The sequence below is a fragment of the Citrus sinensis genome, chromosome 8, assembly GCF_022201045.2.
Source record: "Citrus sinensis cultivar Valencia sweet orange chromosome 8, DVS_A1.0, whole genome shotgun sequence".
Taxonomy (NCBI): domain Eukaryota; kingdom Viridiplantae; phylum Streptophyta; class Magnoliopsida; order Sapindales; family Rutaceae; genus Citrus; species Citrus sinensis.
Window position 1 is genome coordinate 10465956 of NC_068563.1, and position 72089 is coordinate 10538044.

Consider the following 72089-nt stretch of genomic DNA (forward strand, 5'->3'; position numbering starts at 1 on the left):
CATGCAGTCTACTGGATTTATACCTTTTATGTCCGCTATGGTCCATCCTAATGCTTCTTTGTGCTCTTTTAAAACATCCAACAACTTACCTTTTTGTTCGTCATTTAGGGATGATGAGATGATTACCGGTAGAGTGTTTTCTTCTCCCAAAAACGCATATTTCAATGTGTTGGGTAATGGTTTGAGCCCGACTTTCGGTGGTGATTCTGATGATGAGATGAGTTTCTTCTCTGATGGTGCTAGTTGTTCAACTCTTGACTTCCATTTATTAATATCCATGGATGGTGCTAAGTCAAACAGGGCGTTGACTGTTGAGTGTTAGAAAATGCATATTTATAAAGGAGAAAACTGTCATTTTACATTTCAAGTCTTACTAACAACCCTTACTTTTATGTATTTAACATTCTTGTGATTTAATTACGTGTGTTTTATTTTAATTAAGTAATTTATGTATTTTAGGGGCATTATAGTCATTTCACAATAAAGGAGAGATCAGACGGCAAAACGGACATCACTTTTGAACTCAGGACGATCGAAAACCTTAGGAGGAGCATAAAAGGAAAAATGACATTATTCACATGTACGGTAATATTCACGGATACGGTACTGTCTACGTTACTGTTCATGACACTGTTCACATAGACGGATCGATGACGTGGCATTGACCGATGACGTGACATTGACTGATGAGGTGTCACGATCCTGTTGGACTAAAATTCTTATATACTGTTGATGGTGACGTGGCAGCATATTAGTGGACGAAAAATCTCGCGTACGGTACATGCATCACACAGGATTATTTTCAACCAAACTGCGTTACTGTTCATCCGGGTCAAACCGTGTTACTGTTCATCCGCGTGGTCAAACCGTGGACTGTTGACTGATGACGTGGCGCAATCCTGAGTGTCCAAACTGTTTTTAATCCGATGGCCATGATTTACTCTATGTATCTATAAAAAGGGGGTCTCTCCCCCCTAATTTGATATCTCTGAATCCATTTTTGGGATCCATTTTCTATAATTCCTTCTCCATCTTGTATTTTCTTCGTATTTTAATAAATTCCCATTTTGCCCCTAGTTCAATTATGAGTGGCTAATTTTCTTTCAAGCTTGGGTTGAAGGTGAAGTCTCAACATGTGTCATGGGCTTAATTTGGTAAATTTATTTTCTCTTCCCCTCTAGTTTTTGTGGATGTTTTGACTTCTCGTCGACAAATAATAATAATCTTGTCTAGATACCGCATTGGTTACACCGGCTCTCTAGTATAAGGTTATTATTATTTGGCACGATAAGCCCTTAGCACCATATTGATTAGAGTGTGGTTCATGAGGTGTAGATTCCCCCCTCATGATTTAATTGGCATTAATACGGATTATTTAGCCCATGATGCATGTTGATACGGATCTAGATACCCAAGTACGTCAAGTTAATAGATTTTCTCTTCAATTTATTCTCTCAATTGCAATTCCAATTTTAGAATTTATTCTCGCCATTTTAATTTAATTATTAGCATATTCCAAATCATTTCCACCATAAATCCAACTACCCATTTACAAAATTAATTCTATATATAATTAAAATCCACCTCCTCGTGGGATCGACACTCGTCACCATTGATCTATACTACAATAGATTCGTGCACTTGCGAGTACATTAAAATTGACACAACAAGTTTTTGGCGCCGTTGCTGGGGAGGTAAGTAATTTTAATTCATAGAATTAATTTTTGTGAATAATTCCATTTTAATTGTTTTCTTGTATTTTTTTCTTTAAAAAAAAAGAAAAAAAGTGAATCTAAAATTAAAGGTTAGTATTTCTTTTCTTTTTCTCTTCTTTAAAATTTTGTAATTTAATTTTCAATTTATTTTTTTTTCTTTCTTTGTAATTTTTTGTTTATTTTATTAATTTAATTTTTAGTTAATTTATTTCACGTATTTATTTTTGTGTATTTTTATAGAAAGGTTGTAACAGCGTAATAAGATTAGTATCGTAATTTCTCCCTCTTCTTTATTTTTATTTGTTTTGTTCTCATCTTTATTTTTTATTTTGTTTGCATCTTTATTTTTATTTTATTTATTTTGCATTCATGGTCGTAGGTCATTATTACCTAATCTTGAACCTATAGACCTTGAATTAGAAAAAACACTTCGCACACACAAACACGTTAAAAATAAAATGGATTTACAAGCACCACAGGAGAGGCCATTTAAGGACTATTTTAGTCCCTTAGCTAATTTGAGCACATCATGCATAAGATACCCAAATGTAGCTGCTAGGAGTTTTGAATTAAAACCCAGTGTGCTAAATTGTCTCCCAACATTTTATGGCCTAGAAAATGAGGACCCATATAATCATCTGAATGATTTTCATGCAATTTGTCAAACTTTTAAATATGAAAATTTTTCAGACGATGATGTTAAACTCAGATTATTCCCATTTTCTTTAAAGGATCGAGCTCGTTCATGGTTAAATACTTTACCTGCTAATAGCATTTCATCATGGGAACAAATGGTAATAAAATTTTTGAATAAATATTTCCCAGTGCATAAAACCAACGCTATTCGCAGGGAAATCTCGGAGTTTACCCAGAGAGAGGACGAGCAGTTTTTTGAAACATGGGAGCGATTCAATGGGCTACTCTTGAAGTGTCCACATCATGGGTACGAGAAATGGCACCAATGCCAATACTTTTTGGAGGGATTACTACCAAATGTGCAAGAATGGCTAATGGCAACAAGTGGATGAGAGCTAATGTCAAAAAGTGCATCAAAAATTTGGGAATTCTTCCAGCGACAAGCGGATAATTCCCAACAACGGAGTCGATCACTTAGGAATACTAGAAGAATTAAGGGAGTAAATGAGGTTCACATTGGCGAGTCAAGTTCAGAAATTAAAGAAGTCAAAGCGATAATTGAAGGTCTCTCTCGACAAATAGCATCGTTATCGACTGCTAAATCAACAGAGCCACATGACCATGACTCATACTCAGATCAAGCCAATGCCATAGGTGTAATGAGAAAACCATCTAATTACAACCCATACTCCAACACATATAACCCTGGATGGAGAGACCACCCCAATTTTTCATGGTCTCAAGGATTCCAACAGAATGGACTAGCAGCTCCAGCTCCACCAATGCAATAAATTTCTCAAATTCCTCAAGCCTCTCAGCCACCATTTAGACCATACAATCAGAACCAGAACCAGAACCATTCTCAACCTAGACCATGGGAGGATGCATTCCAGAATTTCAGGAATGTTACTCACTCCACGATCGAGCAACAGAACCGCACCATTGATGGACTACGAAATGAATTGAGAGCGGGCTTCAACTCACAAGCCTAATCAGTTTCAAGCCTCGAGAAGATGGTGGGACAACTTGCTTCTTCAGTTCAGACCTTGGCAATGACTGTTGAGAAAGGTAAATTTCCAAGTCAACTAGTGCTTAACCCTAAAGGAGTGCATGAAGCAAGTACCAGTTCACCACAGCAGTATGGAGAGGTCAAAGCAGTCATGACCTTGCGAAAAGGAAAAGAAGTCGACAACAAAGTGGAGATGCCGGTGACAAAAGAAAATCAAATTGTACCTGTGAATGTTGAGGAATCATCACCGGAGGAGAAAGATGAAAACAACTCACGAGAATACGTTCCCAAAGCTCCATTTCCTCAGAGGTTAGCTAAAGGAAAAAGGGAAAAATCCACAGGTGAGATTCTTGAAATCTTCAAATAGGTAAGTGTTAACATCCCTTTGCTTGATGCTATTAAGCAAGTTCCATCTTATGCCAAGTTTCTTAAAGACCTGTGTACTAAAAAGAGAAACACGCATGTTCAAAAGAAGGCATTTTTAACAGAAAACGTTAGTTCTATACTCCAACATAAAATTCTTTTAAAATGCAAAGACCCAGGCTCCCCCACTATCTCATGTAGTATAGGGAACTACACAATTGAGAATGCTTTGTTGGATTTAGGAGCTAGTGTAAATTTGTTGCCTTATTCAGTATTTGTGAAACTTGGACTGGAAGAATTACACCCAACTCCAGTGGTGTTACAGCTTGCAGATCGGTCTACGAAAATACCTCGTGGTATTGTGGAGGACGTGCTTATCCAGGTAGACAAGTTTTATTTTCCTATTGATTTCATTGTAATTGACACTCAACCAATACAGGATTCAAGGAAGCACATCCCCATTATTCTTGGCCGACCTTTCTTGGCAACTGCGGATGCTCACATTCAATGCAGGACTGGAAATATGCAGTTGTCCTTCGGCAACATGACTATGGAGCTAAACATTTTCAACATTGGCAAACAACCTCACAGTGTAGATGATGGAATTGTTGATGTGGATTTAATTGAAGCATTAGTTGATGATACTTTTGTTTCAAACCTTAGTGATGATCCTTTAAAAACATGTTTAACTCACTTTGGTTTGGATTTTGATATTGACAGATCAGTCGATGAGGTCAACGCCCTACTTGACTCCGCACCATCCTTGGACACTAATAAATGAAAGTCAAGAGTTGAGCAACTAGCACCATCAGAGAAGCAACTCATTCCATCATCAGAATCACCACCGAAACTCGAGCTCAAACCATTGCCCAACACTTTGGAATATGCATTTTTGGGGGAAGAAAGCACTCTGCCAGTAATCATCTCACCATCCCTCAATGACGAACAAAAAGGTAAGTTGTTGGATGTTTTAAAAGAGCACAAAGGAGCATTAGGATGGACCATAGCAGACATAAAAAGTATAAATCCAGTAGACTGCATGCATTACATTCACCTTGATGAAAATGCTAAATCTACTATGGAAATGCAACGTCGGTTAAATCCTAATATGAAAGAACTTATTAGAACTGAAGCCCTTAAGCTATTAGACGCAGGTATCATTTACCCAATTTCTGATAGTTCATGGGTCAGTCCTGTGCAAGTTGTCCCCAAAAAGTCAGGAGTCACAGTAGTTACGAATGCCGATAATGAATTGATACCCACTAGAGTAACTACAGGATGGCGTGTATGCATTGATTATAAAAAGTTGAATTCTGTCACACGTAAAGACCATTTTCCTTTACCATTTATTGATCAAATACTTGATAGATTAGCAGGCCATGAATTTTATTGCTTTCTAGATGGCTACTCAGGATATAATCAGATTCCCATAGCACCAAAAGAACAGGAGAAAACTACTTTCACTTGCCCTTTTGGCACATTTGCATATAGGAGAATGTCATTTGGATTATGTAATGCACCTGCTACATTTCAACGATGCATGTTGAGCATTTTTTCTGATATGGTTGAACGACTCCTTGAAGTCTTTATGGATGATTTTTCTGTCTTTGGTGACTCGTTTGATCAATGTTTACATCATCTAACACTAGTTCTGCAAAGATGTATCGAGAAGAATTTGGTCTTAAATTGGGAGAAATGCCATTTTATGGTAAAACAAGGTATTGTTCTCGGTCACATCATTTCGAGCAAAGGTATTGAGGTTGACAAAGCCAAGGTGGATCTCATTTCTAATCTTCCTCCACCTAAAACAGTCAGAGAAGTAAGATCTTTCCTTGGGCATGCTGGTTTCTATAGACGTTTCATTAAAGATTTTAGCAAAGTTTCTAGACCCTTATGCAATTTACTTGCTAAGGATGTACCTTTTATCTTTAGTGATTCATGTTTTATGGCGTTTGAAAAATTAAAACAGTTGTTGACATCATCACCCATCATTCAGGCCCCAAACTGGAGCTTACCATTTGAGCTAATGTGTGATGCATCTGATTATGCAGTAGGAGCAGTATTAGGACAAAGAGTTGATCGAATTCCCCACGTTATTTACTATGCTAGTATGACATTAAATGATGCACAGTTGAACTATTCAACTACTGAAAAAGAAATGCTAGCAGTAGTGTTTGCATTGGAAAAATTTCGATCATATCTCATTGGTTGTAAAATAATTATATTCACGGATCATGCTGCTCTTAAATATCTTCTCACAAAGAAAGATGCAAAAGCCAGACTAATTCGTTAGGTGTTACTTTTACAGAAATTTGACTTGGAATTCAAAGATAAAAAAGGGACAGAAAATGTTGTGGTGGACCACCTCTCTCGTCTCCATTTTGACACAATTACAGAGCCATTAATATTGAATGAGTCATTTTCAGATGAACAATTAATGAGTGTGGAAGTATTACCTTAGTATGCTGATATAGTTAATTATCTTGTTACAGGTAAACTTCCAGAGCATTGGACCAAGCAAGATAAGGCTAAATTCTTTGCAGAAATAAAAAATTTCTTTTGGGATGACCCGTATTTGTTCAAGTATTGTGCAGACCAAATTGTTAGACGATGCGTCCCAAAAAGTGAAATTCCGAATATCCTTTCATTCTGCCATGAACAAGCTTGTGGAGGCCATTTCAGTGCTAAGAAAACAGCGACTAAAGTTTTACAATGTGGTTTCTATTGGCCATCTATATTTCGAGACGCTTACACTTTCTGTTCTTCATGTGATAGGTGTCAACGAATGGGAAGCATTACACGAAGGAACATGATGCCACTAAATCCAATTTTAGTGGTTGAGATTTTTTACGTATGGGGTATCGACTTCATGGGACCATTTCCCCCTTCTTTTGGCCATCAATACATATTGGTTGCAGTTGACTACGTATCCAAATGGGTAGAAGCAATTCCATGCAGAACTAATGATCACAAAGTGGTGATAGGATTTTTGAAAAGTAATATTGTTTCACGCTTTGGATTCCCTCGAGCGATAATCAGTGATGGTGGTGCCCACTTTTGTAACAAAGCATTCAAATCTCTTTTGACAAAGTATTCAATCACACACAAAGTGGCAACTCCGTATCATCCGCAAACCAGTGGCCAAGTTGAGATATCCAATCGAGAAATAAAGCACATATTAGAAAAAACGGTGAGGCCAGACAGAAAAGATTGGTCATTAAGACTTGATGATGCCTTATGGGCATATAGAACGGCTTTCAAGACCTCGATTGGGATGTCACCCTACAGGCTAGTGTATGGAAAAGCTTGCCACCTACCTGTGGAACTCGAGCATCGTGCATATTGGGCCATCAAGAAATTCAATTTTGACATGCAGCAAGCCAGCTCAGAAAGAAGATTACAGCTGGCAGAACTTGAAGAAATTCGCAATGATGCATACGAAAATGCCAAGATTTACAAGCAACGAATGAAAGTCTTCCATAATAAACAAATTATGAGAAAATCGTTCACTCCAGGTCAGAAAGTGTTTTTATTCAATTCTCGCTTGCACCTATTCTTAGGTAAGTTACGCTCTCGTTGGTCTGGCCCATTTATTGTTCATACTGTTTTTCCACATGGGGCAATTGAAATTAAGGACCCAAAGAACGGTGTCACGTTTAAAGTTAATGGTCAAAGATTAAAGCCATATCTAGAGTACCAACCACATGGAGAAGACACCGAAGTAAATTTGAGTGACCCACCAGATTTGAATTGATTTTTTTTTCTTTTCGTTGATTTGATTTTTTTTCTTTCTTTATATTATTCTTCTGCTAATTGAAATTATTTTTGCATAAGTGTGTTTGTTTAACTATTAAGTTTTCTTTTATCATTTTTAATCATGAGTACCTTACTTAGACCGTTCCTCCTGAACATTCTTAAACCACTTCAACGTGTCAAAACTCATCTCAAAAGGCAGATTCAATTTTGTAAAACACATCGCATTTGGGCTCTACAACCACCAGAGTTAGTAGCCTATGTTGAGGGTTTAGAAAGCCAACTCAGAGACATTGAGATAAGTGTTTACGACATCCAATTGGAGCTTGAGGTAAATTCAATAAGTGGACGATTTTAATTTTCTTTGTGTGTTTTACTTTGTTTTTCTGTTTGTGTGCTTTAGTTTGTTACCCCGGTGAAGTGGCGGATAACGGTACTCCGTGACAATCAAGTCGGTTACTTCAGTTTCCCATAATAACTGATATTCTGAGGCGAAAGTATGGACAGAAACGAGATTCTAGCGAAGCTTCACAAGCGATTCCCTTCACTTCCTCAGAATGCCCTCCTTACGATCTATAAAGCTCGGTCCGAACGCATGCGATTACTCATGAGGAATAACATACCTGCTGACATCCGTTGGTTAATCGAGGCTAAAGTACGATCGGCAGGTGAGTTACCTCCAAAATTTATTGCATTCATGCCTGGTTGTGGTAAAGGAAATTATGCAAGAAAACGACGAGCTCAAAGAATTTCTGTTGCTTGTCATAAGTGTGCCAGAATGAGTTGCAATAAAAACCCATGTTCTTTAGGAATGGTGTCTGATAACAGGGAAGATAAGATTCAATTCATTAGGGATGGCTTGAATAAGGACTCATTGGATGATATCCTTTTGTCTCTTGAAACGCATCCCAGTGGATATGTGCAAGGAGCGATTCTCCAGTTATGGCCATTATTCCAGAAAGAGCATGCACGATATAGTCTCGGGAATCTGATTATAAACGACCCTGTTTGCCAGTTTATAAGAAAACTGGATAGGAAGCCTATCCTCGACCCATAGAGGGCGTTCAAGCCGTTTCTAGACGTAAACCCAGAGGAAGGTGTGAGCCACAGTCGCAACTACCTGTAAATATCCTTTTACTTTATTGTTATTTTATTTCACTATTGTCTTATTGTTTGCATTATTGTCTTTAATAATTTTATTACTGTTTGCTTTTTCCTTTTTACTGTTTTCTTTTTTACTTGCGAGCCACGTGCTTTACGCGTTATTTGACACTGACATATTACCTCATACACAACCATGACCCACTATCACCGAGACTCTTAAATGTGATTTCTTTTTTTTTTGTCAAGCACTCACAAATTGTTTTTGAGAAGTATCACAATGTCAGCTACTCCCAATAGACAATTCAAGAACATTTGTGTGCTTTCTGGATTTACATATGGCAAACATAAAGAGTTCGTTGAGGCAACCATAGATCTTGGTCGAAGCATAGCAGCAAGAAAATTACACTTGGTGTATGGAGGAGGTAATCGAGGGTTATCAAAAATGGTCTCAGAAGCAGCTTTTATCAGAGGAAGTCAAGTGTTAGGCATCATCCCAAGAGTTCTAAAACCATTGGGCAGTTCGTTTGACTCATCAACTGGAGAAGAGTTAGTCGTCTCAGGTATGCAAGAAAGAATAACTGAAATGCTTAATCATGCTGATGCTTTTATTTTCCTTCCAGGAGATCTTGCAACACTAGAGACACTTATCACGCTAGCATCTTGGGCCCATCTGCACATCCACCAAAAACCCATCGGTTTGTTAAATGTTAATAACTTTTATGATGGCTTTATCGCATTTCTTAACCATGCAATAAAAAACTATTTCATTCCTTCTAATGTGAAAAAACTTTTTATTTGTGCTCACACTGCTAATGAGCTACTTGATATGTTACAAGCTTATAAATCGGAGCCAGACCCCTGGACCTTTGTGTTGGAGCGTCCAAATAATGATGGTAACAGTAGCAGCAGTAAGAAGTACAAATTAGATTTAACTCTCTGCCTGTAAATATTTTCTTCTGTGTTGCACCACCCAAGTGATGTCTTCTGAACTCTACTTCTTTCCTTTAACACATTGAGGACAATGTTTCTTTCTAGTTGGGGGGAGGGAATAGTCGACAATTGTGGAATCTTGGTTCAGTTTTTACTAATTTTTTGTTGTAGAAACTAACTGTTGCTAACGTTTTGTGTTGAAGATGGCTGAATATGGAGTGTAGTGACTCTAGAAACGCATCTTCATTGTTTAAAAAAAAATAAAAAATTAAACAAAAAAAAATTTTAGACCTTTTTTTTTCTCTTTATTAAGTTTTTATGTTTATTTTTCTTCTTCTTTTTAATTTCTCCTCTATAAATATACATTTTCCAACTTTTGAGTCAAAGATGGCTGAATATGGAGTGTAGTGCCTCTAGAAACGCATCTTTTTAGTTAAAAAAAAAAACCATTTTCTTTTTCTATCATTTTAAGTGTAACTTTTCTAATTAGTTTTTCTACATCATTTTCACATTTCTGCATGTATATTTTCCTTTCATGCTTAGAATAGGTTGGGGGGTAGAATGTTGTTTAAAAAAAAATTGTGTGATTTATTTTAACATTGGATGACATGATTAATTTCAAATTTTAGTATTTGTATTATCTTTGGTCTTAAGTGATGTTACATTATGTTTGCTACTCTACATGTTGATGTCGGAGACATATATGAGTTGCTTGAAGGAATGAACATGTCATAATAAGTACCAAGTGAGTTTTTGAGCCTATCATTTTTCTTAGAGAGTAACCCTTTTGTCCATTCTTTATACAGCTTAACAGTTTATTATTGTATACACGATCTCTAGATTTCTTTTGAGTTAACCCTTAATAAAAAAAAAAAGTGTGTTGCTACATTGGGAGGCTCATCTGACTAGTAGATATGAATGATTATTTAGAGCCCTAAAAGACGATGGAAAGGCCATCTTTGATCCGTTTGAGCCTTTCTAGCCATCCCTTTTATTAAATATCCATAGTTAACCCTTTTGAGCCTTTAAAAAAAAAAAAACCTTTTCTTTGTCAACTTATCATCTTGACCCACTCCGATTTAGAGTATTACCCGATGTCTTATAAGTTCCATCACCTATTTATGTTTGAGAAAATGTAAATAATTATGTTGTTCAGTGAAGTTATGCCAAAAAAAAAAAACAAAACAAAAGTTGTTGTTTCAAAAGAATAAAAATAACAATAATAGGTGAAATCCACCTTGCAACTTCCAAAAAACAATTCTCTGCATTTTTCTCAAACATACACTTTGTTTTCTCTATTTCCTTTCTTTGTTAACCATGTCCCTAGCCTACGTTACATCCTAATAAAAGTCCTTCCTGATTTTAGGGAACTATAATCTGAAGTAGAAACTGGTTATATGGGCTAAAAAGATGTAGTGGTGCATATAAAAAAAATAAATAAATAAATTGGGTTGACTAACAGTTTTTATTTGACTTGAGATCGTATTATTTTTAAGCTGAGGGCATATTTATTTCATCTCGGTGAGAGCATGTGATATCACTTCTTCATTATTTTCTCTCAATTACCATTGATTGGAGTGACTATTTATATTTGGTTTAATTTCTTTGTGAGAGTGTCACTACTTCCAGTGAGATTTTGCGGTTTGACATGTCATTCTTGAAAGTAGCTATAATAAAGTCTACTGGGCTTATTCATGTGGATGGTTGATGTGGGTGTGATGTTGCTTTAGACTGGAGATAATGCTTATACTTTTATTTGATTGCTATCATTAATCTGATTGAATAAACACGAGTATTTCTAAAAATTAAAAAAAAAATTGAATTTGAATTTTGTTTTCGCTTTATTTGCTAGGGACTAGCAATAAGCTGGTTGGAGGGTGTGTTGAGTGTTAGAAAATGCATATTTATAAAGGAGAAAACTGTCATTTTACATTTCAAGTCTTACTAACAACCCTTACTTTTATGTATTTAACATTCTTGTGATTTAATTACGTGTGTTTTATTTTAATTAAGTAATTTATGTATTTTAGGGGCATTATAGTCATTTCACAATAAAGGAGAGATCAGACGGCAAAACGGTACGTGACACTATTCACATGTACGGTACTATTCACGGATACGGTACTGTCTACGTTACTGTTCATGACACTATTCACATAGACGGATCGATGACGTGGCATTGACCGATGACGTGGCATTGACCGATGACGTGGCATTGACTGATGAGGTGTCACGATCCTGTTGGACTAAAATTCTTATATACTGTTGATGGTGACGTGGCAGCATATTAGTGGACGAAAAATCTCGCGTACGGTACGTGCATCACACAGGATTATTTTCAACCAAACCGCGTTACTGTTCATCCGGGTCAAACCGTGTTACTGTTCATCTGCGTGGTCAAACCGTGGACTGTTGACTGATGACGTGGCGCAATCCTGAGCGTCCAAACTGTTTTTAATCTGATGGCCATGATTTACTCCATGTATCTATAAAAAGGGGGTCTCTCCCCCCTAATTTGATATCTCTGAATCTATTTTTGGGATCCATTTTCTGTAATTCCTTTTCCATCTTGTATTTTTTTCGTATTTTAATAAATTCCCATTTTGCCCCTAGTTCAATTATGAGTGGCTAATTTTCTTTCAAGCTTGGGTTGAAGGTGAAGTCTTAACATGTGTCATGGGCTTAATTTGGTAAATTTATTTTCTCTTCCCCTCTAGTTTTTGTGGATGTTTTGACTTCTCGTCGACAAATAATAATAATCTTGTCTAGATACCGCCTTGGTTACACCGGCTCTCTAGTATAAGGTTATTATTATTTGGCACCATAAGCCCTTAGCACCATATTGATTAGAGTGTGGTTCATGAGGTGTGGATTCCCCCCTCATGATTTAATTGGCATTAATACGGATTATTTAGCCCATGATGCATGTTGATACGGATCCAGATACCCAAGTACGTCAATTTAATAGATTTTCTCTTCAATTTATTCTCTCAATTGCAATTCCAATTTTAGAATTTATTCTCGCCATTTTAATTTAATTATTAGCATATTCCAAATCATTTCCACCATAAATCCAACTACCCATTTACAAAATTAATTCTATATATAATTAAAATCCACCTCCTCGTGGGATCGACACTCGTCACCATTGTTCTATACTACAATAGATTCGTACGCTTGCGAGTACATTAAAATTGACACAACATTGACCTCATCAACCGATCTGTCAATATCAAAATCCAAACTAAAGTGAGTTAAACATGTTTGTAAAGGGTCATCACTAAGGTTTGAAAGAAAAGTGTCGTCAACTAATGCTTCAATTAAATCCACATCAACAATTTCATCATCTGCATTATGGGGTTGTTTGGCAATGTTGAAGATATTCAGCTCTATAGTCATGTTGCCGAAAGACAACTGCATATTTCCAGTCCTGCATTGAATGTGAGCATCCGCAGTTGCCAAGAAAGGTCGACCTAGGATAATGGGGATGTGCTTCCTTGAATCATGTATTGGTTGAGTGTCAATTACAATGAAATCAATAGGGAAATAAAACTTGTCTACCTGGATAAGCACGTCCTCCACAACACCACGAGATATTTTCGTGGACCGATCTGTAAGTTGTAACATCACTGGAGTTGGTGTAATTCTCCCAGTCCAAATTTCACAAATACTGAATAAGGCAACAGATTTACACTAGCTCCTAAATCCAACAAAGTATTCTCAATTGTGTGGTTCCCTATGCTGCATGATATAGTGGGGGAGCCTAGGTCTTTGCATTTTAGAGGAATTTTATGTTGGAGTATAGAACTAACGTTTTCTGTTAAAAATGCCTCCTTTTGAACATGAATGTTTCTTTTTTTAGTGCAAAAGTCTTTAAGAAACTTGGCATAAGATGAAACTTATTTAATTGCATCAACCAAAAGAATGTTAACGTTGACCTGTTTGAAAATTTCAAGAATCTCACTTGTGAATTTTCCCTTCTTTCCTTTAACTAACCTCTAAGGAAATTGAGCTTTAGGAACATATTCTCGTGGGTTGGTTTCTTCTTTCTCTTCCGATGGTGAGTCCTCAACATTCACAAGTACAATTTGATTTTCTTTTGTCACTGGCATCTCCACTTTGTTGTTGACTTCTTTTCCTTTTCGCAAGGTCATGACTGCTTTAACCTCTCCATTCTGCTGTGGTGAACTGGTACTTAGTTCATGCACTCTTTTAGGATTAGGCACTGGGTGACTTGAAAATTTACCTTTCTCAACAATCATTGCTAAGGTCTGAACTGAAGAAGCAAGTTGTCCTACCATCTTCTCGAGGCTTGAAACTGATTGGGCTTGTGAGTTGAAGCCTGATCTCAACTCATTTCGTAGTCCATCAATGGTGCGGTTCTGTTGCTCAATCGTAGAGTGAGTAACATTCTTGAAATTCCGGAATGCATCCTCCCATGGTCTGGGTTGAGAGTAGTTCTGGTTCTGATTGTATGGTCTAAATGGTGGATGAGAGGCTTGAGGAATTTGAAAAATTGGTTGCATTGGTGGAGCTGGAGCTGCTGGTCCATTCTGTTGGAATCCTTAAGACCATGAAAAATTTGGGTGGTCTCTCCATCTAGGGTTATATGTGTTGGAGTATGGGTTGTAATTTGATAGTTTTCTCATTACACCTATGGCATCGGCTTGATCTGAGTATGAGTCATGGTCATGTGGCTCTGTTGATTTAGCAGTCGATAACGATGCTATTTGTCGAGAGAAACCTTCAATTATCGCTTTGACTTCTTTAATTTCTGAACTTGACTCGCCAATGTGAACCTCATTTACTCCCTTAATTCTTCTAGTATTCCTGAGTGATCGACTCCGTTGTTGGGAATTATCTGCTTGTCACTGGAAGAATTCCCAAATCTCTGATGCACTTTTTGACATTAGCTCTCCTCCACTTGTTGCCATTAGTCATTCATGCATATTCGGCAATAATCCCTCCAAATAGTATTGGCATTGGTGCCATTTCTCGTACCCATGATGTGGACACTTCAAGAGTAGCCCATTGAATCGCTCCCATGTTTCGAAAAACTACTCGTCATCTCTCTGGGTAAACTCTGAAATTTCCCTGCGAATAGCATTGGTTTTATGCACTAGGAAATATTTATTCAAAAAATTTATTACCATTTGTTCCCATGATGTAATGCTATTAGCAGGCAATGTATTGAGCCATGAACAAGCTCTATCCTTTAAAGAAAATGGGAACAGTCTAAGTTTAACACCATCGTCTGAAAAATTTTCGTATTTAAAAGTTTGACAAATAGCATGAAAATCATTCAGATGATTATATAGGCCCTCATTTTCTAGGTCACCGAATGTTGGGAGATAATTTAGCACACTAGGTTTTAGTTCAAAACTCCTAGCAGCTACATTTGGGTATCTTATGCATGATGTGCTTAAATTAGCTAAAGGACTGAAGTAGTCCTTAAATGGCCTCTCCTGTGGTGCTTGTTGTTGTTGCAAATCCATTTCAAATTTACTTTTAACGTGCTTGTGTGTGCGAAGTGTTTTTTCTAATTCAAGGTCTATAGATTCAAGATTATGTAATAATGACCTACGACCATGCATGCAAGGAATACAAAAATAAATGGGAACAAAACGAATAAAAATAAAGAAAAAGGAGAAATTACGATACTAACTTTATCGCACTGTTACAACATTTTTATAAAAAAAACACACTTAAAACAAATACGTGAAATAAATTAATTAAAAATAAATTAATAAAATAAACAAAAGATTACAAAGAAAATAACTTAAAAATTAAATTGTAGAATTGTAAAGAATAGAGAAAGAAAAGAAATTATTACCTCTAAATGTAGATTCACTTTTTTTTTCTTTTTTTAAAAAAAAATACAAGAAAACAATTAAAAGAAATTATTCACAAAAATTAATTCTATGAATTAAAATTACTTACCTTCTCGGCAACGGTGCCAAAAACTTGTTGTGCAAATTTTATTGAACTCGCAAGTACATGAATCTATTGTAGTATAAATCAATGGTGACGAGTGTCGATCCCACGAGGAGGTGGATTTTAATTGTGTGTAGAATTAATTTTCTAAATGGGTGGTTGGATTTGTGGTGAAAACGATTTGGATTATCCTAAAATTCGAATTAAAATGGCAAGAATAAATTGAAGTGAAAATCTATTAAATTGAAGCACTTGGGTATCTGGATCCGCATCAACATGCACCATGGGCTAAATATTCCTTATTAATGCCAATTAAATCATGAGGGGGGTTTTCACGCCTCATGAACTACGCTCTAATCAATATGGTGCTAAGGACTTATCATGCCAACTAATAATAACCTTGTACTAGGGAGCCGGTGAAACCAGGGCGGTATCTAGACAAGATTATTATTATTTGTCGACGAGAAGTCAAAACATCCACAAAAACTAGAGGGGAATAGAAAAAAATTTACCAAATAAAGCCCATAACACATGTTGAGACTTCACCTTCAACCCAAGCTTGAAAGAAAATTAGTTACTCATAATTGAACTAGGGGCAAAATGTGAATTTATTAAAATACGTAGAAAATACAAGATAGAGAAGGAATTACAGAAAATGGAGTCAAAAAATGGATTAAGAGCTATCAAATTAGTGGGGAGAGACCCATTTTTATAGATACATTGAGTAAATCATGGCCATCGGATAAAAAACATTTCGAACGCTCAGGATTGCGCCATGTCATCAGCCAACAGTACGCGGTTTGACCACGTGGTTTGAATAGTAACACGGTTTGACCCGGCTTGAACAGTAACACGGTTTGGTTGAAAATAATCCTGTGTAATGCATGTACTGTATGCAAGATTTTTGGTCCACTAACATGCTGCCACGTCACCAATCAACAGTGCATAAAACTTTTAGTCCAATAGGATCGTGACACCTCATCAGTCAATGCCACATCATCAGTCAATGCCACGTCATCGATCTGTCTATCTGAACAGTGTCATTTTTCCTTTTATGCTCCTCCTAAAGTTTTCGACCGTCCTAAGTTCAAAAGTGATGTCTGTTTTGCCGTCTGATCTCTCGTTTATTGTGAAATGACTATGATGCCCATAAAATACATAAAATACTTAATTAAAATAAAACACACATAATTAAATTAAAAGAAGCTTAAATACATAAAAGTAAGGGTTGTTAGTAAGACTGGAAATGTAAAATGACGATTTTCTCCTTTATAAATATATATTTTCTAACACTCAACATATTCCTTAAGCAAAGCTTTCAGAGAACTGAGTTGATCATTGCTTGTGTTTCTTTGCTCTTGATTTGGCTTATGAAATCCTAGTGACTACAAGTCTGTTTTGTCCACTAGATGCTGTAGTTGACTGATTCTGGTTGCTCCTTGAAAAATTTAGGTGTCGCCTCCATCCAGGATTATAGGTGTTTGAATATGGATTGGTCTGATTTTGTCTATTAAAGTTGCCCACATAATTGACTGAAGCTGGATTCCCAAGGCAATTATCAAATAAATGTCCCTCTCCGTAATAAACACAGGTGACTTCGACAACTTGGTTGACAGATGCTGGAGCAGTGATCATAACATTTACCATATTTGTCAGTGAAGTTACTTGGGCTGACAGTGCTGTAAATGCATCCACATTGTGTACTCCTACTGTTCCTCTCGTTATGGCTTGTCTAATGATGGCCACTAGTAGTTATTTTTTGCTCTCCTCTCCAAAATCTCATAAACCTCATTGTAAGACTTAAATAATAAAGCCCCATTTGCTGAAACCCCTTTGCAACAAGTCTGGCTTTGTAATTTTTTATGGATCTATCTGAATTCTGTTTCACTCTATAAACCCATTTGTTACCCACAAATTTCAAATTCTATGTTGGGGGGCACCGGACACCAAGTTTGATTTCTTATAAGTGCATTGAATTCTTCTTGCATTGCTTGCTTCCAGTTTTGATCATTCAATGCTTCAGCAACACTTGAGGGGGTTTCTAATGACAGGGTCTTTTGAGTATTAAAGATTTTTTGTTTAAATATGCCAGCTTTTGCTCTGGTTATCATAGGGTGAGTTGGTTTTAGGAATTAATATGAACATTATTCATCTATCTATTTGCAGCGGTTTTCCCAATTTGGTCATATCAGTTAAGAATAATATGCGAGTTGTTGTTTCTTAGATTAAATAGGCGGTTTGAAGGTTAGATCCTTCCAGTGTTCCGGGCCCTAATGATTTTCCGCGGCCTTTTCTTTCAATTATGATTCGTGAGTTAAACAATTTTTCAAGTAGAATTAGATCCTTCTGAATTTAATTATTAATTTTATTAATTTGATTCCAAAAGTTCAAGAGGCTTTGGTAGTGTTAAGGAAATTATCCCATATCGAATAAGAATAATTATTAACTAAGCTAATAATTTATATAAGCTTGAGGAGTTGAGGCCCAACTTTTGAGTATGAATTAGATTTATAGGTTTCTATAAAAATTTGAAAAAATTCAAATTAATTTTGAGCACATAGATGAGCTCCATAAGAAAAGTCGGGCAAATTTAACTTTGCTATTGCAAATTTCTGTTTAAGCTCATCCTTTAACATTGCTCCAGTCGGAATATTAAACTTAATGCCTTCACAAGAATAATTGAATACCAAGAATTACATCCATGTATATTCAAAAAAAAAAAAAAGAGCTGTTTTTTACCATGATTTGATCACATTGTTATTACATAGGATGAAGATTTTTAATTTGAAATTTGTCAGTTCAGCTATCAAACATCGTGGTACTGATTCATAATGGTAGACCTAATGATAAATAAGTTAAATAACAAACTAATAATACTAATAAATATGTTTAATAAAAAAATAACATTAAGTTAACTTCTTAATAGTTAAAATAAGTTTGGTCAATTTCTTATAGAGAATGGTTTCATAAATAGTTGGTACTTTCATTTATTATATTACCATTTGTCGTTATTAATCTGAAATGATTGACTTAAAAAATTTTCAAAGTTTTACAAGGTATAATATTAAACCTACATAAAAATTTAGATAATTCACATTTTTTTAAAAGTATTTTGAATATTAAATTAAGTTATTTAATACTAGGAAGTTTCCGATACCTTGCATCTTAGCTTGCATCTTAGTTTTACGAGGTATAATATTAAACCTACATAAAAATTTAGATAATTTACATTTTTTCAAAAGTATTTTGAATATTAAATTAAGTTATTTAATACTGGGAAGTGTCCGATACCTTGTTTCTTAGCTTGCAACTTGAAAAGTCAGTGTTCCGACTTAAAATATTTAACATAAATATGCCTTTATATTGAAACAATAATTGAAAGCCATGTGCTTTATCTGTTAACGAACACGTCTTTATTAATTTTTAAGTATAAATTAAATAATGTCAGAATAGCATGATAACAATGAATCATTATAATACCAGATGGAATTCATCGACTATGCTAAACATCAAGTTATATTGATTGTTTAGTTGTTGTTCAAATTGATAGATAAGACTTAACTTGCATACAACTAGGCATCAAAAAATTAAAGTAAATGCTTCTTAGTCTTTTTTTTTTCAAGTTAATGACGAAACCGAACGCGAAGATTGATAAAAGATAGGGAGATAAAAGTGTTTGAATAACTGGAATATTATTAAATATAATATGAATATCAAAATTAGGATTTTAAGAGCCTTATATACTAATCCTAAATAATGTAAATTTAATAAAATAGGTAAATTCAAATTATTATTATTACATAATAAAATTTTACTAATTGAAATAAAAAAAAAAAACAAACAATACTACAAAAAATGATATCTAAAAAAATAAAAAATCTTAAAAGTAATAGAAAAAGTAGGAAATAACTTAAACTAGAAAATGACCATAAAAAAGAAAGAATTTCTGGCCGAATTATAGCGCTTATATTTGTTTCGTTGCAAGCCTAGAAACGATATATTGTATGCCCCATATGGACACCGGTAGTTCAATTTATGACCTCGCAAAAGTATTCTACTCATCCTATACTCCGTTCTACAATATGCAAGAGAGGTAAGTAAAGTTGAAATCAATTGTTTTATACTCTACCTCACGGGGGAATTTGAACTTGGTTTGACTAGGCAAAAAAACCTACTTGAAGAGAATTTGAACTTGAGTTATTAGCTAAATAAAACTACTTGAAAATTACTAGACTCCTGGTGGCAAATACCTCTTAGTGACCTCTCTAGCGATAGCTCTTAACTTTAAAACAATAACAGTTGTGAAACATGCATTACTGTTAAACTTGCATGTTGAACAAGTAGAGTTTCAATTTTAATATTAAGCTTAAAATTGCTTTCAGAATAACTTGTCAACAGGATATGATTAATACATCGTCTTTATACAATATGAAACTCTTTAAAAATGCTTTCAGAATGACAGAATAAATTATTTGGCTTCTTTTTTTGGTTATTTCTTGGGTACCTAAAGGGAAAACAGTACGACATAAATAAAATGAGAAAAGTCCGAAGTCTCATGATCTGCTTCAGGATTCAAGGTTTTCTAAAAATGTGTGAAGTCAGGCAAACGTAACATGCCTTACCCTTGACGAAAAAGCAATGCTTATATATAAAATCTCACAAACAAAAAGAAAGTTGACCTAGAAAAATAAAACACTGATAAATTTGCTGCAATAGAAAATATCCCATGTGCAATAATTAATAATACATAAGATTGAAAAATATAAGCAGTACGTCTTGATTTTATAAGTATAAAACGTGTGAAGTGAAGGGGCAACTTCCAGGACTGCGATTCTTTTAACATATCCTGCCTTAAAAGAATAGGACATAAACCACAGCTCAAACACATCATCAATAAGGCAAAAAATTAAGAATGGGCAACAAAAGGGAACCCGCAAACCCTGTTGAACACAAGAGCTGAAACATTGATTAGAACAGAATGCATAACAGTATAAATCCAATCCATGAAAGAGGAGTGAAATGCAAAACGGCACAAAACTTCAAGCAGAAAATTCCAATAAATTTTAAGACATATATTGCCACCACTAATCTTCGGATTATCTAAGAGATTCACCCCCTAATGAGAGACTAAAACAAATATCCTCTTTTTTTTTTCCTTTTTTCTTTTATTAAAAAGGTATGAGAGTGAGTGAATTAACCAATCAATCTTTTTAGTCCCTACCTCCCCGGCACTAGAATTTGAGTAGCCAGCTAAATAAAATTGTTCAAAAATCAGTCGATCAAGCAACCTTGCAGCAGAAATTAAAACAATTACCCTCACAAATGTGTGGATACTCAATAACTTCAAGGTGATTTGGAGAAAATATATGTTGTCAATGCCATTAAGGGCTTGTTTGCAATTTTTTCTAGGAGGCTCAAAAGTGATTTTGAAAAGTTAAAATCTAATTTGAGTGTCTGGTAAACTTTTTTAGAAATCACTTTTGGCAAAATCATCGCATCTTACTGCAGATTTTGAGAAGTAGGGAAGGAGTAGCATTTTGAGAATCACTTTTATGCTTAATACAATTCCATATATATCCTCATATATATTATAAAAATTCAGAGATAAAATCATTAACTTTAGAGAGATTATTATTATTACCAATTATTTTGAAATAATTGAATAACAAATAAAATTAATAATATAAAATATTTATTTTAGTTACCAATTATTATATGTGCATAATAAAAAAAATCTTGTACACATGTTTATAAATGTTTAAATAAATTTTATTCAAAATTATACTTAATTTAGTTATTTACATTTCTATAGCAATTTCACATTAAGATTTACTCAACACATATAACTAATTTTAAAACTCTTAGCACTTTTAAAATTGAATTTTACCAAACGTTTAATTAATTCTCTTCACAAATGATTATTTCAACAATATAGCTAATTGTACGTATCTTAAAAGCTATAGCATTACTAAATTGGTCCTAAGGTGGTGTTTGTTTTTTATCTGAAATTTGAATAAACCTAAATTGGCCTGAAATCTTAATAGACCTAAATATCTGAATCTAAATAAATTTTTTTTTTTGTCTGAGTCTTTGAAAATAGGTATTAAGTTGTTTGTTTTTTCAACTTTAAAAACTAAAAGCATGTAACTTTTAAATTTGTATCCTTATTAAATTTAAATGTTAAATAAATAATATACATACATAGATACATACTTACATACTTACATACATGTGCGCGAGCACACACACACACACACACACAAATACCATAATATTTCATCATATATAAGCAAAATCATATTCAAGTGAATACATAATGATTTTGGAATTATAACATACAATTCTTTTTATAAAACCGGATTATATAATTACATAAAAAGTTTAAGAATAATACCTTTGATTACTGATAATGGGAGATCAAGAGCTTGATGAGAGAAACAAAGTGAGGGATTCCATGGCGGCTGAAAAGAAAAATGAAGACGAGATTATTATTAGATAAATGTGAATGGATGGGCTTTGGGATAGACATAAAAAATAAATAATAAAGTAGGGATATTTTGTCATTAGAAATTAGTTGGCGGATTTAGATTTCTTCATTCGGTAAAAAAACAAAAAAAAAATAGCTATTTTATTAAGTCAAAATTATCTGAAAAGTCTTATAAGTTATAAAAACAAAAAAAAAAATCTCTAATTAACGTAATTAATTAATTTAAATCATTTTAGGTCATTAAGTTAAAAAACAAACACATTCTAAGTCTATGGGAAAGAATTTTTAGGATGGTCTTAAAAAGAAAATTAATTATTTTCTTGAATTTTTGGGATAATCTCAAAATTAACCATTTTGAGGTGTAAGAAACATCGCGTCTCCCTGACTTTATGTTCTAATATCAAACTTTGAATAATTCAAGGAAAGAAGAGTGGGCTTTCAATTAATGTAGCAGTTATTTGTACGAAAATTTTCTTCCAATTTTATATTATATTGCTTCCCACGTTTAGGTACCAAAAAAAAATTATAAAAGATGCCGATTTGTATAATTGGTATCCTCTATATATATCAACTAAAATAGCATTGTAATCGGTCCATAGATACAAAGGAATAACTTGTCTATTTCAAATCCCCCAGTCTTCGCCTTCCCGCATTTTTTTAAGCCTTAAGACGGGGATAAAAAAAAAAAAAGCAGCAACTCCAGGCTGTGCCATACATGGGGACAGTGGAAATCAATGAAGATACCTACACATCTCAGGGACCATCAGCAATGATACTAGCCATTGGCACAGCAACTCCTCCAAACTGTTTCTACCAAGCCGATTATCCTGATTTCTTCTTTCGTATCACCAATAGTGAGCACAAGACCGAGTTGAAAGAGAAATTCAAGCGCATATGTAAGCAGGCATCTATAAATATTCAATTTAATTAGAGAGCTCTTTATTCTGTTATTTAATCAATGCTTTTTTGGATCAACAGGCGACAGATCATCAATTAAAAAACGTTATTTATATCTTACTGAAGATATCCTAAAACAAAATCCTAAGATGTGTTGTTACAAGACCCCGTCTTTGGATGCTCGTCATGCTATGCTGATTGATGAAGTACCAAAGCTCGGTAAAGAAGCAGCCCTGAAGGCCATCAAAGAGTGGGGACAGCCCGTATCGAAGATCACTCACCTTATATTCAGTGCCTTTTATGGCGTTGACATGCCTGGTGCGGACGTCCGTCTGATGAAGCTTCTCGGTCTTGAACCGTCCGTTAACAGACTCATGATTTATACCCAAGGATGTTACATGGGAGGGACAGTCCTCAGACTTGCCAAAGATATTGCGGAGAACAATCCTGGAGCTCGAGTTCTTGTAGTGTGTTCTGATATCAAGGTTCTGGATTTTCATGAACCTTCAGAAACCCACTTGGACATCTTGGTTGTGCAGGCAATTTTTGGTGATGGAGCTGGGGCTGCAATTATTGGTGCAGATCCTGATATCTCCAATGGTGAACGTCCACTATTCCAGCTTTTATCTTGCACACAGACGACTGTCCCCGACACTGAAAATTATATCGTGGGTCACTTGAAAGAAATGGGGACGGATTATTATTTATCGAAAGATTTGCCTGTGACAATTGGGAAGCATATAGACAAGCTTTTAGCGGATGCAATGAGTCCGATTGGGATCAGTGATTGGAACTCGTTGTTTTACATAGTCCACCCCGGTGGCAAAGGCGTTTTAGACCAAGTTGAAAAAAATCTTGGACTGGGAAAGGATAAGCTTTCGGCAAGTCGATATGTGCTAAGCGAGTTTGGAAATTTGGGGGCGCCATCAGTGTTCTTCATTCTCGATGAGGTGAGGAAGAAGAGTTTGGAGGAAACGAAAGCCACCTCCGGTGAGGGATTGGATTGCGGTGTTTTGTTTGGATTTGGACCGGGGCTGACGGTGGAAACGGTTGTTTTGCGCAGCATTCCAATAGATTCCACCAATTGATGATCATCAATGTGCTCTCTGTGTTGGCTCCGTTATTGCGTTACTCTTGATAGAGCAAATCAAATCTATTTATGCATGTTTGGTGAGGTATTCTGGAAAAATAATACTGGTGCAATAGTTTTGTTAATTGTTCCTCGTACGTCTTTATGTTCTTATTGGTTTGTCGAACTATATTGGTCTATGTCTGTTACAAGATTGTAATTGTAATATTTATTTTTTCTATTTGATAGGAAATGGAATATCAAACAGTCGATACGCAGTGTTTGCGTAAAATATTTGGTGAAGGAAATTGACTTTCTTTCTATAGCTGCACAAATTAAAAGTAGAAGCAGTTTTATAGTGAATTTTGTTTTTTTTTCGGTTGGATGAACCTCGACATGCCGACGGATTTTATTAAATAAAAAAGAGTAAATGATTTATCGATTTCGGAGGGACATAATATGCCTTACGCTTGAAGCTTAAACAAGTCATAGCGCTAAGAACAACATAGAAGGAGACTCTAGGAAAAAAGAAATCCAAAAGAAAATTATATTTAAAAAAAACGATACTTCAAAAAACCATTAACATCTTAAGACAAGAATTGTTCGATCTCTTCTCCATTCAATAGACTGTATGGGTTAGGATATAAGTGAAGTTGAGGAATAAACACCTCAAACACATTGATCAAATCTGCATATGAATACATGGAAAAGAAAAAAAAAATTGGCTGCCAATATCTAGCCATTAGAGAAACAACAATTAACATAAATAAAACTATTTTAATCAAAAGAAAAAAATACTCATAAGCTATTTATAAATAAACTCAATTATTCTCTTTTGGTAAAGGTTATATATATAGCAAACTATAGCAGACAAGAAGTTTTCAATATAATATCTACTTTCAGCACAAGCATGTTACTCTATCTACATATGCCAAATGATTTTTGTGCATAGTTAAAAGCTATCACAAATGCTCTATTATGCTCTATTATACTTTCACCACTCATTTCCTCAATTTATTCATTCTAAAAGCTTATTTAACAAGGCAAAAAATAAGTCCTCAAACTGCAGTTTCCTTAAACTGGGCATAAAATAACTATGAATCTCCATATTTATATTAGGCATAATAAAGTTTGGACATAAAATATTTCAATAATTTGAGAGTTCAATCCAAAATTATTACTACTAAAAGAAATAATATTTGCAAACTTTGTTAAGCCTTCATAAGTGAGTATGAGATTTATTATACTACTTAAATCTATTCATGTGAACCATTTAAAGAATATCACCCTAAATTGTAATTAAGTATTCATTAATTTTGCCTAATTATAAAACTTTAAGAAGATAAAAAAAGTAAAATAAAAATATAATCATTATATATTTCCACTCACAAGTAATGTTGCTTTAACTTGATTGACATCATAACCCAAAATCACTTTAAACATTTTTCCTAAACCTAGAAAGGGAAAAAAAAAACAAACTTCAAAATATAATTATTATATATTAAGACATGCTTATATAACATAACCATTTACTAGAATATTCATGGAATAATCGATAGTTCTTAAAATTAATATTCTACACTAAGTATATATTTGATACAGTAAATTAATTTTCCAACTATTACTCATATGCTCATCATCCAAAATCATTTCTTGGAAGCCTTCAAAGTCTTAAACTAAGATGTCAAACTCAAACCAACACAAAACAAGAATGTCAAACTCAAATCAATTGCAAACCATAGAAATCAATAATCGAGCTAATATTTAAGTTAAATTAGTTCAATTAAAAAGAATAGCTTACAAGCTCCTAGCTTTCTGGAACCACCCGACTGGTCCTAAAACCATTCATTTTTGGGCTCCAACTACAGTAGTAATTGGTACTTAAATACATATTTATAAAATTTAAGATACTTAATACATTGGATTGATATTTTCCAGTTTTTAACAACACATATGAATGAATAACATATTAAAATTTGAGGTTATTTTGATATTATTATGCTGGTGTTTTGCAAGATCAAAAGTTAATAAATAGTTATGTCAAAAGAACTTTTTCAAATTTGAAGTATGCATATAGAACTTTAGTTTCTCCAAATTTCAGATCATTCAGACATGTTTAGACTATTGTTTTGCACCACCAAACATGATACATGAGTAATTTATGAAAGATTGGACAGCAACCAACCATTTTGAAAAATCGATTAAAAATCAGTTATAGACCCAATTCATTCCAAAATTTCCAGAACTGAAACATACACATTTAACTTTAATTATTTCAAACATATGATAAAGTTTGGACAAAATATTTCAATAATTTGAGAGTTCATTCCAAAATCATTACTTATAAACAATCTTATGATTTTGGCCATCAATCATATAAATATAAATAAGAAAAATTAAACAACTGAAGTAGATATTGCCGTATTATGAACATAAATATAAATAAGACAAATCTAATATTGCCTTAGTAATGAACTGAAGAAACAAAATTATGTTTTGCCCTGTAAACAAATCCATTAAAGAAATGATAAAGACACCTCATTTCTCAACCTAAGCCACATACTTCAAACTTTTCCTTTGTAAAAGCATCTATTTGATAGTTTGTAAGTAATCATCCGATGAGACTATTTATAGCAAATAAAAATTGAAATCTATTTGATATGAACAAAACTAAAAAATAACAGCAAAAAAAAATGAAAAGATTGCTTTTGAAAAAAAAAACTAATAACACATGAACAAATGATTAATAAGCAATAAGTTATATCAACATAGAACCACTATGAACCAATATAAACCATCAATTTTAGCATAATCATGCTGCTCTTAAGAATTCCCAAATTAGAAAATTTTAGGGTTTTAGTATGAAAAATGTTTATTGTCGTTCATCAGCGAAATAAAGTTAACCTTATAGTGACGATCACCCTAAACACAATATTTTCCAAAGTAGATATAATGAAGGCTATTTGGTGCCAATAAAAGAAAAGAAAGTAGCAGAGAAAAAAACACAATAAAAGCTAAATCTTTACCTTCTTGTTTCTTCCAAGTAGCCAAAGAAACAATACCTTCTAGTTTCTTCCAAGTAGCCAAAGAAACATAGAAGCTCTTCTCCAAATCACTTATTTAAACCTAAAAGAACAATTAAAACAAAAAAAAACTCAACATCTAATGACAATAAGAGAGACCCCAAATCATAAAATAAGAAAAGAAATAAGAAGTTAGGATTTTGAAGGCAAATGGTGAACCTGTGCCATTGGTTTGACAGGATCATGGTTGAGCACTTTTTGACAATTTTTTTTTTCCGATAAAGATGAACAACAGTTTAAACAAAAGACTTCTCGCGTCATACATTACAATATTCGAGATCCACTGGTTTATATTCATCTTAAGCATAACACAGCAAAAGGAAGTAATAACTCAATTAACACTAAGCATCTGGGATGGAACTGCAAATTTAAAGAGCCTTGAGGATGTCATCGGCATTGGAGACAGTGAAATCTCCACCAGATTCAACATTTGCGGCCTTCACCTTGAGGTCATCAACCAAGAGAGCAAACCTCCTTGATCGGGTGCCAAGTCCTTTCTCACTGAGGTCAAGCTCAAGCCCCAAAGCATGGGTGTATTTTACTGAGCCATCAGCCAGGAACTTCACGCTCTTGTTCTCAGGAAATGTTTTGGCCCATGCCTTCATTACAAATGGGTCATTAACGCTTATGCAGAGAATTTCATCGACGCCTTTTGACTTCAACTCATCACCCTTCTCGATGAATCCAGGCACATGCTTCAAGCTGCAAGTAGGAGTGAAAGCACCGGGGATGCCAAAGAGGATGACCTTTTTACCGGCAGCGAGCGAGTGTATGGACACTTACTGCAACTAATCTTGTTCGTCGAAGTAAGCGAGAGTACCGTCCGGCAAGGGGTCACTGACTGCGATAGGAGCCATTTAGAGATAGAATCTGATCTACGCCTGTGATTAAATACACGATTGCCACTGGAGGGCGAGAGCTTTTTTGTATTTGAGGAGCACTTTTTGACAATTTGGATGTTAGGGATTTTTTAGATCTAGAGAGCTCGGGAGGGAACGAATACTTTGGTAGAGGGAGTTGAAAAGTTATATTTTGGATAAGATAAGACTTGTCCATTTGTTTTGTTTTTATCCACTCAAAAAGCACAACTCTAAAAAAATTAAAAATAATTCGTAGCCTAGTGGTCTTTTGATTCAATGTAGAAGCTTTAGGTTTAAGAGGTCTTGGGTTTGAATTCGGACTAAAACAAAATTAAAATGATAATTTTTAATTATTGATACCTAAGCATCATTGATCGCTATTACTAAAGCTATTGATACTCCAGTATTAGTAATTAGTGATACATATCTGTTAAACGAGGAAAATGATCCAAATATATGCATATACTGATACTTTTAAATAAAGTGTCAAAAGACAAGTATCAGTAAAGACTATTTTTCTAGTAGTGACTTGATTTAAAATTAGTGATGAACTAGACATAGGGATTCACTTTGTAGGGCAAATATAATCTAGATCGTTTAATTTTATATTTAATGTTGACTGTTAGGTTGCATTAGATATAACATATCCAACAGGCAATAGTTGAGGATGCATAAGAGATTCTGCCTAGTGTTGTAGTAAATGTTATAGCAACGGTACTGTAATTGAAAAAATAGTTAATGCCATTAAGTGAGTTGGATGAGATTGAAGATAAAACTATCACAAGCGCATGGGATGAGATATATTCAGATCCTATTCAAATTCCCGTCGGACCCGTTACAAGACCTCGAGCAAAGAAATTCAAAGAAGTATTTAATGGATTGATTCAAGCAACTTGGGCTCAATCAAATTCGTGGAGGTCCGTTGAAGGAATCCCACATGATGAATGCATGATTCAGGCTCTTGAAGTTTCCAAATAATCACTTCCATAAAATAGGAAGTTGACTTGCACATTATGGTGGGATAATATATTATTTCCCTTTTTTTGGATACTTTTCCGTTTTTTAAGGAGGCTATTAGATAATCAAATTTGTTATTTCTATTTTAATTGCCTAGTTTCCATTTTAATTGATGAAATGCATTTAAGCCAATTAGGATCTTGATTTGATTTAGATTCTTTCCTATTTGTTTAGATTCAAATTCTGATTTGATTTTGGTTTAAGATTTATTTCCAAAAATTCTTGTAACCAACCGCATATAATGTACTTGTATCCAATTGTGAAGAACCAGCTTCTGTTTTTAGGGGGTTAAATGCAAAGAGTTAAGACTAATGTGGCTTTCATGCAGATTGACTTAAGTTTGAGGACCAATGTGCAAAATCAATGCTGACGTGTTTAAAGTTCGTTATGTTTGTTAGCAGCCTCTGGGAATTCTCAGAAATGCTTTATAAACAGAGCTGACTTATGGCATCTGGTATGAGTTACATTTCTCTTTCGTTTTTCAGTCAATTTGAGTGATTCTGGTTTCTTTGTAAAGCTTGTAATTTCTTCTACGAAGCTTGACAGATTTGTAATCATTTGAGTAATAAAAGAGTGCTAGTTTTCCCTTTGAATTGTTGTGTCTGGTGTTGGTGTTCAAGATCAGGTTTCTGATCTTATGAGTGAGTTCTTGGATCTTTGCTTCATTCGTGGAGTTTCTTTTTGGCTTCTGTTGTGTTCAAACTCAACAGGTGGTATCAGAGCCCTAGGGGGATCGCAACAATGTCACTTCCAAAACCCAAGATTGAGAAATTCACCATTAGTGGTGATTTTTCACTTTGGAAGATGAAAATGAGAGCACTTCTTGTTCATCAAGGACTGGAGTCAGCTTTGGAAGAAGAAGATCCAGAAATTGCTGGAAGTTCAAGATCTGATGAAAAGATGAAGCAGATCCACAATAGAGCCCACAGTACCCTGATCTTGAGTCTAAGTGACTCAATCTTGAGAGAAATCTCAGAGGAGAAAACAGCTCTGGGTATCTGGAACAAAGTAAAGGCTCTATGCATGAAGAAATCACTTGCTCACAGACTCTTCTTAAAGAAAAGGTTGTATACATTTTTTATGAAGGAAGGTGTGTCAATACAGGAGCATATTGATGTGTTTAACAAGATCATTCTTAATCTTGAAGGAGTGGAAAGCATCAAGATAGGTGATTAAGATAAAGCCTTCTTCTTGCTGAGTTCACTGCCAAAATCCTATGAGGGTTTTGTAGATACCATGCTATATGGGAGGACAACTCTCACACTAGAAGATGTGAAGGCCTCCTTGTGTTCAAAAGAAATACAAAGGCACTCTGGAGATCTGGATCAAAACCCTGGTGAAGGGTTGATGGCAAAAGCTGAGAAGAAGAAAGATAAGAAGAAAAAGAAGAACAAGAACCAGTTTAAGAAAGAAGATGAGTCTGAGAAAGAAAAGATGAAAAGAAGAAAATGTTTCTACTGTAAGAAGACAGGCCATTACATCAGGGACTGTGCTGAGAAGAAGAGAGACAGCAAAGAAAAATCAGGAGATGCTGCTGTAGTATCTGATGAATCATCTTATGGAGGTTATCAAAGTGCAGACTTACTGGTGGCATCAAATAGAAAGATTGAAGGTCAGTGGGTTCTAGACTCTGGTTGTTCTTTCCATATGAGTCTTGATAAAACCCTCTTTCATGAGTATGAAACTACAGATGGAGGTAGAGTCTTAATGGGAAACCACAATGCTTGTAAAATTATGGGTATAGGTTCTGTTAAAATCAGAATGTATGATGGAATGACAAGAACCTTAGAACATGTTAGGCATGTACCAGGATTAAAGAAGAATCTGATATCCTTAGGCATGTTAGATAGCTCAGGCTATGTCTTTAAGTCTGACCATGGGGGCTTAAAGGTAATGAAAAACTCCAGTATAGTAATGAAGGGAGTCAAGAATAATGGACTGTATGTGTTGGAAGGGTCATCAGTACCTGTGTTGTCTGCATTGCATGCTAGTTCTGATGTAGATAAAGGCAAGATGTGGCATCTAAGGCTTGGACACATGAGTGCCAAAAGCTTACAAGAACTGAGCAAAAGGGGGCTGTTATGTGGAGATAAGGTTGAAGAGCTGAAGTTCTGTGAGAATTGTATCTTTGGGAAGGCCCACAGAATGAAGTTTGAAAGGGGATTGCATAAATCTAAAGCTGTATTGGATTATGCACACTCTAATCTTTGGGGGCCTGCTCAAGTGTCATCCCTAAGTGGTGGCAGATACTTTGTAACATTCATAGATGACTTCTCAAGAAAGGTCTGGTTATACATTCTCAAGACTAAAGATCAAGCTTTTGAGAAATTCAAGATATAGAGAGCTCTGGTAGAAAATTAGTCAGGGGTGAAGCTGAAAGCAGTAAGGACTGATAATGGGCTTGAATTTTGTAATAAAGAGTTTGATGAGTATTGTCAGAAGCATGGAATCTCCAGACACAAGACTGTTAGGTTCACCCCTCAGTAAAATGGATTAACTGAGAGGATGAACATAACTCTCATTGATAAGACTAGATGCCTCCTCATAAACTCCAAGCTACCAAGAAGCTTCTGGGCTGAAGCTGTAACTACAGCTTGTTACTTGGTTAATAGGAGTCCCTCTGCAGCTCTCAAGTTCAAGACTCCTGAAGAAGTCTGGACTGGTGTATCTGCAGACTGCAAACATCTGAGAATTTTTAGATGTACAGCCTATGTGCATGTGAAGCAAGGAAAGCTAGATTTAAGGGCTCTGAAGGGGGTCTTTGTGGGATATCCTGAGGGGGTGAAAGGGTATAGGGTATGGTGTGGTGCCACTCATAAATGTATCATCAGTAGAGATGTTACATTTCATGAGGAATCTATGTTAGAGGACAATGACTCTGCTGTCTTTGACTTCAGCCCTTATACTGATGAATCAATGAAAGAAGCTGCAATAAGGAAGGATTCCAGAATTGAGGTGGAGTCATCTAGTAGCAGTGACAGAGAGGGTCAAGACATAGGTGCAACAGAAGATCTTCAAGAAAGGTCTGAAGTGGATAATCTAAGAACTTCAGTGGTTGAGCTACAAGACTATCAACTAGCAAGGGACAGAGCAAGAAGGGATACAAAACCACCTTCCAGATATGCATATGTTGGGATGATAGCTTATGCTCTTAACAGTGCAGAGGAAATAACTATTGAAGAACCAGCAAGCTACAGAGAAGCTATGAAAGGTAGTGACAGTAGCAACTGGATCAAAGCTATGGAAGAAGAAATGGATTCCTTAAACAAAAACAAGACTTGGACTCTTGTTCAAAATCTAGGCAACAGAAGGTTGGTAAGCTGTAAATGGATTTTCAAAAGAAAAGAAGGAATTCCAGGAGTTTAAGCTTCAAGATTCAAGGCTAGATTAGTTGCTAGAGGTTTTACACAAAAGGAAGGTGTGGATTTCACTGAGGTTTTTTCACCTGTGGTTAAACATAGCTCCATAAGGATGCTACTGTCAATGGTAGCTCTGACTGATATGGAGCTTGATCAGATGGATGTGAAGACAGCTTTTCTACATGGGAAGCTTGAGGAAGAAATTCTGATGACACAACCAGAGGGCTTTGAAATCAAAGGAAAGGAAGATCATGTTTGTCATTTAAACAAGTCTCTTTATGGACTAAAGCAGTCTCCAAGACAATGGTACAAGAGATTTGATGAATTCATGATCTCCAAGGGCTATCTCAGAAGCAAATATGATAGCTGTGTGTACTCTGGAAGCTCAAATTCAGGTGGAGTTGTTTATCTTCTGCTGTATGTGGATGATATGCTACTTGCTAGCAAAGATAGAAGTGAGATCAAGAAGCTCAAAGACCTGTTGAATGCAGAATTTGAAATAAAGGATCTTGGATGTGCTAAGAGGATCCTTGGGATGGATATTATAAGGAATAGAGCTGCTGGAACTCTATTTGTCAGTCAAGAGAGGTACATCCTAAAGGTTCTTGACAGATTTGATATGCTGGATGCTAAGTCTGTTCAGACACCACTTGGATCTCAGTTCAAACTTTCAAAAGTGCAAGCTCCTACTACAAATCAAGATAAGTCTATGATGAGTGAAGTTCCATATGCTCAGGCAGTTGGGAGCCTCATGTATGCAATGGTGTGTACTAGGGCTGATATTGCTTATGTTGTTAGTCTTGTTAGCAGATTCATGAGTGATCCTGGAAAGGAGCACTGGGATGCTGTTAAGTGGATTATGAGATACCTTAAAGGTACTCCAGATCATGGTCTGCTGTATGGAAGGTCAAAGCAAGATGAGAAAAGTATAGTGGGATATGTAGACTCAGATTTTGCAGGAGATTTGGATGGGAGGAAATCAATCTCAGGCTACTTGTTCATGGTGAATGGCTGTCTGATCAGCTGGAAAGCAACTCTTCAATCTGTGGTCACTTTGTCTTCTACAGAGGCTGAGTTTGTTGCTGCAACAGAGGCAGTAAAAGAGGGAAAGTGGCTTGGTAGGATTTTGAATGAGCTTTGGTTAAAGCAGAAAACTTTCACCATTTTCTGTGACAATCAAAGTGCCATCCACCTTATTAAAAATCAAATCTATCACGAGAGGACTAAGCACATTGATGTGAGACTCCATTTCATTAGAGATGAAGTATCTAAAGGTGTTGTGTTAGTGAACAAAATACACACTGATATAAATCCTGCTGATGCTCTTACAAAAGTGGTTCCCACTGCTAAGTTCAAGTTCTGTGTAAACTTGATGGGAATCATGGCTAACTTACAGTGATTACTTTGTGTAATCAAGTGATAAGCTGTGTGCTTAAAATGGTTTTTTGAAGCAACTTTTATGGTTAAGAATCAAACTGAATCAAGTCTGCAAGGTGGAGATTGTGAAGAACCAGCTTCTGTTTTTAAGGGGTTAAATGCAAAGAGTTAAGACTAATGTGGCTTTCATGCAGATTGACTTAAGTTTGAGGACCAATGTGCAAAATCGATGCTGACGTGTTTAAAGTTCGTTATGTTTGTTAGCAGCCTCTGGGAATTCTCAGAAATGCTTTATAAACAGAGCTGACTTGTGGCATCTGGTGTGAGTTACATTTCTCTTTCGTTTTTCAGTCAATTTGAGTGATTCTGGTTTCTTTGTAAAGCTTGTAATTTCTTCTACGAAGCTTGACAGATTTGTAATCATTTGAGTAATAAAAGAGTGCTAGTTTTCCCTTTGAATTGTTGTGTCTGGTGTTGGTGTTCAAGATCAGGTTTCTGATCTTGTGAGTGAGTTCTTGGATCTATGCTTCATTTGTGGAGTTTCTTTTTGGCTTCAGTTGTGTTCAAACTCAATACCAATAAACAGAGATAAGTTTTGATGCAATTAGTGAGAGTTAATTCTCTTTGGTTCATACACACTCTTTGAACTTATCAGATTTTCATGGCATTCAAACTCTTGACTTATCAATCAGACCATCCAAAGCTGATTGTGACATCCTCATATACCAATGTTCGTGCTTTCATTAAGCATTGGGTCGTGGTTCCATTCAATTCCAGATTCAGATTCGATCTTGAGGACTAAATTGATTAAGGTCGCGTCAGTTCTCGATAGGATTCATATAAAAGTTTATTCACTCAACTACTCCATTCCCATTGGTTTTATCCTTGTGTTAGACGTGAGAATTTTCTTTAATACATTTTTATTTTAATTAGTTTATTAGTTTTATTAGTTATTTTATTTTCAATTAAAACAAAACTGCACTGTTAAGGTTGCTGTAGCAAATCTGATAGCATCAATCCATGTGGAGACGATCTGAATGCACCTCAGTATATTACTTGTTGTGTACACTTGCACATTAACACCCATAGCATTAGAGATTGCACACACCAACAATTAATAAATATTATATGAAAACTATTTTGGTGGTAAATTTGTCCTAACAGATTTTATTAATACTAAAATCCATTAACCCAAAAATTGACTATAAAATGCACACAAAATATAGATATAATATTAAATTTTAATTCTTTTAAATGCTAGTTACTCGATCAAATTTAAAGTATATACATTTACTTATGTTTTTACACATAGTTTAATAATATATATATATATATATATATATATATATATATTGTGATGATACAATTGTCTTTAGATAATTTTATTTTCAAAACCTATCTATTCACTGAGTTTTACACTCATTCTATTTTATATTTTTTCTTCCACAAATGGTTGCAGGAAAATCAGTCAACTGAATGACCATGGTTATTTTGGGTTTTAACCATTTGATGGTATTAAGAGATATAGATAATATTATTAGGACTTTTCGATGACCTCATTTTGGATTTTTTTTATTATCATATAATTATAATGGATGTGTACTCTTTCGTTACTATTTGGAAATATTGAGATTTTTTATGTAACGACCCACCCCGAATTCCCAAGGCAAATATAACCACAACTCATATATAAACTTGAAAACTCAATCGATCCATTAGTCGCTAAGGAATGGATTCATGAATTGGAGAAAATTTTGACAAGATCACAAATGCTTAAGTGGTCTCATTATCAATATGTTTTTTTTGCAATTTTGAGATATTGATTGATAACAAAAATCACCTTTTACCAGGTTTAGGGTTATGGTGTCAGATACATTCATAACCACAAATGTGTGGATGTTTGTGACAATGTACCAATTGAAAAAGATGTTGTAAGGATGATTAGAATCAGGTTTATGCCAAATCGTTAGGATTTGTGATTTTGTTGCTAAGAAATATATTGAGGTACGAGAGTGATATGTTTATTGAATCATTGGTCATGTTCGGTCCTATTGAATAAGTCTAAAGTAACAGTTGAATAAGTCTAAGTTAGTTGAGATATTATCAACTTAGTTTGTCAAGTATCCAATTCCTGATTTGTAGGGATTATTTTGTTTCATTCTTGTTACTGTTTTGCTTAGTTTGGCCTGTATAAATAAGTCATGGTTGAATAATGAAAGCATCAATCATTTTATCAAAGAAACACTTGTGTTATATCTTAGAGGGATTGGCTTCCTGGAATTAGCCAACTATTAATATTTCCAAGTGCAAGGGCAAGATAATAAGAGACAAGTAGAATAAAAGTAGCTTGCCTGTACCAAAGTGGTATCAGAGCTTGGCTATAGATCAAAGAGTGTAGAAAATGGAAAAAGGTATTGAGTCACTAACCACTAGCCAAATGAAATTCTCAACCAAATTAGCTTAATGTTTGAATGGCTAAATGCACAGATAGATCAAATATCAAGTCAAGCGGCTAAAAATAACATTAAAGATTCTTTGACTCCTTAGCGAGTCCAAAGAGGACATAGCAACAGCAACGACAACACTTCTCAAGCTAGTTCAAGCAAAAGAGTCGTTTCTAAGTAGTGTTCAATCGATTACGTATTAATCAATATTCGATTGATTGGTCTAAAGTTATCAACAAAAAAGATTTGTCTAAGCCACTTCCTTTCTTTTTGTCCAAGTTTCTTTTCTTTTTGTACTATTATACACCAAAACCAGTAAAATTGGACTTTCCAAGATTTGATAGTGGGGCAGATCCAACAAGCTAGGTGTACAGAGCTGAACAATTCTTTGAATTCATGAAACTTCTACTAATGATCAAGTTTTTTTAGTCTCATTTCACTTGGAGGGCAATGCACAATTGTGGTATTAAATGCCGAAATACGAAGCAATTTACATATCTTAGAATGAATTCAAAGAAGGGCTTCACTCAAGGTATGGTCCTATCAAATTTCTTGATTTCTTGGGAGAGTTAACTAAGTTGTAGCAAACTGGAAGTGTAGAGGAATATCAAAATAAGTTTGAGAAACTCTTAGCTAAAGTCAGGCATCTGCATCAAGCACACCAAGTAAATTGTTTTATCAGTGGTTTGTGTAAATCAATTTGTACTGATGTACAAGCCAATCGACCAAATACCTTGACTTCAGCTATCGGGTTGGCTCGGTTGTATAAAGCAAGAGAAACCTCTATATGCAAGTCCTCCATTGCTGCAGAAGGGGGTTCTCAATCTCACGGTGCGAAACCCACAAGCTTGCCTCGTGTGCCAATAAAAAATGACAATTGAAGAATTAAACGAGCAAAAAAGAGAAAGGCTTGGGCTTCAAATACAATGAAAAATTCAACCCTAGCCGTCGCTTCAAGAGGTTGTTTCCAATTCAAGCAAGCTTTGAAGATAGTGAGGAAGATATGGAAATGAAGATTGAGGGAGATGTAGTTGTTGAGCAAATTAAGATAGCACCTACAATTTCTTTCCATGCCATGGTCGGAACTCAAAATTCTTAAAATGATACGAGTTATAGGAAGGCTGGTGCACAAGGTGGTGACAGTACTTATTGACTCTAGAAGGACCCATAATTTTGTCCGACAAGAGCTGGCTGTAAAGGTGGGGCTACAATTAATACCAATTAAGTAGCTTAATGTAATGGTGGCATCCGGTGAAAGATTTAGCAGTCTAGGTACATGTCTGCAAACTCTAATTAAATTACAAGGAGTTCCATTAATTGTGGATTTTTATTTATTACCCTTTGAAGGGTATGATGTTGTTTTAGACACTCAGTGGCTAAGTACATTTGGTCTTATTGAATGAGATTTTTGGCCTCTTCCTAATCTCCTTGTGTTCTTTCAATTTTTGGATCAAATTGAAATTCAATAGGTTTGTATTTGCGCATGCAAGGGATTCTTGTCAACAAAATAAAATAAAATAAAATAATTAGCACCGTTAAGATTAATTTCACAATTCACAATGAACAATCAATCCCCAGCAACGACACCAAAAATTTGTTGTAACGTTTTCTTATGTTATTGGTGTTAATGTGCAAGTATGCACAACAAGTAATATAATAATAAGTATTTAAGATTGTCTCCACATGGATTGATGTTATCAAGTTTGCTACAACAATCTTAACAGTCTAGATTGTTTCAAATTAAAGTGAGACAACTATTAAAACTAATAAAATAACTGAAATGCAATAAATAAAATAGAATAAAGAAAACTCTCACAGCAAACACAAGGATTAAACCAATGAGAATAAAGTAGTTGAGTGATTAAACTCTCTTAATGGTTTTAACTGTTTCTTATAATTTTAGGCTCGGTTGCTACAGCATTTGCTACAGCACTGGGCAGAATTCTATTGAACCTTCAGCTGTCGCATGTTAGATGTCTTATATCTTTAAGCAACCTAACAGTGACCAATTATTATGCCAACATAAGATATATCATTACACACTTAGGTTCTAATTTCCTTACAAGGTGAATCCTTATGTCTAGTTCATCACTAATTTTAGATTAAGCATGGCCCTTTTGGAACCAAGTAAAACTCAACTCAGGAAACCCAATAAAAACTAAGTATTGCTCTGATATGTTCTAATATGATAGGCCATTTTATGGGTCTTTCTTAGCTTGTATCACTAAATGGGTAGTCATCTGAAATAATGAAAAGAAATAAATACTATCAAAACAAAATGCTATAGCAAACATACAGCAGCACATATATTTAGTCAATAAACCATCAAGATTGTTTATCACTCAACCACAAATAAATTTAATTCATAATCTGTAAAAGCAACATGAACAACAGAGTTTTAACTATCAAATACATCCTCATGATTAAAGAATAAACAAGAAAATAAAAGAAGACTAAGAAGGACTGGATTCCCGATTGATATATGCAAACCCTCCTCTGACGAAGCCCTTGATTTTACTCTTGGATTCTATCTTTTCTCATATTTCTTTTCAGTTTTTATTCTTGGTTGACGGTCTTCTCTTTCCTTGGCGTGTGTACTCATTTTATAGATGAAAATTAGGGCAACTGGAAGTCTAAGGCGTTTATCTTCTAGATTTAGAAACTCCAAATCACAATCTGTTAATGTCTCGGGCAAAATCTTCTCTGTTAATGCTCTAAGATTGCTACAGCAATGGCTGCAGCATTTGCACTGTTCTAGACTTGTTTCAATTCTTCTGCAGCCATGTTCTTTCATTCTTTTTGCAAGCCCATTGCAATAGCACCTTTTCCTCGAGCTTCCAATTACCTACACTTATTATATGATTTGAGCACACAATAATTCTAAATCAAAAAAAAATTACTAAAATTAGACTAAAATGGATGTTAATGCAAACTATCATAAAAATCCAATAAAAGCACACATTTACACTCTAAGTAATCTTGATTTCAGTCTAAAAATGTCATGATAACTCTCATTTCAAGAGTTATCAAATCACATATACCAAAGTAATGTTGACCTTCACCCGTTTAAAAACTTTATAAATCTCATAACTGTGATTTGGTTTTTTTGGCTTGATTAGTGCTTGAGTAAATCGAGGTATATGAGAAGAGTTAGTTATCTCTTCATGGGTTAAAAGTTCATCAAATGCTTCCTCACTCTCTAAAATTGACTAGTTACTAATTTTATGAAGATTAAAAATGTGCTTTCTTCGACAACTTCACCATGACGAAGGGTTATAACTAATTTGACTTGGCTCACATTTTGGTTTCCTATATTACTCAATGTTGTTGACTCTTAGGGTTCGATTTTGATTGGGAAGGATACTAACTTTTTTTTTCCTAAATAGTAAGGGCTGATGTTAGTTTGGAGACACTGTCTGTGAAATTAATCAAGATTAGCATGCTTTGGTTATTGATGGACTCTTATTTTTCTATAAATGAATGCAATATATCTTCAAGAGGTTTTCTTGAGAGTAGGACATAAGTTGGATAACCTTAGGATTTTTGAAAATTATGATGTGGAGGTGGTGGTTGTGAAGGTTGTGCATGATTGTTATTTCTCCTTCTAAAATGTAGGTGGTTTCTCCAACAAAAGCTATAGGTTTATGAGTATGGATTAAGATTCGATCTTTTGAAAATATTGGGGGTGACATTCACTTCTTCATGCCAACTTTCTTTTAGACCTAGTAAATGCGAATAGTTCTACGTAAAGTCGTTTACGGGACTACAAACATGACATGAAATATCTTAAATAGATTTAACATTATTAATCCTTGTTAACTCCAATAATTTATGTTTCTAGCTAAATATGCAAATTTAGCTTGAAGGTTATGGTCTTCCCTAAAGTTGCACATGCCTCCACCAAATAGAGATGACTGAGGTTTACTTGATGACTTATAAGAACCAAATATAGACCTAGTGTTGTGCATTATTTGATATATGGTCAAGATAATCTGATAAAGCTCAGGACTTATGTCTCTAAACTCAACATTATATATCATTTTAACCACTTCTCTACTTTGGGATGTTAATCCCTCATAGAAATATGACACTAACCCCCATATTTCAAAGCCATGGTGTGAGTAAATGTTAAGTAACTCCTTGTATCTTTCCTAATATTGGTAAAGGGTCTTTCTTAGTTTTAGAGTGGAAGTGGTGATTTTCCTTTTGAAAGAATTTGTTCTATGGGGTGGATTTTAAAAAATTATGCTTGCATTTCATCCGAAGTTTTGATGGATCCTGACCTATGGTTACCAAACCATGTTTTAGCATTTTCCTTTAGTGAAAAAGGAAAAACTTAAAGTCTAATTATCTTCATGCTACAATTTTGATCGGTGCAAGTGGTACAAACTTCCTCAAATTCTCTTAAATGAAAGTAAAGATACCTTGTTTGAAATTAAATCATGGTGCATCAGGAAGAAAATCTATGCATGATGATGCTCCTATTCCAGTAGAATACATGAAATCTCTAAGTGTCCTATGATGGTCAGGAAGGTTTCGTAGGTCTTGTTTATCTCCCTACTCTTGAAATTATTAGCTTCAATGTCAGTCATGTCTAAGGGTGGTGAAGGTGATCTTCTAATCAATCCCCACTTTTAGTACAAGAACAATGTTTCATATAATGCTAATGTCGTGTGTGTGTGTGTGTGTGTGTGTAAAATTAAGTTAAGAAAATGTTACGCAAACAAATGAATAATGTATGAAAAGCTAAAAAAATTGCACAAATAAAAAAGCTAGAAATTATAAATAAGAAGTAATATAAATTTCTAAAAATTTAATTAACTGAAGTTAAAATAATATAATATGGGGTTAAACTAGCCATGTAAACAATTTAATTTATTGGCAGTTTTATTAAACTAGCCACGTAAACAAATTAATTGAAAATAACAACACATTAACAAAATATAAACAATTTATGTGGTATTTTAGAACAAGCAATTAACAATCATAAAGCATAAAATAAAATAAAAAATGGAATTAAAGAAAAATGAAATTAGAGGAAAAATAAAAGAAAGAAATACTTACCTTGAGGGGGTGGAACTCTTTTTTTTTTTTTTACAACTTTCGAAAATTACTGATCAGTTAGGTAATCAATTTAAATTTTGGGCCTTAATGGTAATTTTAAAAGTCCAAAGTTCATGTTCATTTAATCTACAAATTCCAAATTCAAGGTTGATATAGCCACAATTCAACGACTTGAGTTCCAATTCAGTTCAAGCACTATTCTACAAGAATTTTTGGGAAAAAATGAAGTTTTCTCACAACTGTTTTTGTAATACTGTGATTTAAGGAGAAAGAAGGGCACTAACTGGAATTTTATGAAAGTAAAATAAAATGATAAAGATGGAAATAAATGGAAACAATAAAGAAAAATTGATACCCAATTTATAAAAACTCATTGGCAATGATGCCAAAAATTTGACATGAGTCAAAGTTGTTGATTACTCCCAAGTATAAGAACATCTAGTTATAATTTAACTTGATGAGTTTGGGATCGAACCACAAGGAATCTATAAACCTAGTTGTCAATTATTAAAAAAATTAATTATAGAAAAAGAAATTAACATAGACCAATCTAGAAAAATACTAAGGTTATGGGATCCACTATTGGTTTTAAAATTATGGTTATAATATTCTCTTGTACTTATATTTTTCCTTTCTTTTGCCAATTAATTATTATGCCATTCAATTTTTAATCAACCATTTGTTTGGATAAATATGGGATCTAGTACGTAATGTGTCACAACTATATTGGAGTATCGACACTATGTCAAAATTCCATATAGATCCAAGGAGATCTAGATTTATAAATTGATATAACATAAAAGTAACCGGTAAAGAAAAAAATATAAATTGTAAACATATAACAAATGAAATAACTTAAAACTCACTTGAGAGAGTAATTAATTCCATGATTTGAATCCTTGAGCGTTAGCTTTCACCTTAACTTAGAAAATTTAGCCACTCTTGTTTAATAAACTTTATGAAGTACAAGAAAATAGAAAACAAAGGGATAGAAAAGTTATTTTTCCCTAAAATGCTCACCCTAAAGTCCACCACATAATTCTCTCTCCTCTCATTCTTTCTCTTAAAATCTAGCACAAATTCTATCACACCAACTTGCAAGAGCTCTCCTCTTCATATAAATAAATTTTGAGCGATCAAGTTTGGGTATTTACATGATACTTTGGTGAGCCTACAATCACAACCTTTAGATGAGATTTAGTAATACAATTCAAGGGTCGAAATTTTGCAACTAGGTTTTCTCGAACTTTCTCACACTTTAAAATCCTGAACTAAAAATGGTTATGATTAAAGTCAAAGTAGGACCTTCTCATTGCTCATTTAGCCAAGGTTGTTAATCTACCCAATTTGGTGTGCTAGATCTAGTACAACATCGTGTGCTAAGCTCAAACACGTGGCACAATCTCAATCATTCAGCAATAATGCCGGATTAAAGGGATAACAAATCTCCATGGCTTCCGAGCTTTTGAAATCCAAATTTCACGTTTGTTTTTCCAATCCAAGCCTCATAATTTCAGGGAATTACCTACAAACATAAAAAATAATACGTAGAAACAAATAAAAATAAATAATTCACAAAATAGTTTAGGAATTTATAAATGTAATGAAATTATTAATGTTATCAACGATATAAGTGAAAAAAACGATATTTTAACCTTTATTAAATGTACACGTTTTAGTATTAGTCATGGTTTACATGTTGCATATATTTAAAATTTTAAACATTTAAGGTCCATAATTTCAAGCCGAGTTTCATTAAAATAAGATTTAAAAATTATAATTTATAAAATAAACTTATATGTATATATAAAATATAAAATTTTAGTTCTAGCTAAAACAATTTGGTCCAATATTAGGTTTTTTAGACTCAGTCTGGCTGCTAAAAGAGCATGCCATCCCTAGATATTCAATTATCAAGGCATTTTCACTTACCAAGGCAATAAATCATTACCTTTAGATCTTTCTAGTTTTTGTACAAAATGACTGTCACTGAAAATTTACAATGGCTTGTAACTTTGGTAAGACATCCAATTATTAAGGCTTATGCTTTTTCATGCATTAAAAGAATAATACAATGCATACTGTCAACTTTATCGAAAGACGAAAATATTTTGTTCAGGAATAAATCTAAATAGACTTTTTCATAAGGTAATTAGACACGTTGCAACCCAAAGGTTCCAAGATTTCAAAAAAAAAAACAACACAAAGAACGAAGATAAATAGCAAGAATAATATTAAATATATCTAAGATTCATCTGAGAAAAAATCGAGTTGCATAAAGCAATTGCTTATAGTGAAAAAGCAATGTCATTAAGAACATGTAAATCATACTGCAAGCAGGCTATGCTATGATGATTTATCTAAAAAGATAATAAACCCAAGATTTTTAAGAAGAAGGAAATCAAGAAAGTGTAATAAATGAAAATCATGAAACAAAATACCAAAAAAAATTAATTTAGAATAGTACAATAAAGAGCTTAGTTAGTAAAAACAGTAACTAATTTATTCCATAAACAAATCAAAGAATGGCTAAAAATGTGGAATTGAAGATTCATTAACGATCACTAGAGATAATGAGCTTCTAACTATCTATGCTGAAAGAAATAACAAGTATTGAATAACGGCAAGAAAAGCCTATTTGAAGGATGATTAGTATAAGATTATGGCTATAAATTCTAGCTTCCATAAGGAATGTGGCAGGTAATTGAGGTATACTAGCGAGATAGATAGGGCATACCTATGTCACAAGAAGCTGGACTGGCATTGGAGTTTTTAATCTATATGGCATACGGTGGCGAAATAACTACTGAAGAAGTAGTTTAGGCTTTGTGATGTAATTGGAACTGCCCATGATGATTAGATAACTACTTATAGCATATAGTGGTTGGATAACTAACCATGATTATAGGTAACTACTAAGGGAATTTTTTAGGCATTTATATCATTGAGGGAGTTGCTCTAGGGGAGCCAGGAGGCAAGCAAATGTGCAACCAAGACACATAAGGCAGCCAAGATAGCTGAGGTTTTGGAAACACTTGAGTGATCCAAGTAAATATTTTTTCGACAAAGGGAGAAATTGTAAGCTTGGTAACTATAAGAATTAATGTATTTCTATTGTAAAATCCCTAATGATTAATAAACTTGGCAAGAGTGTGTTTGTGCCCATGGATGTAGGCCTAACAAAGTCGAACCATGTAAATTTCCTATGTCATTCTTTTTACACTCTCTTTTTGTTCTTATTGCATGCTATTGTGTAAGACTTTTCATAATGTTTCTTTATCTATTCCAGAACTAAGTTGATTTAGGGTATCTGAAATGTGATAAAGAGCAATCAGGTGTTCAATAATCTATTCTAGCCAATCAATTTAGCTTCGATTCTAACAAACTATTATTAGAGCCTAGTTCTTTGGCTCTAACTCGATTGGACATAAGAAATTTGAAAGAGCTTGGGAATTCCCACCACTTCTTTGCTTATTCAACTTCATTCATTTGTTGTGTTTCAAGTTTGTCAATGTATTAGGTAAGTCTAACATAAATGATGGTGGCCTAACATTAATTATATTAGGCTAGCATTAAGTTTGTCAATGACTAACATAATAATGGTGGGTTGGTTGGTAAAGACTTTGAAGCATCATTTGACAAACCTATGCTTGGAGGGTTGTTCTAATGTTTCCATGTGCGTTTTTAGGATCTTGGGTTTTTATTAGCCTATTTAAACTCAGCAAACTTGCAATTTAAAATAATTTAGAGATTAATGTTATTTGAATTTGAAAGATCATTCTTTCTTTGGTTCTTTTGAGAACTAGTGAACTTATTAAGAATTTACATTCTCATGGCATTTCAATCTAGATTTATGACTCACCTTCTCATCTGCATCTTAAGTGTGGCATCAATATCCTTCTTTATACCTCTGGTTCATGTTTTCTTACACATTGCTTTCAACATCAAGTGAAAGAAAATGTAGAGGTACAACATGATAATATCTTTCATACTAGGTGCCATATAAAAAATAAGGTATGTAGTATGATAATTGATGGTGAAAGTTGTACTAATGTAGGTAGCACCAGTTTAGTTGAAAAAATGAATTTCAAAACTTTGGAACATCCTAGGCCACATAAGCAACAATGGCTGAATGATTGTGGAAAAGTTAAAGTAAAACAACGAGTGCTAATTTCATTCTCTATTAGGAGAAACAAGCATGAGATTTTATATGATATAGTATTTATGCATACTACACACATTCTTTTAAGACGACCTTAGCAATATAATAGGCGTGTGACACATGATGGTTACTTAAATAGATATTCTTTTTGTAATGAATGAAAAGCTCATCACTCTTATACCCTTAACATCAAGACAAGTGTATGAGGATCAAATGTCAATACAAAAAAATATTGATATAAAAAAAAGTGAGAGTACGAAAGAAAGAGAGATTGAGAGAAAAAAAAATGAAAAGGTAAAAAAAAATGAGACTATTGTGGAGAGATCAAAGAAGCAGCAAGTGAATTTGTTTACAAGAGAGGATGAGGTTAAGAGAGCTTTCTATTCAAAACATCCTTTAATTGTACTTTTGCACAAAGAGGCTTGTTTAAGTACTAATGAGCTTAAATATTCTTTGCCTAGTGCTATTGTGACTCTTTTACATGACTTTGATTATTTGTTTCCAAATGGAGTCCTTAATGATTTGCCACCTATTAGGGATATTAAACATCAAATAGACTTTTTCCTGGAGCTACCATACCTAATAAACCAGCATATAAAAGCAAAGGAGACAAATGAGTTTTATAGGCAGGTTGAAGAACTCTTAGCAAAAAGATATGTGAGGGAGAGCATGAGTCCATGTGCAGTACTAGTTGTACTAGTGCCCAAGAAGGATGGAACATGGAGGATGTGAGTTGATTGTAAAGTATAGACATCTTATTCCTAGACTTGATGATATGCTTGGTAAATTACATGGTTCTTGTGTGTTTACTAAAATTGATCTTAAAAATAGAGATCATCGTATTAGGATAAGAGAAGGAGATGAGTGGAAAACTGCTTTTAAAACAAAATACGGTTTACATGAATGGTTAGTTATGCTATTTAAGCTATTTAATTCACCAAGCACTTTTATAAGGTTAATGAACCATGATTTGTGTTTCATTAGTAAATTTTTGGTTTTTTATTTTGATAATATTTTGATCTACAGTAAAAGTTTGGATGAACACATTGAGCATTTGCAAAGTGTGTTAACTATCTGAACGAAGGAAAAATTGTATGCTAATATGAAAAAGTGTCCTTTTGTACATCATATTGTTTTTCTTGGTAATGTTGTAAGTACTAAAGAAATTGTGGTTAATGAAGAGAATATAAAGGCTATTAGAGAGTGGTATACACCTAAAAGTGTAAGTGAGGTAAGAAGGTTTCATGGTCTGACTAGTTTTTATAGAGGATTTGTGAAAGATTTTAGCACCCTTGCTGCACCATTAATTGTAATTATAAAGAAACACGTGGGATTTAATCGGGATAGTGAACAAGAAAGGATATTTAATCTAATCAAGGAGAAATTGGTTTCTGCACCATTACTTGCTTCACCTAATTTTGCTAAAACTTTTGCAAATGAGTGTGATGCTTTAAGTATAGGTATAAGAGCTATTTTGATGCAAGAATGTTGTCTAATTGCCTACTTTAGTGAGAAATTGAGTGGAGAAGCCCTAAACTATCTTATTTATGATAAGGAGATGTATGCATTGGTGAAAGCATTGGAAACTTGGCAACACTATCTTTTATCTAAAGAGTTTGTTTTACACATTGATCATGAGTCATTGAAGCATTTGAAAGGGCAAGGTAAACTGCATAAGAGACACACCAGATGGGTTGAATTTATTCAGCCATTTCCTTATGTGATCAAATATAAATAAGGTAAGAAGAATGTGGTGGCTAATACAATATCTAGAAGGTATGCACTTATCTCGACGTTAAATGCAAAGTTGCAAGGATTTGAGTACATTAAAGAATTATATATTAATGATCTTGATTTTACTAATGCGTTTAATGCTTGTGAGAAAGTTGCATTTGGTAAGTTCTATAGGCATGATGGGTTCTTATTTAAAGAAAATAAATTGTGTCAGCCTAATAGTTTTTTGCATGAATTGCTTGTGCGTAAAGCTCATGGGGGAGGCTTAATGAGACATTTTGGCATTGCAAAGACTTCAAATGTTTTAAAAGAATACTTCTTTTGGCCACATATGAAACGTGATGTTGGAAAAATATGTGAGAAGTGTATCGTTTGTAAACAAGCTAAGTCTAGAGTTTTACCCCATGAATTGTATAACCTTTTACCCAGACTTAGTAAACCTTAAGTTGATATTTCTATGGACTCTGTTTTAGCTTTACCAAGGTCAAAAAAGAAAAAGGATTCTGTTTTTGTTGTTTTTTATACGTTTTCAAAGATTGCACATTTCATTCCGTGTCACAAAACTGATGTCACAATAAACATAACTAATTTGTTTTTCAAAGAAATAGTCAAATTGCATGAAATACCAAGGAGCATAGTTTTATATTGAGATGCTAAGTTCTTGAACCACTTTTAAAAAACTTTGAGGGGTAAGTTATATGGTTGGAAAACTTTGTGTATAATAGAACTATCTACTCAACTGCTAAATTTTCATCATTTGAGATTGTATATGGTTTTAATCCATTAACACTTTTGGATTTATTACCTTTACTTATTGATGAGCGTGCTAGTATAGATGGTAAAAAGAAAGTTGAATTTGTCAAGGATTTGCATGAGAAAACACGACCACACCTAGAAAAGATGATTGGACAATATGCTACTAAAGCCAACAAAGGACGTAAGTAAGTGGTTTTTCAGCTTGGCGATTGGGTTTGGGTGCATGTGAGAAAAGAGAGGTTCTATAACAATGCCTACAAATTGGATCTTCCTAATGAGCATAATGTGAGTGCTACTTTTAATGTTTTCGATCTTTGTCCTTTCGATATAAGTAAAGATTCGAGGACAAATCATCTTGAGGAGACAATGAATGATGAGAACCTTTAAAGAATACCTTTAAAGCTTCAAACGATCTTTTGCACATTCATGGAGGCCCAATTATGAGAGGTACAGTCAAAACAATGCATGTTGTTTTAAATGGATTAATTGAGAAAATGTAGATTGACAAACAATTTGAGATGCAAGATATGATGAATTGGGCTTAGAGAAAAGACAAGGCATTGTGGGCATTATTCACACTGTTGGGCAGCCAAATACATAATTTTGGTCAAATGCAAAAAAAGATAAACTCAAAATGAAACTGATATTGATTGAGTTGAAATTAATGTGCAAGTTATATACCATTGGAAAGATAATTAAGGCTTGGGAATTCGAACCACTCCTTTGTTTATTCAACTTCATTTATTTGTTGTGTTTCAAGTTTGTCAATGTGTTAGGTAAGTCTACTATAGATGATGGTGGCTAGCATTAATTATGGTAGGCTAGCATTAAGTTTGTCAATGATTATCATTAATAATGATGGGTTGGTTAAGACTTTTGAAGCATCCATTGACAAACCTATGCTTGGAGGGTTGTTCCAATGTTTCCATGTGCATTTTTAAGATATTGGATGTCCATTAGCATTTTTAAAGTCAGCAACCTTTTTATATAAGATAATTTAGAGAGGAATGTTATTTGAATTTGAAATATTATTCTTTCTTTGGTTCTTTTGAGAATTGGTGAACATATTAAGAATTTACATTCTTATGGCATTCCTAACAAGACTTATCGTTCACCTTCTCATCCACATCTTGAGTGTGGTGTCAACATTCTTCTCTATACCTCTAGTTCATGTTTTCTTAAACATTGGGTTAAGGTTTTTGTTTGGCTTAAATCTACTTAGAACTTTCTTAGGAAGTTGAAACCTCAAATTAAGTGTGGGTTTTAAAGCTTTATTGTGGGGTTCGCAACACGAAATATGACAGAAAGCAATCAGGTTGTTCAAGAAGCTATTCTAGCTAATCAATTTAACTTTAATTCTAACAAATTATGCTATTCTAGCTAATCAATTTAGCTTTAATTCTAACAAACTATTATTAAAACCTAGTTATTTAGTTCAAAAGAGATTGGATGAAAGAAATTTTAGGGGAAAAATGACTTAAGTCCTTGAAAAGTGAAGATGGAAGCACTATTAGTACATCAACGGTTGAAAATTGCTCTAAAGAAATATTTAAGTGGGAATATACTTCTAGATGATGAGGATCTTAAAGATAATATGAGAAAAACAAATATACCATCAATCTCAGCCTAGGAGATGAAGTTTTGAGTGAAGTTTCAGGAAAGAAGTCTCCTTCAAGTATCTGGCAAAGCTAGAAAAGATTTACATGGCAAAATCTTAAGAAAATAGATTTATGTAAAGAAAAGCTTTACACATTTTTAATAGAGAAAGGTTCTTCTATTATGGAGCATATTTATAACTTTAACAAGGTTATTATAGATCTTGAGGGTACTGATGCAAAAGATCGAGGGTAGGGACAAGGCACTCATATTGTTAAGTTCTCTACCAGACTTTTATGAGCATTTCACAGATACCTTGCTGTATAGAAAATAAAGTTTAACCATGGAAGATATTAAGGCTGCTCTCAACTCGAAAAAAATATAGAAGAAATCTAATGATACTTTAGGTTTAGGAGAAAGCCTGAAAGCAACAAAGGGTAGATCTAAGAAGAAGGTTTTTAAGAACAAACAGCAGATCTAAATATAAGAATAAGAGTAAAAATGTTTCTTTTGCCAAAAAGGACACTTTAAAAGAGAATGCCTAAAAAAGGAAAGCTATGAAAGTAAAATTGAAGGAGAATCATAGTAGTGCCGGATTAGTTGCGTTGAAGAACCTGAACTGCTCTACAACCAAGTTCAATAGTTCCGATGAGGAGATTATGATTCTGCGAATATGTTACTTACATCAGATATGAAAATTAATGGTGTCTCAATTTTAAACTCGGGCTATTCTTTTCATATGAGTCGTAATGAAAACTTATTTTTGGATTATCAAGTAATTAATGGTGGAAAGGTGTTAATGGGAAACAACATCACTTATATGGTTACTGGTATACAAAATATTATGATTAAAATATTTAATGGAGTAATTAGAAAACTTAAATAGGTTAGACATGTTTTGAACTTGAAGAGGAATGTCATCTCCTTATGTCTACTTGAAAATATAAGGTGTGACCTTAAGGGTGAAAATAGATCTTTGAACATGATTATATGTTCATCATTTGTAATAAAAAAGAAAGGAAGAATGGTATCTATTTGTTCAAGGGTACCTTAGTGATAAGCAGTACATCTGTGCATGCTGGGGTAACCTCTGATAAGATTAGGCTTTGACACTTAAAGGCTTGATCATGTTAGTGAGAAAGGTCTAAAGAAGCTGTGTAAGAAGGGCATCTTAAGTGATGACAGAACTGAAAGGCTAAAGTTTTGTGAATAATGCATATTGTGCAAAGCTACTAGGGTCAAGTGTGATTTTGCTAAACATAGAACAAAGGATATTCTGGATTACATCCATTCAGACTTGTGGGGACACTCTCTAATTAACTCACAAAGAAGTGCTAGGTACTTTCTCTCATCGATGATTACTAAAGGAAATTATGCGTTGTGTACTAAAATCTAAAGATCAATTATTTAATACTTTGAAAAGCACTAATAAATGACATAAGGGTATCTAAAGACTTTTCACGTTTGAAGATTGACAATGAAGTAGAAAGTGAACATTTGGAAAGGTTAGTCAAAGTGGGAAGCCAAAGTGAAGATTAATTGTCCACTTGTTTAAACATTTGACATCCAACAAGTTTAGGTTATACTAGGACTTGGCTAGGGTTACCTATATTTGAGCTATAGCCTAGGTGGAGGGACAAATGCGGATGCTGCTTGATAAGATCTATAACCTTGGTAGAGAACTGTATGATTACGGTTATAAATTCTATCTTGAATAAGGAATATGGGGGTAACTGAGGTGTACTAGCAGGGTATTTGTGATACAGCTATTCCACATGAAGCTGATTTGGAATTGGAGCTTTTAATCTATATGGTACATGATGGCTAAATAACTGACTGCAAAAGTTATTTAGACTTTGTGACGTAATTGGAACTGCTCAGGAGTTTTATAGATAATTACCCATAGCACACAATAGCTGGATAACTAACTATGATTATAGGTAACTGCTGTGGTTGTTATTTAGGTGTTTATGTCATTGAGAGAGTTACCCTACGGGAAGCCAGGAGGTGGGCCAAGGTGCAACCAAGACCCAAGAGGTAGACCAAGGTGGTCGAGATTTTGGAAAACACTTGAGAGAAGTAGTGAATAGTTTACGGGCAGAGGAAAATGTTGTAGTCTCAATAACATCTGAGAATCATTATATTTCCATTGTAAAATCCTTGGTGATTAATAAACTCAGCAAGAGTGTGTTTGTCCCCATGGATGTAGGCCTAATAAAGCCGAATCATGTAAATCTCCTGAATTATTTTCTTTATTTTCTCTTTTTGTTCTTACTGTTTGTTGTTGTCTGAGACTGTTTTTTATGTTTCTTTATTTGTTCCGTGACCAAGTTGATCTGGGTTACTCAAGCTGTGACAGAGAACAGTCGGTCTGGTCAACGAGATATTCTACCCAATTAATTTGGCTTCGATCCTAAAACTTACCCACTCTCAAAAGATTGAAGAAATCGTGGGTGCAACATCTGGACATAAGAGATTAACTTCTTTTTTTTCTTTTTTTTCGTAGAGCATTTATAATCAGATTCCAATAGCTCTAGAAGATCAAGACAACTAGACAAGGCTAGTAATACCGTTTCGGCTAAAAAATGTCGTAGGTCGTTGGTACGACCAAAGATTTCTTTCCTCTTAACAGATCTTAGCCTTCTTTTCCGAGCTAACATTCACCTAATCCTAAGCCAACTGGCATGCCATTGACAAAAGCAAGAGTCTGTCAAAGGAAAAATCCAGAAATTAAATTAATGGCAATGACCTGCTAAAAATTTGATCAATTGTTTACGTGATTAATTTAGTAATTAAATCTTCTTTCGGCTTGGAGCCTTGGAGTGCTTAATTAGTATATTCTATTCGGTTAGGATATTTCCCTCACAATTCCTGTAACCTCACTCGCTACCACCCAATATGGTAAATTACAGCAGCATTTATTGCTTTTATTCTATCTAATATAGTTAATTAGGTTTTGTTCTCATGCGCAGACAATTAATCACAACAATACTAATACGACTATAATAAGCTAATCTTACGTAACCCATACGTCTTTTGTTAGGACAGTTATGATTTCCATATAATATAGTTTCTCTTTTTTTGTCAACTTTGTATTAGCGTGAAGTACATGTTAAAGTGTGAAGACCGCATCCCCGCAAGAGGGATAAATTTATCAGATGGATCTGTCGCGAAGCAAGAACACTGATCAACTTGTATTTTGCATATTTGGCAAGCTTGAAGAGTTCAAATTTTTTAAGACTCTACAGAAAAATGTGAATTGAACTCGTATATATATCTCCTTTAGAGCTGAGATCTTTCGTACAGAAATCTGCGCTCTATACGATGAGAGATATAAATGTACCGGCATATAATGCTGTTGCTATATATCAGGGATTTTTAGTTCTAATTAATAACAACACACGAGTTATATCTAATAATCTAAAAATATTTAATACCTAAATTATACTTGGTTTCATTAGTGTAACTTATTGTAAGTTATAACATTTTGTAATTTAACCACACCCTTTTGTTAATTATGTTTTGCAATATATACATTATATTTTCTCATCTCTCTCACGCAGGTCCTGTTTTTCTTTATTTTAGAAACAAAAACTTATTCCAAAAATAAAAAATAAAAAACACGTGGATGGTGTATGGTGCACTTCAAGGGGGTAATTAATAATACAAAATTACTTTAAAAAGATACTTCTTGTTGTGGAACCATAGTCATGATTTTTCATTATCAGTTCACATGGAGCAAGTCAGCAAGCCAATTTTAAGTTGTTCATGAATTTGGTATGCTACTAGTTGCGACATTGACAAAATCTAAACTCTTTTTTTTTTTAAAGAAATGGAGTTGATAATAAGAACTCTTCATAAAAAGTTGTAGTGTATCATGGAGCAAGCTTAAGGAGTTCAAATTTCATGGAGCAAGTCAATTTTAAATTACTTCAAATATTTAAATCATTACCATTGATTTAACTTTTTAAGTAAGTAACTAATTACTCATATTTATTAATTTAGCAATTTTGTAAAGAAAAGATAATACAATGATAAATAAAAATTAAGTTGTGTTAATATTAAAATACAATGTGCTTTTGCTATATTGTACTGCATATTGATGAAGGATTTCTATTAATTATGTTTGCCATATAATAATATATAATATGAAATTGACTTTTTCTGATAAGAAAAATATACTTCTTGCCGTGCAACCACAGTTGTGATATTTTACACTCGAATTGTATTATTTAAGTGCTTATTGCTTGCCAAAGATCCTACTTCTACAATTGGTAGATCAACAACTTTTTATAATCATTTGATATTTTACAATTCTTAAAATGGTGAAACGATAAGAACTCTTCATAAAATATGGACAAAGAGCTTTTTTTTTTTTTTTACTTTATGTATTTTGGAGCTTTTAAGCATTCGTGGTAAGAATTATTGAAAAAAACGTGAAATAGTAGCTAATTTGATGTTTTTAAGACTGAATGAAGAGAAAAAGTAAAAAAAAAAGAAATAATAAATCTTGACCATGAAGTACAACCAAATGCCACCTGTTGCAAGATCCTCAAAGATCAGCAAAATATATATATATATATATATATATATATATATATATATATATATATACTCCTATTTTTGTAATACGGATAAGTTTTAATTATTTGTAACAAATGTTGTCTAGTTTTATTGTCTTGGTCAACTTCCTTTTTGTTTCTTGAGCTTTTATATATTGGAGGAAATTTATCAATCGTATATCCTTAGTTTATTCTATTATCAAATTTACTATAACACTTTCGGGATATATCAATCGTTGACCCTAAGTTAACAAAATATATTTGTCGTCCACCAAACCGTTAGTTGCCATTTAAATATGATGACATCAGAGGGGTAATTTGGTCTTTTCATATGATATAAGTGATAATTTAAGGGTATATAAGTGATAATAAGAGATTTTAAGCAAATACAAGTGATAATTTTCAAGGTAAAATTGTCAATTTGCTACAGTTCCATTAACTTTTCAATGGAAGTTAACAATTTAGTGGTCGATAGATAACTTTTGTCAATTTAGGATGGACGATTGATACACCCTTAAAGTATTAAAGCGCAAATTTAGGGTAAACGATTGATAATTTCCCTATATTAGAAAAACATATGCTTTAAGTTTGAGATTGCAATTGCTGATTAAATAAGTTACTTCTTCTGTGCGAATGAAATAAACTGCTTATTAAAAAGTAGCTTGATGTTTAATCAACTATATTGTTACAGTAGTTGTGAGTTTGAAAAATAAAGTATATGTTTTTTGGTAAATTTTACTACAAGAGTGTTGTTTAATTATATAATGACTAAAATAGGCATAAGTTTAAGTAGCCTTTTAGTTTTGTGAGTATGTTTAATAAATTATTTACACACGCCTTCTTTCTTTTTTAAACAAGTAAAATTACATAAAGTGAAAAAATTTAATTAAATAAAATCTAATAAACCTCATAATCTGTTATGTATAATATGATAAACATTTACACTAATACATTATCTAAATAAAAAAAAAGTAATATGTATTACATTCACATAAATAAACAATCTAGATCGAGAAAATGATCTCTTGTTTAATAGTATAAATGAAATAATTGAGAAAATATATTTAAAATGGGCCTAACGATGTTTTCTAATAAAACAAACACCATGTTAAAAGCTATGGTCATGACATTATAACTTTAAAAGTTATGGTTAACTTTCATATAAAATTATTCATAGTTCAAAGAAAATTTATGGATAATGGGTAGAACATATGGTAATTATAGTATATTTTGATTGTATCTGTAATATAATATCTAATGGTTTATATATTAGGGTCTATGGAAAAATAGGACATAATTGTCTTTTTATTAAAACACTAATATTATAATAGAACTTTAAAAAGATACGGTGGCTTATTTAATAAGTTACTTATAAAAATCAACAATTTACTCTTTTAAAAAGTTGCTATCAAAATAGAAAAATTATGAAATAAATAGTTTTTACAAAACTTATCAAATACTATTTTTATTAAAAATTATTAAATAAGTAGTTTATTGAGTTTCAACTTTAATCTCAAAAGTAAAGATAAAGCTAGCATGGGACTAGCTAGGGCATCGACACTTGCTGGCTTTTGAAAATTGTTTTGATGATTATATTAAAAAAGATTATTTTATTTGTTATTCACAAGAATGCCCCTGTTGAATCATAAATTATGAAAGTGCCCTCATTAGTTTTAAAATATTTCATGCTACTCCTAGTTTAAATGTCTAATTCTCAATAATTTGATAAATTTTTAAAATTTTATGAACCTTGAATACAGACAAAAGAGAACAAATACTAAAATGAAAAACAATTATGATGAAAAGTGAGAATAATGGACTAGCCTTTACCTTTTTTGTTTTGGATTCAAACAAATTAAACAATCAAAGATCCGTTATTTTACTTTACTCTTTGTTTTGTCTCTTTTCAGGGAATGCGAGGTACTCTTTTTGTCATCGATTTATTGGTCACATTATCATTGTTTTTATTAGTTGCCACTGCTATTGTTGAAAGAGTTTTTTTAGTTATGAATTATGTGAAGAGTCAATTTGTGAAGTTGAATTAGAGATGAATGATTAAATGATAATTTAGTTGTGTAGATTGAAAAAGGTGTATTTGAATTTGATTGTATTGATACATCAAATTCCATTAAGGATACATCATTTTGAACACATCAAATTCCATTAAGGAGTCCTCGATAAGAATAATTGTAATAAGTAAATTTATTATCAATTAATATTATAGTTGCCACTCTATATAATGTTGTATAAATTTTCAATATTATATTATATTTTAAATGTGACTCAGCTCAATCAAGCTACATTCTTGCCAAACGATGCCTAAACGAGTGATAGAGGGTGCGTTTGAGATTGAGGTTGGGCAATTATAGCTTAAAAGCTATAATACTAAAGTGTTTGGTAAACACTAACTACTGTAACTTGTAAGCTATATTGATATAATATTTTTATTTGTATAATGAAAAATCTATTATATCTTTAATAAGTTTGTCATAATTATTATTTAAAATTTATATTTACTATATATTATTAACTTTTGTTTGATAGTTATAAATTTTTTTCCACAGTAGCTGTAGCTTAGCAGCTGTAGCTTAAAAGTTATAGTACCTTAATCCCAAATGAGATCAAAATATCTCCTTTACTGTCATGAGGAATATGAATATTTTTTAAGGAAATTGATGCATGAGAAGGCTGACTTTACTTCTCCTTTCATATTCTATTGATAGCCTCCATTAGGTAACCAAAAACGTAAAAACAAAAACAGTTGACATTAACGAAAAAACAAAGACAGTTGACATTTTCTAACTTCCTCATTAATTAAAATGGAACCAAAATTTGTCTACAAATACCAAAGAGCTAGATCACTAGTCTATTACAAAGCCCCTAATATTCATCTTTCTAATACTAGCCTCATAAATTTTTGTACCCTCCTAAGTAACAAAAGGCAACTCAAGGCTCTGCGAGACATGACGACAGTGAAAAGCAATCAAAGACCAGCAGCAACGATACTGGCCGTTGGCACAGCTACTCCTCCAAACTGTTTCTACCAAGCTGATTACCCTGATTTCTACTTTCGTGCCACCAACAGTGAGCACAAGACCGAGTTGAAAGAGAAATTCAAGCGCATATGTAAGCATGGATTTACAAAAATTAATTTACAATAATTTTGTCTTATTTCATTTTTGCTAACTAACGTTTTGTTTCGGATCAAAGGCGAGAGGCAACCAATTAACAAACGCTATTTTCATCTTACTGAAGAGATCCTAAAAGAAAATCCTAATATGTGTTGCTATAATGCCCCGTCTTTGGATGCTCGTCAAGCAATGCTGATTGATGAAGTACCAAAACTTGGTAAGGAAGCCGCCTTGAAGGCCATCAAAGAGTGGGGACAGTCCGTGTCAAAGATCACTCACCTTATATTCAGTGCCTTTTATGGCGTTGACATGCCTGGTGCGGACGTCCGTCTGGTGAAGCTTCTCGGCCTCAAACCGTCCGTTAACAGACTCATGATTTATAACCAAGGCTGTTACATGGGCGGGACAGTCATCCGCCTTGCCAAAGATATTGCAGAGAACAATCCCGGTGCTCGAGTTCTTGTAGTATGTTCTGATATCAGGGTTTTGGACTTTCATGAACCGTCCGAAACCCACTTGGACGTCTTGGTTGTGCAAGCTGTTTTCGGTGATGGAGCTGGGGCTGCAATTATTGGTGCAGGTCCTGATATCTCCAATCACGAACGTACACTGTTTCAAGTTTTGTCTTGCACACAGACGACTATCCCTGACACTGAAAATTATATCACCGGCCAATTGAAAGAAATGGGCATATATGGTCATTTATCATTGGACGTGCCTGTGGCAATTGGGAAGTATATAGGCAAGTGTTTGTCGAATGCAATGAGTCCAATTGGAATTAGTGACTGGAACTCATTGTTTTACGTACTCCACCCTGGTGGTGATGGCCTCATAGACCAAGTAGAGAAAAATCTCGGACTGGGAAAGGATAAACTTTGGGCAAGTCGATATGTGTTAAGGGAGTACGGAAATGTTGGGGCGGCATCAGTGTTTTTTATTCTTGATGAGGTGAGGAAGAAGAGTTTTGAAGAAAGGAAGGCCACCACGGGTGAGGGATTGGACTGCGGTGTGTTATTCGGATGTGGACCGGGTTTGACGGTGGAAACCGTTGTGTTGCAGAGCTTCCCTATTGATTCCACCAACTGGTGACAACTATGCATATGCAGTTGTCTTCATTGGCTTGGTTAGCCATTAATGTTTTCCTTTTGTTTTCAATAAATGCCTCCTAACTCCTATGTATGGAGATTTACATTTTTTTAAAAAAATTACAAATGATACGGCGCTTGCTGCAGGGTTAGTTTGCATATCGTATCTCTATGTCCCTCGTATTGTAATAATAAAAAAGTGATTTTATGATTAAGATGGTGTAGTTTAAGATACTTCTATTATAATTAATTGAGGATATCTTTATAAAATTTTATTACATTTTACTACATTTATCTTAGGTAGCATTCATTAGTCTGAATTTTAAATAAACATAAATGTTTGAACCTAAATATCATGCCAGAACAAAGCATATTGAACTTGATATGCACTTTATCAAAAACAAAGTCCTTGCTGAGGAGCTAAACATTTATTATATACCAAGTGGGAGCAAATTACAGACATAACGACCAAACCACTTTCGTTCATCCATTTGAGCTATCTGAGATCCAAACTCAATGTACATACTTGTCCCTTGAGTTTGAGGGGGGCTGCTAAATTAGCATTCATTATTCAAAGCATAATAAGACTAAACTCAGAGGTACACGTGTCAGTACTGCCATGTCATCCAAGGTGACTAAGCAACATAACAACTCAATTGACAGCTTAGCATAGGTGGTTAAGTTTGCTGAAATACACATTGTGTGTACGTGTTGAAGTGCAAATAGATCTTATAATCTATTAATGTAATTAGTTATAAGTTGTTTATCTCCAATGAATATACTATATATATATAAGTTTAGCTTCTTCAGGACCAAATTTAAAGTCTTTCAGAAAGACTTAAGTTTGAGGAAGACTGTTGAAAATGAAACTGAACATGACTCAACTCATCTTGGAGTGACAGCTAGAATGTCTCTGAATACAAGACATGCAGCTCACTTAGGAATCATGATGAAATCAGCACATGATAATCTGGAATATCCTAGCTGGCAAAACTGTTATGCAGAGCTTCCCCAACCATTGATTAATTGATAGATTTTAGAGAGAATGAAAAATGTAATTGTTGTGCAAATTTTATTGAACTCGCAAATGCATAAATCTATTGTAGAATAGATCAATGGTGACGAGTGTCGATCCCACGAAGAGGTGAATTTTAATTATGTGTAGAGTTAATTTTCTAAGTGGGTGATTGAATTTGTGGTGAAAGTGATTTAGATTACTTTAAATTAAAATGGCGGGAATAAATTGAAGTGAAATCTATTAAAATGAAGCACTTGGGTATTTAGATCTGTATCAACATGTACCATGGGCTTAATATTCCTTATTAGTGCCAATTAAATCATGAGGGGGGTTTTCACTCCTCGTGAACTACACTTTAATCAATATGGTGTTAAGGGCTTATCGTGCCAAATAGTAATAACCTTGCACTATGGAGTCGGTTATACCAATGCGGTATCTAGACAACATTATTGCTATCTGTCGACGAAAAGTCAAAACATCCACATAAATCAGAGGGGAAGAGAAAGTAAATTTACCAAATAAAGCCCATGGAACATGTTGAGACTTCACCTTCAACCCAAGCTTGGAAGAAAATTAGCTGCTCATAATTGAACTAGGGGTAAATCATGGCCATCGGATTAAAACAATTTGGATGCCCACGATTGCGCCACGTGGCAAGTTCTGATTGAATAGAATACATCATCAAGGTTGTTATTTCGTGTATATGTATGTACCGTACGCACAGTTTTTGGTCCACTAACATACTGCCACATCACCGGTCAACACCACATCAATATTTTAGTGCAATAGGATCGTGACACATTATCGGTCAACGCCAACTCATCAGTCAATGCCACATAAGCAGTCAATACCACATCATCCGTCCAATCGAATGTTGCCATGTCATTGGTTGGTGCCACATCATCGGTCAATGCCACATTATCAGTTAATGCCATGTCATCGGACCGTATATGTGAACAATGTCGTAAACAGTACCATGTACAATACCGTACATGTGAACAGTGTTGTTTACCATTTTATGCTCTTCTTAAGGTTTTCGACTGTACTGAGTTCAAAATTATTGTCTGTTTTGCTCTCTGATCTTTTGTTAATTGTGAAATGATCATGATACTCCTAAAATACATAAAATACTTAATTAAAATAAAACACGCATAATTAAATCATGAGGGACTTAAATATATAAAAGTAGGAATGTTAGTGAGATTTGAAGTGTAAAATGATGATTTTCTTCTTTATAAATATACACTTTCTATCACTCAACAATAATTCATTATTTTCAACTAGCAAGAATGAATCCAGAATACAACATGATTTTAGCTGTGAGTATTTATAGGCTTCGATCGAAGCTCCTAGAATTTTCTAGTTCAATAACAAACTTGTAAACATATCATTGTGATTGAAATAACAAACTGAAAATGCAATGAATCTTAACCATCTACACATAACTAACTATCTAACTAATCATTGGTTGGGGAAGCTCTGCATATCAGTTTTGCCAGCTAAGATATTCCAGATCATCACGTGTTGATTTCATCATGATTCTTAAGTGAGCTGCATGGCAAGATGAGTTGACTCATGTTCAGCTTCATATTCAACACCCTTTCTTAAACTTAAGTCTTTCTGAAAGACTTGTAGTTTGCTCCTAAAGAAGCTGAACTTAGGATAGGTAAGTGGCTCAGTCAATACATCAGCAACTTGATCATTGCTAGACACAAAAGCAATTTCAACTTCTTTTTTTTCAACTTTATCTTTGACAAAATGGATATCAATTTCCATATGTTTAGTTTTTAAAAGGAGATAGGATTTGTTGCTATAGTTGTTGCACTAGTGCTGTCACATAATAGCAGAGGTGCATTTTATAGCGTTATTTTCAGCTCTGTAAGAACAAAACACACCCAAGTTATTTCTGTACAAGCTAAAGGCATGACCCTGTATTTAGATTCTGTTGAGGATTTTGAAACTACACTTTGCTTCTTTGAACTTCAATTGATCAAATTTTCTCCCAGATAAACACAATAACCACTGGTTGAATGTCTGTCATTAGGATCATTGCCCCAGTCAGCATCTGAGTAAACCACCAAATCTAAAAGACTTGATTTCTTGAACATTAATTGATAATCAACAACCTCTTTGAGATACCTCAGTACTCATTTGCAAGCTAACCAATGAGGCTACAGAGGATTTGCCATGAACTGACTTAGTTTGTTAACTGCATAGGCAATCTCAGGTCTTGTAATTACTGCATATTGCAGTCGACCAATTGCTCTTCGATATTTTGTTGGTTCATGAAAAACGTTTCCAATGTTCTTGCTCAATTTTTCAGTGGTTGCCAGTTGTGTGTCAGCTCCTTTGCAGTCCTTTAAATCAAACTTGGCTAGTAAATCTTTTATGTACTTTCTTTGAGACAAAATCAAGGTATCATTGTTTCTAATAATTTTAATTCCAAGAAAGAAATTTAGCTCCCCTAGATCCTTCAGAGCAAAGGTGTTGCCTAAACTGGAAATAAGTTTTTCTATCTCTGCATTGTTGCTGCCAGTAACTATAATGTCATCAACATAGATCAATAACAAAGTTAAATCACTACCATTCTCTTTATAGAATAGAGAGGTATCTAACTTTTCTCTGACAAATTCCCAAGATTCAAGCACTGACTTTAATTTTTTAAACCAAACTCTTGGACCTTGTTTCAAACCATAAAGAGCATTTTTCAACTTACAAACATACTTGGGATGAACAGGATCTTCAAACCCTTCTGATTGAGGCGTATACACTATTTCAGTTAGCTCACCATTTAGAAAAGCATTATTGATATCTACTTGTCTAAGTCTCCAATTATTTGTAGCTGCAAGACTTAATATAATCCTTATTGTAGCATCTTTTACAACAGGACTGAAAGTCCCTTGATAATCTATCTCTTCTGTTTGGAGAAACCCCTTTGCAACAAGTCTGGCTTTGTAATTTTTGATGAATCTATCTGAATTCTACTTCACTCTATAAACCCATTTGTTACCCACGAATTTCAAATTCTGTGTTGGGGGGCACCGGACACCAAGTTTAATTTCTTATAAGTGCATTGAATTCTTCTTGCATTGCTTGCTTCCAGTTTTGATCATTCAATGCTTCAGCAACACTTGAGGGGGTTTCTAATGACAGGGTCTTTTGAGTATTAAAGATTTTTGGTTTAAATATGCCAGCTTTTGCTCTGGTTATCATAGGGTGAGTTGGTTTTAGGGATTCTATGAACATTATTCATCTATCTATTTGCAGCGTTTTTCCCAATTTGGTCATATCAGTTAAGAATAATATGCGAGTTGTTGTTTCTTAGATTAAATAGGCGGTTTGAAGGTTAGATCCTTCCAGTGTTCCGGGCCCTAATGATTTTCCGCGGCCTTTTCTTTCAATTATGATTCGTGAGTTAAACAATTTTTCAAGTAGAATTAGATCCTTCTGAATTTAATTATTAATTTTATTAATTTGATTCCAAAAGTTCAAGAGGCTTTGGTAGTGTTAAGGAAATTATCCCATATCGAATAAGAATAATTATTAACTACGCTAATAATTTATATAAGCTTGAGGAGTTGAGGCCCAACTTTTGAGTATGAATTAGATTTATAGGTTTCTATAAAAATTTGAAAAAATTCAAATTAATTTTGAGCACATAGATGAGCTCCATAAGAAAAGTCGGGCAAATTTAACTTTGCTATTGCAAATTTCTGTTTAAGCTCATCCTTTAACATTGCTCCAGTCGGAATATTAAACTTAATGCCTTCACAAGAATAATTGAATACCAAGAATTACATCCATGTATATTCAAAAAAAAAAAAAAAAGAGTTGTTTTTTACCATGATTTGATCACATTGTTTACCATGATGAAGATTTTTAATTTGAAATTTGTCAGTTCAGCTATCAAACATCGTGGTACTGATTCATAATGGTAGACCTAATGATAAATAAGTTAAATAACAAACTAATAATACTAATAAATATGTTTAACAAAAAAATAACATTAAGTTAACTTCTTAATATTTAAAATAAGTTTGGTCAATTTCTTATAGAGAATGGTTTCATAAATAGTTGGTACTTTCATTTATTCTATTACCATTTGTCGTTATTAATCTGAAATGATTGACTTCAAAAATTTTCAAAGTTTTACAAGGTATAATATTAAACCTACATAAAAATTTAGATAATTCACATTTTTTCAAAAGTATTTGAATATTAAATTAAGTTATTTAATACTGGGAAGTGTCCGATACCTTGCATCTTAGCTTGCAACTTGAAAAGTCAGAGTTCCGACTTAAAATATTTAACATAAATATGCCTTTATATTGAAACAATAATTGAAAGCCATGTGCTTTATCTGTTAACGAACACGTCTTTATTAATTTTTAAGTATAAATTAAATAATGTCAGAATAGCATGTTAACAATGAATCATTATAATACCAGATGGAATTCATCGACTATGCTAAACATCAAGTTATATTGATTGTTTAGTTGTTGTTCAAATTGATAGATAAGACTTAACTTGCATACAACTAGGCATCAAAAAATTAAAGTAAATGCTTCTTAGTCTTTTTTTTTTTCAAGTTAATGACGAAACCGAACGCGAAGATTTATAAAAGATAGGGAGATAAAAGTGTTTGAATAACTGGAATATTATTAAATATAATATGAATATCAAAATTAGGATTTTAAGAGCCTTATATACTAATCCTAAATAATGTAAATTTAATAAAATAGGTAAATTCAAATTATTATTATTACATAATAAAATTCTACTAATTGAAAAAAAAAAACAAACAATACTACAAAAAATGATATCTAAAAAATGATATCTAAAAAAATAAAAAATCTTAAAAGTAATAGAAAAAGTAGGAAATAACTTAAACTAGAAAATGACCATAAAAAAGAAAGAATTTCTGGCCGAATTATAGCGCTTATATTTGTTTCGTTGCAAGCCTAGAAACGATATATTGTATGCCCCATATGAACACCTGTAGTTCAATTTATGACCTCGCAAAAGTATTCTACTCATCCTATACTCCGTTCTACAATATGCAAGAGAGGTAAGTAAAGTTGAAATCAATTGTTTTATACTCTACCTCACGGGGGAATTTGAACTTGGTTTGACTAGGCAAAAAAACCTACTTGAAGAGAATTTGAACTTGAGTTATTAGCTAAATAAAACTACTTGAAAATTACTAGACTCCTGGTGGCAAATACCTCTTAGTGACCTCTCTAGCGATAGCTCTTAACTTTAAAACAATAACAGTTGTGAAACATGCATTACTGTTAAACTTGCATGTTGAACAAGTAGAGTTTCAATTTTAATATTAAGCTTAAAATTGCTTTCAGAATAACTTGTCAACAGGATATGATTAATACATCGTCTTTATACAATATGAAACTCTTTAAAAATGCTTTCAGAATGACAGAATAAATTATTTGGCTTCTTTTTTTGGTTATTTCTTGGGTACCTAAAGAGAAAACAGTACGACATAAATAAAATGAGGAGAAAAGTCCGAAGTCTCATGATCTGCTTCAGGATTCAAGGTTTTGACACTGAAAATTTGGACAATTATCATTCGAACTCATTATCAGAGGATTGACAATCTTTTTAAACGCTCAAGCTGCATCCTGACAGTTAAAATCTGTCCTTCGTGGAAGAGGGCATCATAAAATTCCCGCGGCGACTTGGTGCAGACATACACCAAACTCTGCAAGGCTCTTCTCATTGTTGTAATATTACAGTTCAAAGCAAACAAACAGGGTAAGATAGCCACTCTCAAAATCATCAATAAATGGTAGATCTCAATATTTTTGTGAAATAGTCCAATCCACCACTTCATTTTATTCTCCTCACCGGAACTGCAGTGCAACGTTAACAATATTTTCACCAATACCTGGATCAAAATCTTTGAATATTGGAATGGTGCTTCCATCCTGGAAGATAACCCACTCAACAAAATATGACTTGGTAACGAAAATAGAGCCCTTGGAACTACTAAATAAAATCAAACTGCGCTCCATAAGATACAGGAAATCAGAGGGTCTTATTACATTTGCCATACAAAACTGCAGGGTACATAAGCTTCTGCCATAGCTATGCCGAACGCCTGAATGTGATGAAGCAGCCCTTATCTGGCTTCTAAATTCAGACAGAGAGACTTGCCAAGGTCCATCCATGGTGGCATTTTGTCAAACGTTTTGGATATTCTGTGACATACATCATCACCAAGCTTACCAGACCCGAGAATCGTTACCACCAAGATTCCAATTTGGCAAAGAGGGAAATAATCTTTAGAACCAATGTGCTTAAAAATAAGCTCTTTGATAACATTCCTGCAAGACTCAGTTACTCCCGAAGAAATCATATTTATTTTCAGTGATTGGTGCCAGTCAAAAGGAAAAATGAAGTAGAAGAAACCCTCAGTTGATTGTTCAATCACTTTCTGCAATCTGTTAGTATCACCGTACTGGAGGACCAAATGTTGGGAACTCAAAAGAAATTTTGGAACCTTAATGATACAAGTACAACACAGTACTTGGAAAAATACAGATGGTGAGTTCTTGTATGACTACTTATTGAGGGCTTCCAGTTTCTCCAAGACCTTCATACCAATAGAAAGCAACTCAGAACTCCATTATCTCCTACCATCAGAGACAAGCCGATTGTCAGAGATAGAGGCCAACTTCCCACTTCTTGGAGCATTTATACTGCCCAATTTTCTTGCCCAGTCAGCATCAGAGTTCAACAAAAGATCGATGGTATTTGGATTGTTGTATTTCTTCCACACACCAAGGTCACTCAAGCAGAAATCTCCATTACTTCTATAGTTATTAATGTCCTGGCTTTGAAGGCATCCAAGGTACTCAAGTACATTTGCGATCTTATCCTTGCAGCAATCCCAGAAGTAGACCAGAGTCTGAACAGAAACCCCGTTTTTACAAATTTTATCCTCTGGATATTTTGTGAGATCTAAATTCAATCCATCTTCCAACACATATTCGGAGAAACTTTTATGAAGATGGAAATCCGGAATCTTTCTAGCAGACAATGATTCACCAGTGATATTCTGATGCCTCTTTGAGGCATTTAACTGTTGAATCATTCTCATCAATTCATTCTGATCATCTGATAAAATGTCAACTTCGGTACAAACAAATTCATAGAATTGTTTTGATTCATTCTTTGCCAGTGACTTGGCATTTCCTAGAAACTTCTTCTCCTGTGCAAACAGCTTCAAGGCCCAGCCTTTGCTCCCAGGTGAACCAAGAGAGTTGGAAAGCACATAGTTGAGAGTAAGATTACATGCTCCTTAGAAATTTTCCATCTTCCATAACAAATCCACCGTCTGAAGAATATCTCTTCTCAGTCTTTGCAATATTTGCAACAGCAATGTAGCTCCCTGATTCTTCTTCCAATACCAGAAGCTTGTCAAAGCAGTTTAAAGAATTCAAAAGGTGGCGCTTCAAATCTATGGAATGAAATTCTCTAACAACTTTTACCATGAATTCGTTATCTTTCAGCTCATGACAATGACGAGTACAACTCTGTTGAAATTCTTGTTCAATTTTATTCATTTCTTCGCTTCTTCTAGTTAGATCAGCAACTGTATGAGCGTGCTGTTTCCATTTGTTGATGTATTTGAAACCAACGTCAAAAAGTTTTCCTTCGGAACAAGCAGCCAAACATTCTGAGAAAGATTGCCCCTGCCATATACATTCGCTGCAAGCTCATATTGTCCTGCCAGACAAACAGCTTTTTCTAGCACAGCTTCCTCACATCTTTTACAGAAATTCCTCCCTGCAAGAATAAAAAAACTAATCTGATTGTCAAATTTACAGCTTCGTAAGTCGTACAAAAATATCATCAGGTTTTCCTTTCAACATTAACTAAGATAAACTAGAGCAAGAACTTCTGTGGAAAAAGATTCTGCAAGAGCAGAAAAAAGATTAATGCAAACAAAACCGCGAAGGTAAATTTAAAATAGATGCAAGTTACACTTTTGAGTGCTCATCACGATAACAATATTGATCTATCCATAAACCGGAATTGTAAAATCTGTTTAGCCCATCTAATGTAGAACTCTCTGTAAGATTGCAACCATTTCAAGTAGACTGCATACTCGAATTGTCGCAGCATGAGATAAGCTATAAACAGTATAGAGCATAATGTCACGGGATGAGTGTTTTGCGCAGCTAACCCGTGCGGCACTTAGACAACTTTGCCGAATGTTGCTAAGTAAGCCTAGAGATTCTCAAACAAGAGAAGAGAGCAATTGAGCCAAAGAAACTTGTATTGCACAAAGAGAGATTACAGTGCTTGTTGGATACAAATGCTTAATGCCATCCCATATTTATAGGGGAGGCTTTGCCTAACTTTGCCTAACTTCACCTAACTTCACCTAACTTTGCCAAACTTGGTCAAACTCTAGAGTATTTTACAATTTCCTAGCTATTTGCATGTGCTGGAATTGTATAAAGTATTCTAGAATATTTACATGTTCACATGTGCTAGAGTTGCCTAGAACCTTCTGGAATTGGGCCAAGCTAGCACTCTTGGCCTTGTGTTGGCTCTCTAGCCCGAAATTGTGGGCAATTGGGCTAGCGAATTGGGCGGTCCGCAACAATAAGCTAGATATATGTACAACACATAAAACTAATTCTCGTGCAACAATGAAAACAAATTTTATAGCCGAAACCACAACCAACAAATAGTATCAAGTGGGATTATCTACTGAGATAACAGGTTCCTTCCTAATAAAGTACAGTATATTATTTTAGACTGCAAGAGAATATTTTGATATCTCATTGTCATCAATATATTTGATAATTAGGAATATCAACAATTACTTCATTGTAAGCCATTATCATTTTCTACACCCTTTATCTGCGGAAGTGCAATTAACCACACTTTTTAAGTTATTTCAAAATCAAAATATTCAAGAGAACTGGAAACATAAAATCACCAACCTCGAGCTTACATCAAATCAAGAGCTTATCTGAAGTTTATAACTATGCTAAAAATACAAAATCCCAGCATCCAAAGTTTGTCCAAATACAACAATCAGAGAGATTGAAAATGATTAGATAATGTGAGGTTCAGAAATATGATACTAAACTTCAGATATAACACAGCATTATATTCCATCAACACTAAATATCAAATTCATACCTGCTCTTTCATACTCTCCCAATGGTTTCAAACATTTCAGCAGCTTCCCTGAGAATAGCATTAGCCTCTTGAGGGTTTGAACTGCAAATATGATCAGCCTTCACCTTGAGGCCAGTTGCTTTAGACATTTGTTCCCAATTGGTATCCTTGGCTTTTTCAAAGCATCCAGTTGCCATTTCATAGTTGTGCACTTGTGCTCATAAAACAGCTTAATATGTTCGAGATGTGGCCAAGAACAAAATATGAAAATAAATTAACAAATTAAAAAAAAAAAAAGACAGAGAGAGAGAGAGAGAGATGAAAGTTTTAAAGATTACACAAACCTTAATGCCTTGCGACTTCCACTCCTCTGGGCTGCTTCGTATTTGCATTGCTTGTGCAGGTTTATCATCCAACTGCCGGACTTGAAGAAGGGACCTTTTCTTCCAATAGTCAAACATAGGTTTTGATAACTCCGCCATATGTTCCCAAATCCACAGCCTTTGCCTTGTGCGAGTGATGGCCACATGTAGTTGCTTCAGTTCAGAGGAAAAGACATTGTGTTTAGCTTCATTGAAGCTTGGAGAGCACATAGATGCTATCGAGTCTAGCAAATTACATTGCTTCATATATTCATACACCACTCTTCATTGATTTTTAAGAGGTGAAGAGCCCAAAAAGTTGTACACCAGCACATCCTATACAAGGAGATAGCGTAGTCAATGGAAAAAATCAGGACTCATAATAACTACCGATGAAGACGAGGCATGAGAACTGGGATACATGAATTAAAAACATTTTAGACAATCAAATCCAAGTAAGACTCGTGCTTTCAAAGGCTGTTGCAATCAAAGTTGGTGTAAACTTTGTCAGTTGCTCATTATCATCTTATTGGACAATAAAATAGCTCTTACTGTTACATTTTACGCTCTTAGAATTGGTAATCTTCTTGGTTTTACTTGTGTAATTATGTACTTGTTTCTAATCAATGAGTGTGTGCTAGTTGTTAAAATGGTAAAACCTCAAACTGTTTACAAAAGCCGGAGGTTTGAATCCCGCGTACATAGGTGGGGAGAGGCTTTGGTTTCCATTAGTGTTATAGTCAAATAAATAACAAGAGCCAACTAAAAGTGTTCAGCTTTCATGTAAAAGGATAAACCTCTGGAACTCAAATAAATTTGAAACGGAACTATAGCTTTGTTAAGTTGGAATATCAAATACTTTGCAGTATCTTGTTACTTCAAACATGCCATCAAAGCATAACATAGCAAGAGCTTCAATATGTTTTCATTCTCACCTAGAAGAAGAAACTGACTACTGACATACAACACACCCCTTGAACTAGTTACCAGAAGTTAGAATTTTATTAGTTAATGGAATTTGAATTTTATTTAATACATTAATTTTAATTCAAATGATTAAACAATTCTTGGTGAACTTATGTAATTAATAAGAAAAAATATCATACAATGTTAAGTAAATAAAAGCACCAGGTCGGCCATACTATTATTTCCACCCCGGCATGGATCACCTCAGCCAAATGGTACAAGCAGAAAACGGGGACAAACATGAGCTGACCAGAGACGAGTACCAACCAGGGCAATATACCGACCAGAGGTATATACCGAGTCGATACCCATCCCCAAAAAAAGCGAGAACACGATCCCACAGAATCACGGTAGTTGCGCTTTTCCCAGAACCGTTGCGGGAGACGCGAGATCCCACGTTTGCCCATAATGTAGCAGTTAGAGTCCCATGAGGGGTTACCACCACCCGAAAAAGAAGGGATGAAGGGTAAACGAAAACGTGGGACAACGGCTATAAAAGAAGAAGAAATCGATGAAGAAAGGGATAGAAAAACTTAGAGAAGGGAAAACTCTGCCAAATTGTATCCAGACACTTTTCAATACCGAGAGTGAGCCAATTCTAAGCAATTATTTGAACCCTAATTGCACCGTTTTCCCGTAAACACCTTATGCTAACTTAGGCATCAGAGGGTTTACGCCGGCAAAACCACTGGCGTCTCTGATCCACTTTTGTGAACGCAGGCTTAGTGAGAAAAAGAGGGACAATTCCAACTTCAGTGGCTAGAGCAATCGTTGAAGCAAGAAGGAATTGATATCTTCATTATTGATAATGTGAACGTTGGTGTAAAAATCTGGTCGGGCAAAGGGCGAGCAGATTTCAACATCAACATATGATATATAAAAAATAACATTAAAAAGTATATATATATATATTTATCTATGTATGTCAAAAAACATGTGTTAGATATATTTTTATTTTTCATACTTTGTTAAGGTATACATTATAAAAACTTTTAAGTAATCAAATAATTTATTTATAACTTGTCATGTTTAACAAATAAATATAAATACTATTAATATTTATGAGGTTATATATGTCAAGATATCATACTTCAGACGTTTTCTTTTAAAAAAAAAACCTAACATTATATTTAGATATTGAAAAATAAAAATAAACATGTCATTTAAATATATACATTCAAATCTCTTTAGACTTCAGCCAAATTCAGATCCATTCAGGTTTCAGGTAAAAAAGCAAACACTACCAAAATATACATATGTTGTGGTCAGTTTGTGTTACAAAAACTTAATCTAGAAAATTAATCTTAGATTGTTGTACCTGCTTTTGAAGATTTAGCAAAGTTAAAATTTCCTTACTTAGATCAAGATGCTCTGCACAAACAGCTTTGATTGGAACTATTGGTTTCATATTGACCTGTAAAAGATGAAACATGAGCGTATACTCAACTATGCAGAATTTTCACAAGATACTGTCCATGGATTGAAGCATATTGAGCAAATTTGAAATCACTAACTATAAGGAATATTACCAAAGGCCAATAATCCCAACGAGGACGTAGCTATATTCACAATCAAAATCACAAAAAATCTACTATCAAGTTCAACATCTGCTTCATGAGAATTTCACACGATAGTTACACCCTGAACTAAAATGTCTACATTCTAGTAAAGCACAGGCGTAGTATGGTCCATCTAACAAAATTCCTATATTCCCAAAGGATGGTTCATTGGTTGGACTCTCGTAGTAGAAGCAAGAGGTTGAGGGTTCAAGTCCAATAGGATGTGTTTAACTTAGGAGTGCGGTGGGGTGCAATGTAACTATTTAGGGAAAAAAAAACCATCTCTCATCTGAGACAAGCATACTGGCAAAAGGCATGTGCTTTAAATCAGAATCTCGAACTTATCTCAATATAAACTATCATTGCCCAAAGATAGTAGGAGGAAAATAGTTAAGAGGCTTAAGGGCTAGAGCTTCTTCATACATCATACTTTCCGGAGCAGAATACTAGGAAGTAGAACAATAACACTAAATATCTTACTTTGCTAATTATACAAATAACATCACTGAATGATAAATAAAAAAACGAGTATCTGCACGGCATTCACACTTCAGGAAGCCGGAGCAAACCCCAAGATCATGTAAGATTTGCTCAACCCGCTTGACGGTTCGAAGTCCAGCAGATGAGCTTGCAGCTTGCACCATTTGCTCAAGTGCACAAGTCCTCGAATAAACACGAAGCTGCAAATACTTCAGCAGATAAGTCATTAAAGGCCTGGGATAGAGGAGATAAAACTTCATAAACGAAAAAAAAAAAAAAAAATTCCAAACAGCCACTGAAAATTGGTTATCTCCTCTACGCAAACCTTTGATGCGAAAATGATAGGACCACAAGATAACAAAATTACCCCCATTAACCATGTTTTTACTTCCATTGACTGCTGGAACCCGCGGGTGGT

General features: G+C 34.0%; 2 protein-coding genes, 2 non-coding genes and 1 pseudogene across 4 annotated transcripts; 3 read left to right on the forward strand and 2 right to left on the reverse strand.

The window, feature by feature from the left end:
- Positions 1 to 2557: 2557 nt before the first annotated feature.
- Positions 2558 to 2661, reverse strand: LOC127899509 (small nucleolar RNA R71). The gene has a single exon (XR_008051386.1). It is a non-coding gene; the product is annotated as a small nucleolar RNA R71 (small nucleolar RNA).
- An 11847-nt stretch (positions 2662 to 14508) lies between these two features.
- LOC127899489 (small nucleolar RNA R71) lies at positions 14509 to 14612 on the forward strand. Its single transcript, XR_008051366.1, has one exon. It is a non-coding gene; the product is annotated as a small nucleolar RNA R71 (small nucleolar RNA).
- Positions 14613 to 22513: 7901 nt separating this feature from the next.
- Positions 22514 to 24189, forward strand: LOC102616623 (chalcone synthase 2-like). The gene is made up of 2 exons (XM_006487414.4): positions 22514 to 22827; positions 22910 to 24189. Exons 1-2 carry the CDS (start codon positions 22647 to 22649, stop codon positions 23914 to 23916), a joined length of 1188 nt encoding a protein of 395 aa, XP_006487477.2. The 5' UTR covers positions 22514 to 22646; the 3' UTR covers positions 23917 to 24189.
- Positions 24190 to 27311: 3122 nt separating this feature from the next.
- On the reverse strand, positions 27312 to 27852 carry LOC102616920 (peroxiredoxin-2-like; annotated as a pseudogene).
- A 28934-nt stretch (positions 27853 to 56786) lies between these two features.
- LOC102629616 (chalcone synthase-like) lies at positions 56787 to 58337 on the forward strand. Its single transcript, XM_006487453.4, has 2 exons — positions 56787 to 57037; positions 57122 to 58337. Exons 1-2 carry the CDS (start codon positions 56875 to 56877, stop codon positions 58129 to 58131), a joined length of 1173 nt encoding a protein of 390 aa, XP_006487516.2. The 5' UTR covers positions 56787 to 56874; the 3' UTR covers positions 58132 to 58337.
- The last annotated feature ends 13752 nt before the right edge of the window (positions 58338 to 72089 follow it).

Excerpts from the sequence above, each read along its gene's own strand:
- LOC102629616 (XM_006487453.4), top strand. The coding sequence starts at position 56,875 with ATGACGACAGTGAAAAGCAATCAAAGACCAGCAGCAACGATACTGGCC. Across the intron at positions 57,038-57,121 it reads AGAGAAATTCAAGCGCATAT|GCGAGAGGCAACCAATTAAC; the intron begins GTAAGCATGGAT and ends TTCGGATCAAAG.
- LOC102616623 (XM_006487414.4), top strand. The coding sequence starts at position 22,647 with ATGGGGACAGTGGAAATCAATGAAGATACCTACACATCTCAGGGACCA. Across the intron at positions 22,828-22,909 it reads AGAGAAATTCAAGCGCATAT|GCGACAGATCATCAATTAAA; the intron begins GTAAGCAGGCAT and ends TTGGATCAACAG.